This window comes from Lacerta agilis, chromosome 4 (assembly GCF_009819535.1).
Source record: "Lacerta agilis isolate rLacAgi1 chromosome 4, rLacAgi1.pri, whole genome shotgun sequence".
NCBI classification, from domain to species: domain Eukaryota; kingdom Metazoa; phylum Chordata; class Lepidosauria; order Squamata; family Lacertidae; genus Lacerta; species Lacerta agilis.
The window spans coordinates 53,405,069-53,476,917 of NC_046315.1; the positions used below are offsets into that span (position 1 = coordinate 53,405,069).

The following is a 71,849-nucleotide window of genomic DNA, read 5'->3' on the forward strand; positions in this document are numbered from 1 at the left end:
AAACAAAGTACCGGTAAAAACGTTTTAAAACAAAACAGTCTAAGAATAATTACAATTAAAAACATCTGAAAACAGTTAACAGTTATAAAAATGGTCTTCCATCCAATGATCTTGGTGTTGCCAGGCACAGTATTCTCCAGCCACCAAATGCTTGGGTGAGCAGGAATGTTTTCAACTTCCTCCTGAAAGTTAATAATGACAAAGACAAACATACTATAGTAGCAGGTGGGTTCGACCCAGTCAGCCAGCACAACCCCAATCATACCTACTCAAGCAAGTCCTATTGAATTCAGTGGAGCTTATTCCCAGCTGTGTAGCGTTAGGATTGCAGTCTTAAGGAAACTGAACTTAGGTACCATTGGAATCAATGGGAAATATTGTCATGTCTTAAATCCCATGGATTTCAGTAGGAATGAAGTTGGGCCTGCAGCCAACCCCATGCATCGAACAACCCCCCTTGCATCTATGTAACTTACTTACTTACTTACTTACTTATTTTTTAAAATGTGGATTTGTTAACTATTAACTATATAGTGCTTGGAGTGCATCCTATCACTTATTTAGCTGGCTATCCGATGCTGCCACTGCTCTTATACTCGTCCCCACTCGGGTGGGGTGAGGAAGCATCTCTGCAGTGTTTCTGGGTTTGTCTTCCATCTGATGCTCTTCCAGCTCAAGCGCGCAAGATATTTCCTGATCCAGAACCTATTGCACTTACGTTGGGCGGGGTCAGCTTTCATGCACCCCATACCTACAAAGAAGGTGGAGTGGGGGGAGGATAAGAAGGTAAAGATGCAGGGATCAGGCCTAAGGCCCGCTTCGTTCGGCATCCGGCCCCAAGGTGCCTTCTGGGAAGCCCGCCAGCAGGATCGGACCACAGCCGCGCTCTCCCAGCTGGCGATCCAGGGAACTTAATTGCTGCGACGGGCACCATCCTCTCCCCGCCCCTTCCCGCTTTCCTTTCTGCCCAGATTTTACTTTTCAGTTTCATTTCCCCAGATTTTACTTTAAAGTTTCATTTCCCCAGATTTCGTCCCGGGAAAGAGGCGGGGCGAGGGATGAAGCTAAATTGCTGGCCGGAGATCCAGAGAAGACTGGCTCGGAGTCGCTTCGGTTTCGGTTACCTGGACGCAACAGCCAGAGATCCGGCGGCGGGACAGATCGCCACCCCAAGGGTCTCCGCTCCGTAAAGGTAACGTTTCCCCTCGACCCTTTTCACGCCTTGCTGTTAACCGAGTTATATGCAAAAAAAAGCTTCCTGGAGAGATTTCATATTTTATGCCAGTCCCAAACCAGCCCGCGGGAAAAGGGCGAGCAACGCTGGCTGCGGACCCACCCTCCCTCCGGCGAGAGCCTAAAGGTCTAGCTCGGTCCAGTTGGGGGCGTTCCTTCCAGCCACTCAGTTTTGATGGGGAGAATAAAGGGGAGGGAGGGAGGAGCCACGTTCTCGGGCCCCTGGCTTGGGGGTCGCCGCAGAGCGGGGGGCGGAATTTAGGGCTGCGTTGATTGGCCTCTTTGCGCTCGGCGTTCGCGCCCCAGCCGGCGCTTCCCAAGCTGAAGACGCAGCAGGTGAAAAGCTTAACGCTGCTAACTGAGGTCCAGCCAGAAGTCCTGTTGGATACGGGGGTGGGTGGGTGGGAGGGAGTGAGGGTTACTCTCGGGGAAGTGAAGTTGGGATTAAGAAAGGGGGCATGGGATTTTGGTTAGGGGGCGCAGAAGAACCTCAGATTCGTATTGATTTTTATTGATTTGGGTGGGGGGATTACGCCCATGGAAGGGGGCTCGGTTTCCCTCAGGCAGACCTGAGAGACTGTTGTCGGCTTGTCGTTCTTTCATGGTAATGTAGCACAAGCCCAGAAGTGATGCTCCTCTCAAGGCTAGTCAGGCTGTCCGGTTCAGAGAGGCGATGTTTTCTGAGGGAAGACTGCTAGCGCCCCTTGTGGCCGAAGCGAATAGCCCTCGGGGGGACCCCGCCTTAAGGCCGAAGCCCTTTTTTCACCTGATAGAAACGCTCATTGCAGTTTTGGGCGTTGGCTGGTTTTTGTTTGGAGCTGTGATAAAAGGTTCCTGTTCCAGGCTGATGCGGAGCTTGATGCCCCCTTAGTGTGGGGAAGAGATGAGGATGGAAGTGTCCGGTGTGGGTGAATGCTCCAGAATATATTATTATTTTATTTATTATTTATTATCACTGTAATTCCTGCTGTTGTTATTACCATCTCAGGGTGGTTCGCTTTAATGTGGCCTCCAGGCTTTTAAAGGTTTTCTATCCATGTAGCATGAGTTTGGCCAAACTGCGGGAGGCAGTGAAAGATAGGCGGCGTGCTCTGGTCCATGGGGTCACGAAGAGTCGGACACGACTGAACAACAACAAATCCATGTTTTAAGAGAAAGTAATAGTCTGAGTAATCCTGCTCGCAGTTGTGTATAGGACCAGAAACCAAATATAAAGCAGGAGATTTACGATCAGGACCTCCCATGTTTGTTTGCCCCCACAGCTGCTGTAATGAAAACTATCTGATTAAAAACTGCAGCTTTGGGAAGGGGGGTAAAATATTCTTTCCCACAGTTCTCTCATTTAAAATCCCCCCCTCCAGCAAAGTTGCCCTGTTTACCCCTGTAGGGCAGACAGCAGCCATGTATGTAAAATGGGAGAAAGTGGCAGGGGGAAGGGGAATTAAAGCCCCTCCACCAGTGTCATGATCTTGATCTGATTCCCCTCTCCCGCCTACACACACGTTTTCTAAAACGTGGGAGAACTTCCTTAGTGTAAGAATAGTACAAGAAAACCTGGGAACATTGCCATTTTATCAGATTTGGCTTACTGTAAATGGGAGGATGCATTACAGACAATAGATAAATGGGATAAAAATCGAATTTTATGCAGTGTCCAGGAACAACAAAATATATTATACTGTTGTTGTTGTTCAGTCGTTCAGTCGTGTCCGACTCTTCGTGACCCCATGGACCAGAGCACGCCAGGCACGCCTATCCTTCACTGCCTCTCGCAGTTTGGCCAAACTCATGTTAGTAGCTTCGAGAACACTGTCCAACCATCTCATCCTCTGTCGTCCCCTTCTCCTTGTGCCCTCCATCTTTCTCCAGGGAGTCTTCTCTTCTCATGAGGTGGCCAAAGTACTGGAGCCTCAACTTCAGGATCTGTCCTTCTAGTGAGCACTCAGGGCTGATTTCTTTGAGAATGGATAGGTTTGATCTTCTTGCAGTCCATGGGACTCTCAAGAGTCTCCTCCAGCACCATAATTCAAAAGCATCAATTCTTCGGCGATCAGCCTTCTTTATGGTCCAGCTCTCACTTCCGTACATTACTACTGGGAAAACCATAGCTTTAACTATACGGACCTTTGTCAGCAAGGTGATGTCTTTGCTTTTTAAGATGCTGTCTAGGTTTGTCATTGCTTTTCTCCCAAGAAGCAGGCGTCTTCTAATTTCGTGACTGCTGTCACCATCTGCAGTGATCGTGGAACCCAAAAAAGTGAAATCTCTCACTGCCTCCATTTCTTCCCCTTCTATTTGCCAGGAGGTGATGGGACCAGTGGCCATGATCTTAGTTTTTTTGATGTTGAGCTTCAGACCATATTTTGCGCTCTCCTCTTTCACCCTCATTAAAAGGTTCTTTAATTCCTCCTCACTTTCTGCCATCAAGGTAGTGTCATCAGCATATCTGAGGTTGTTGATATTTTTTCCGGCAATCTTAATTATACTATTCAGCTGCTTATCTTATGTTACTACAGTTACGTCATATGTGTTATGGATAATCATGCTGTGTTTTTTGGGTCCCCCCCCAACTTTGAATTAAATGTTGCAGAAATCAGACTATAAGATAATCATTTGAAACACATGCCAGGACATCATTTATTTTTCTGATATGCATGTCAAGAGAGTCAGCTTGCAACTTTATGCCACAGAGGTTGTGAACATGATACAAAGTGCAAAATATTTATACAGTAGTTGACAAAAAACAAACAAACAGGCGCAGGAGTTTATTCCTCAAACACAGTGGAAAATTACAAAAGTTGGAAGAGGATTTTGGCAAGTTACTAAAATAGGGTTGCCTTTTAAATATCAGCTTGTCTAGCATCTTTCTTGGCATTACATGGCAGTTTGCCATTACACATATTAGAGCATTTTTGCGCAACTCTGGTCTTGTGATTAGAGCAGAATATGAATCAAACACCTCCTGCAACCCTGTCCTTTGTTTCACACACAGTTAGTTGTCAATTATCTAGAAGTCTAGGCCTCATTGATTTCTCTAACATTTTTTTAAAGTGTGGAAGAACATCATCACTTAGCACTGAGCAAACTCTTGAGGGAACTGTCTAGGAAACTTGAGTGAAAATGATGTATTGAGAAACAACAGGGAAGAAGGTAGGAACCTGCCACCTAGTGGACCCAGACTGAATTATTGACATTGCCCTTAAAAACTTACACAAAATCTACAGTAGGACAATACTGTACAGTGGTACCTTGGTTTCCGAACAGCTTAGTGGATGAACAATCGGCTCCCGAACACCGCAAACCCGGAAGTAAGTGTTACGGTTTGCGAACGTTTTTCGGAAGCCGAACGTCTGTTTCAGCTGCTGGCATTGTTTCTTGGGCCAATAGGACAATCAGAAACTGCGTCTTGGTTTTCGAACGTTTTGAAAGTCAAACGGGCTTCTGGAATGGATTGAGTTCGAGAACTGTGGTACTACTGTAACTTTACTAAGCCAATCAGGTATTGGATATTCCCCTAAGGTGGATTTAGGTTTTTTTTCCTTATGGGCCAACATTGTTACCTTTGCTTTTTTAAATATCAGGAACGCTATACAGAAGTGGGTTCCCTGCCTTTTCTGCAGGGCACAAAATGTGTGTGGTTTGTACAAAGCTTGTGGCCTTGGAAACTGGATAGTGAGGTTAGATGGGGCTCAGGAAAGATACTAAAACTGAGATCCTTACACCCTTTTTACCTGTAAGCAAGTCCGAATGAATTCAGTGAAACTTACATTTATAAGGTTGCATTGTAAAGTTGCTTACAAGTGGTGTTCAATAAACAATTGGGATCTGCAACGAAACGTTGCAGTGTAAAATGCTCTTGGTCTGTGCTCCAGCCACCTATGTCCTCTTCCTTTTAACATTGTTTCCCTTTCCCACTCCCCACCACAATAGGCACTCAGCATTTTGTGAACACTGGGCTTAGGGTTTTGTGCAGGGGTGTTGGTTCTGTAAATATTTTAATTGTTATTCCTGCACAAAGCAGCTATGAATTACTGCACACTTGCTCTTGATGTTTGGCATAACTGCATTGTTTCTCCTTGTGAACACAATAGCAGCCTGACCTTCCATACAGGGCTTTTCAGCTTCCCTTCCTCCCTCAGTTGGACAAGTTACCAGTACATTGGGAAACTGAACACCCACCAGGGGTTGAGGCAAAGTTGTAGATTGTTGCTCTTACTACAGTCATACCTCACGTTGCGAACGCTGCGGGTTATGCGATTTCGGGTTGCACTCTGCACCGAACCCGGAAGTACCAGAACATGCGCAAAAGTGCTGAATCGCGACCCGTGCATGCACAGATGCAGCGCTGCAGGTTGCAGGTGCTGCGGGTTGTGAATGCGCCTCCCACACTGATCGCGTTCACAACCTGAGCATCCACTGTACTTGCAGGGAGTTTATACCCTCCCACCAGAAGAAAATAGACAGCTATAACCAGAAAGTCTCCCAAAGCAGCTTACATTTCACTTCTTTTCCTCAGTCTTACAATCTGAAAAGGCACAACCTAAATGGGGAAAAGATTGAAGGGGATAAAGAAAACAGTCCTCAAATTGTTAGTGTTTTTAAGGTTCTTGCAATAGCCAGCTGATATGAAAACAGGCTACTCACACATTTTTAAAATATCACACTGGATTTCTGAGAGAGAGCCTGGAGATCTGACTTTCTTGGATGTGACTGATGCAACCAGATGCTGTTGGCTATACAAAGTAGGCCTTGGAACCAGGGTTTGAAATTAGCAGGGTGCCAGGTGCGTTTTGTGGCTAAAGATTCTCCATTTGCGAGCACCTCAAAAAGTCTGGGTGCCATTTTTTGTGTGCTTGGCAAGGATTATTGAAATGTTTGTGCTTTGAAGCCTCAAAGTACAGGGGTGTACCCAGGATTAAAACTGGGGGGGGGGGGAGCCATGGTCGTTCAGGTTGTGACATTTCAGCCCGGAAAGGCGAATGAAACCAAAATTTTAGGAAAATTATATATAATTATATCAGTGCTTTATTACAATAGTTATTACAATTATTTGCTTGAATTTTTTTTTAATTTTTATTCTAGTTACATGTCTTATGGTATACAGTGGGACTTGCTTCCTAGTAAATCACATAGGATTGCACTGGAAGTGTATTAAATATTGAACCTTTGTTGGATAAAGATACTATGCAGAGTAACAGCTGTCTTGCATTAAGATGGAATGTAAAATGCTGTGCAGATGATATCCTTTCCTTCTGCTTATTTAAATTCATGTTAAGTTGAGAATAGTGGAGACAAATCATTCTAGTGTATCTCTTGCTTCCAGATCTCCATAAACGTGTGCCCACCCCATTTTCACCCACCCACATCTACAGTTCCAATCCAGCTTTGAGCTTTTCTTATTCTTAGCAAAATGTCTAATATCATTTCAGGAATCAATAAAGGAAAGTCCCAGATAACTAAATGTTGAAGTCCTCTTCCCGGCGTGATTCTCCATCTGACCGGCGCACTCGGAAAATTTGGAACAGACGCTCTTCAGATGAGGAGATGGATAACCCGCGGAATACGCAACAAAATGGGACTATAGGCACCTTCCCAGCACTGTTGCCAGAAGAAGCTAAACCTGCATACTTTGCTGCACCAAATGTATTTGTTCCATCAAAAACGGAAGGCTTTGTGTTCAATCCCATTAAAAAAGAGGATGTGAATCAACTGGGAGAACAAAACCAACCTAATAAAGTATGTCTTTTGAGTTAATATGCACCTTGTTAGCACTGAAATCCTGCAATTTAGAGCCAAACTCTTAGTCAAGGTTGTGCATTCTTGACATTAGGATTGTATGCCTCAGAAAGCCAGATTACCTGCCAAGAAAATCTGAAATATGTAAATTATGTGGGTCTGTATAATTACTCTTATTTTCTGTCATTTATCCTGCTGCTTCTCCCTTGAGCCCTGCTTGTAACTACAGTCATACCTTGGAAGCCGAATGCCTTGTGATTCGAACGTTTTGGCTCCCTAGTGCCGCAAGCCCGGAAGTGAGTGTTCCGGTTTGCGAACATTCTTTGGAACCCGAATGTCTGGCATGGCTTCCAACTGGCTGCAGGAGCTTCCTTGGTTTCCAAATGTTTTGGAAGTTGAGTGGACTTTTGAAATGGATTCCGTTCGACTTCTGAGGTACGACTGTACTGAATATCTTACTCAGCCACCCCTCTGGCCTTGGAGATTTTAACAGGTGTTGCCAACACACTTTCAAAAGTATAGGCTTCTACCCATAAGAGCCTGTGTGGGAGTTCAGGGAGCAGATGTTGGAACAGGACCCATTACAAGACAAGTAGGGGAAGGATGGATGGATGGAGAGAGAAAACCACAAGGGAGGCCACTGTCTGCCTCTGTAGACAGCCTTGAGCAACAGGGAATCTTTCTCATGGGAACTAACCTTCCTGGTGTGTGGTCCCTTTCTGGAAGGAGACTGGTTATGAATCAACTACGTTAGTGAAGTTTGAGAATGATAAGGAACACAAATGCTGCTCATGGTCCTGTTGGAATATTCAGGGAAGAAATTTGTAAATGGCCTTGAGCAAGTTGCTAGGCAATGAAAAATTTCTCCAGCAACAGGTGTCCTTGTCTACAGTCATACCTCAGAAGTTGAAAGGAATCCGTTCTAGAAGTCCGTTCGACTTCCAAAATGTTCAGAAACCAAAGTGTGGCTTCTAATTGGCTGCAGGAAGCTCCTGCAGCCAATCAGAAGCTGCAGAAGCCCCGTTGGAGGTTTGACTTCCGAAAATAGTTCACAAACCAGAACACTCACTTTTGGGTTTTTGTGGCGTTCGGGAGCCAAAACATCCGAGAACTAAGCTGTTTGAAAACCCAAGATACGATTGTATGTGAATGAGTCAGCATTAGGTCTCTGGCCAGATGTCTAAAAAGAGAAAAAGATTATGTTGCTTTATTTGCTTTGTTTATTAATGTCCAGTGTAAAGTTTTGTAAATAACTGAGACTCTTAGAAACAGAACCAAATGGTATTTATTTCTGTAATGGGAATTTCACCAAGAGATAGCTGGAATGCTGCTGATGCTATAAAGAAGTAAAAGATGCAGAAAAACTTTTCTGTAAAAAGGAACTCTTATGCTGAAAGAAATGAAAACCCAAGAGTAAGATGCTCATGCACCAACAAGAAATGCCTAGCCTGGTCTAGAACCAATGCTACTTTTTGTAGATGTTCAGTGAATTTTTTGATCCAAGCTACTCCTATGAGTGTCGCTCAGTGTTTGAAATACAATTCTGGCATAGCTTTACATCTGACCCAAGGGCGGTTCTTTTGTTTCTTCATCATAATCTGTTCGAATGAAAGAAGCCCCCACTTTAAACATAACTTCAGAGATTGTGTTTTGTGCTCCCATTTGCGCTAGGGGAGGATCAAAGCAGGTGTTTTCTTTCTATTCAAAGCAAACCATTCACCATGGCTCAGATGATGTGTGAATAGAGCCACATACTAAAATGGAAGTGAACTGTGTATGTGTGTGTTTTTAACCAGAAACCAGAAAACACCTTATTCAACCAATACGAAGAGAAGATCCGCCCTTGTATTGACCTCATTGATTCTCTGAGAGCCCTTGGAGTGGAGAAGGACTTGGCATTGCCAGCAATTGCTGTGATTGGCGATCAGAGCTCGGGGAAAAGCTCAGTCCTGGAAGCTCTTTCTGGAGTTGCTCTTCCAAGGGGCAGTGGTAAGAATTTCTGCTGGTGTTTCCTTCTGGGAAGCTTTGAGGGTGCGCAAGTTCAGAGATTTGTTAATTTCAGTGTTCCTACTTTATAAGAGACATCTTTATTTTCTAAAGTTATCTTCTCTTTGGTGTCTTTGCCTGCATTATTTTAACATCTCGGAGGGTTGGATACACATCAAAGAAAGCAATGTTACCAGTTACAAGTCTGTCATTTCTGAGAAACTAAATTGATTTAAAAAAAGCTTGGTGTAATATTATCAGGGGGGAAATGGCACTGTTCACCTATAAGGTTAAGCGCAAAACATTTTAAGATAGCCTAGCTTTAACTGCCTACATCTGCAGTATTGCTCAGATTATTTATGGAGGTCCATTTTAGGAGCTGATTTCGCCCTAGAACTAGGTGTCATTTCATCATAATCCATGGGATTCTGCCTGCTTTTAGCAATCTTTAGGAAGTTTCTGTGAATCTGAATAACCTATACTTTTAATGAATTGGGTTCTCTTTGTGAACAGGTATTGTCACCAGATGTCCCTTAGAACTCAGGCTAAAAAAGCTGCTGCCTGGTGAAAAATGGAATGGGAAAATCAGTTACCTGGAAAAAAATATAGAACTTGCAAATCCTTCAATGGTAGAAATAGAAATAAGAAAAGGTGAGTGTTGTGGTTTCCATTGTAGTCAATAACAGATCGTTATTTTCTTTCTTAATTTCCTTCTATTATAAATGAGAATACTTCTTCAACCAAATTCTATGTATAGTCCCAAAACCAGTGATGAGGTTTACCAGAAAATTTAGGGTAATTTTGTACTGCATTTACCCCCTAATTAAAATAAGGTTTCTTATAAAATCTTATCCAGTTTAGTGTATTTATCTCTCACATTGTTTTTGACATTGATTGTCACAAATGAACTTATGAACTCATAGAAAGCGCACTGGATTTTTTCCCCCCTTCCACATTGCTGCCCAAATATCTTCGATGGCTAAAGTTTGGGAGATGTGGAGGCAAATGCATTGCTGAAATCAAATGATGGCTCTTACCTGGCTTCTGTAGTATTCTTCTAACCTTCCCCAGCTTTCCCAACAAGTCTGCTCCATTCTGATTTGCTAGAGCCAATCAAAATCAAAGCATCCAATTGCTGTCCTCTAGCAGGTTTTTTTTTAAGGTGGGGGGATGAGTTGTGGCCATTGTGGTGTTACAGATGTCCCATGAAGGGGTCCTAGGTCTGCAATGATTGGCAGCTGCTCTTTAGAAGATTCAGACAGAGATGTCGTTTCCCCCCCCCCCCAGCTCTTCTCTCCCTGGAGATGTCAGAGATTGAACCCTGGGACCTTCTGTATGCAAAAAAAACCAACAGCCCTTAATAATAAAACTACCATTGGAAACCACAATTAACTTTTACAAGCAAATTTAAATTGGCAGCACTGGAAAACTTAGCATATGCTTGTAAAGCAGGTGGAGAGGTTATGCCAGTGATGCTGCAAATAAATAAATGGGTATTTTTATGGTTTTTATGTCTTATTGCATGTATTTTATACTGTACTGATATTTTACATGAGTTGGCAGTACATTAATCCATTCACAATTTCTTCTTCTAAAAAAAAAACCCTTTAATGGTTCTGTTAACGCCATTTGATATTAACCTTTCCAGTCTCAGAACTTCATTAATTTTAAGAATATACTGATTTTCTAAAGAGTTTTCCTTCCTGCCAAGTTTGGCACCTGTGTTGTATAACAGATGGTAGCCAGAAGAGGCTGCCAGTCCTATGACATGAGTATCTGAAATGTTGGTGTTAAACTTTTTCTTGCTTTCTTCATTCCAGCTCAGAACATAATAGCTGGTGATGGATTGGGCATTAGTGATAAACCAATTAGCCTTGAAATTAGATCTCCACAAGTTCCAGACTTGACTCTGATTGATCTACCAGGGATTGCAAGAGTGGCTGTGGGTAATCAGCCAGTAAATATTGGAGATCAGGTAAAACACTAAATATCTTGCCCAGGAGAGCTTTCTCCATAAGTGTGCTGCATTCCTTACTAGGTTTCTGCTCCTTTCCTGCTGCCTCTTGCAAGCTCCCAGTCCTGGTGCTTTCTGCCTACCCCCCTAAACTAGCAACGCTAGTCCTCTTTCAGCCCTGCATCTTGCCCAGTATACGATCCTACCTTGACTCCTGTGCTGGCTTCAACGTGGCCTAGGCAACTTTCTATCAAACAGTGAAATAACTATACAGCAGCTCTAGCAGCAGTTCTGTTTGTCTTCATTGTATTGCAGATCAAAAAGCTGATTAAAACATTTATTGATAAGCAAGAGACAATAAATTTAGTGGTGGTTCCAAGTAATGTTGATATTGCCACAACAGAGGCACTGAAAATGGCCCAAGAGGTGGATCCAAATGGAGAGAGAACGCTTGGTAAGGAGGCAAAAGAATTCCCCTGACCTTTGATAATCTTGCGCTGTTGAAATAAGAACATGCTTTTCAGATCCCGGAATGTATTTGTAGGTTGTTGTTGCTTTAAATGGTTCATGGTCACTATTTATTTAGTCCCTTAAATACTGTTTGTTTATCTCACTAACCCACATGAAAACTTGAAGGCCTTATATTTCACTTGCATTTCCTCTCTTCCTCATCATGAAGACAAGCCAAAGGTCCCCAATTCTATATAGAGACTCTTGCGGGACTGGCAGCTGGACTTTATTCACCACTGGCAATGGGACAACATACTTCATCGCACCTGAAAGTTAGCTTAGGGATTTCAGAGGAAGTGGTGGTTTCTCCAGCTACCCCCTGACACCTGCTTCCTGGTGCAGCTTTCTCTTCATATTGCTCCAGTTGGCCCTGAGTTCAAAGACATATTTTGCTTAATTCTCCTGCAAGAAAGTAGAAATGTTTGGCCTGCATGATGGTTTTTGAGTCCTTGATTTTGCCAATGCAGACAATACAATTTCTATACAAGTGTGAACAGTCCTTCAGTTATGCGTTGTCTTTGCTATTTTGTATTACGTTGAGGTTTTTCCTAATGTCTTTCCGTATTTCATCCCAAGGGATCATGACTAAGCCTGACCTGATGGACAGAGGAACTGAGGTGACAGTTGTGAACATAGTGAGAAACCAAGTCATTCCCTTGAAAAAGGGATATATGATTGTGAAATGCCGTGGACAGCAAGATATCCAGTCCAACATGACTTTGGCCTCTGCAATCAAGGAAGAGAGAGCATTTTTTGAGAAACATAAATGCTTTAGGTACTCATAGACTGGAGAGTGAATTTTTAAAAAATAATGCTATAATTACAGTTACTTAAATATTTATAAACCACACTTTTCATAGGGAGCAAAGTAAGATTGTGTAAACCGCAATGCAACACTAATAACATTGGTGAGTTTAACTGCACATTGTTAGCATCAGATTTTGTAGTAAACATTTTCTTTGTTCCCATATAGTATCCTTCTACAGGAAAAAAAAGCCACAGTCCCCTTACTAGCTGAGAAACTGACAAGTCAGCTTGTGGAACACATTAACGTAAGTTAGCAAAATGACCCTTTAAAAACAACAACAATGAAACATCAACCCCAAAGTTTATTTCCTCCTTACAAGTTCTCCCCCCCCCCCCAGCACGATATACATCTTTTCTTTCTTTCTTTTTTCTTTTTAGAAATCGTTGCCCACTTTAGAAGAGCAAATAAGCTTTCAGCTCCAAAAAACAAATGCTGAAATGCAGAGATATGGCAAAGGCATGCCAAAAACCGATGGCGAGAGGCAGTATTTTTTAACAGAGGTAAGTACACTGATGAGAACTTGCGCTAAACTTTTCTAGTCTTAATAGTGTTATGCAGACAACATGTGTCAATGTAAGAGTATGTGAGCCTTGGAGGCATCCAGAACCAACAGCCAACGTAAGGTAAGTCATGAACCTGTCTTTGCTGTAAATCGAAGATGCTTTTGTCATTTGAGTTTCTGACCCATGTGTACTACTTTTCTGTTCTGCCTACTGGAAAGCTATATAAAGAGTTCATAAGGAGGAGAAAACTTAATATGCACCAAAAAGAGCTGAAGTTAGTTTGTAGCTCTATTCCCACTTATTTGGGAGGAAGCCTGATTGAACTCAGTGGTACTTCCTTCATAATGGAGACACATTTGCATTCTTACATACTTTGTCTCTTACATATTCTCAATTATTTTCTGGGATCAATACTTCCAGTGACTACATTTAAATAATCTTAGGCTTCCTGTTTATTAAATAGTCATCCTGATTTGCCTGCGCAAAGCTTACATGGAGGTTAGATATTGTCCAGTCTTCGTTGAGCATTCATTCAGATTTGTTGGTTGTTTATCCCACACTTTGGGGGCATTTCCCCATCATTATCCAAAATGGATTGTGCCGGAGTGCTTTAATTCACTTTCACTGAACAAACCTAAATTTCCAGTATTCCGTTTACTCTCTCCCACAAAATATTGACAATCTGGAGTCAACTAAGACATATGCATTCTTTCGAATGTGAGCCATTCAGTTCCAAAATGATTACATTATTCATAGCTTTATGTAGGTAGGTTCTGGGGGGGGGGGAATGGATACTTTTTTTAAAAAAAGAAATGGATGAATGTGTGCTGGTCTGCTTGGACAGGTTGCAAGTCAATTTGTTTGACCATTTTAACATTATGGACTTGCTGTCTGAGTTGAATTGAGGTCTGGAACATAATTATTTTATAAAATGTATATACTGCCTGATTGTAGGGGGAAACTCAAATTGGTATACAAAAAAGATAACAAAATAAAATTATTGCTAAAAAAAAATTACACCGTAATTAAAAACATACAGAAAGTTAAAGCCACAATAGAATAAACTAAAATAAATTAAAATTCATAAGAGCAAGACTTTCTTAATATTGCTAACATTGCAACAAAAATAACCACTCATTTTCATTGCTGAAAAAACACTTTGTTCAGGTTTGAAACGCACACAAATCAAATTGTCTTTATTATCAACAAACCTCACTGCATCTCTTTAAATTGTTTGCTTTCACAGAAAATCCAGTGGTTTAATGCAGATGTTGGAAGCACAGTACAAGGAGAAGAAAAACTATTTGAAAATGAGGCCAGACTGTTTACCAAAGTTCGTAAAGAATTTCAGAAATGGGGTAAAATAGTTGCTAGCAGTGGCTTAAAAAGTAAGTACAGAATAGTCTGTGTCTAGAACACCTCCTGTTTTGATAGCATCACATGTCCCTTCTAAACCGAGTCTCCAGGATTAGAAATGGCTACCTTAAAATAAAAAGGTGTCTGCATTGGGAAAATGCTGTACAAAGAACTTTATTTTCAGGTAATATGTTAAGTCCAGCTTATCCTTGTCTGGAGATTTTAGCAACCTTAAATAGAAGCGGCAATGGAGCTACAGACATGATTAGGTTTAAGCAGGACACATCCTAAGATTGGGCACCTGGGGAAAGCAGTGGAGGATCTTCGGTTGCTTTTAAACCAACTGCAAGGCTCCTTGTTCTGTTTTAAACACATAGAATAGGAAGATACCTTTCAACCTATATTTGGAACACTTTAATAAAATATGTTACTGATGTTGAATTTTGTTGCTGGACCACAAATTCCTTCACCTCTGACTATTGACCATGCTAGCTGAAAATTAGCAGTGGAGAGCACTGTGTTGGATAGGTAAAGGTAAAGGGAACCCTGAAAGTTAAGTCCAGTCATGAACAACTCTGGGGTTGCAGCGCTCATCTCGCTTTACTGGCCGAGGGAGCTGGTGTTTGTCCGCTTCTGCAGACAGTTTGTCCAGGTCATGCAGCCAGCATGACTAAGCCACTTCTGGCGAAACCAGAGCAGTGCACAGAAACGCCGTTTACCTTCACGCCGGAGCAGTACCCGTTTATCTACTTGCACTTTGACATGCTTTCGAACTGCTAGGTTGGCAGGAGCTGGGACCACTGTTTGGGACTTCTGTAATGGAAAATGATGGTGTAAATTAAACAAACCTAAACCTATCCCGATTTCAACTAACTGGTTCCCAGGGTGATTTACTAAGTTTTTCATAAATCTGTGACAGGTTTTGCGGGTTTTAAAAAAATGTTCTTCTTCCTGCAGTTCAAGAATCCCTAATCTCTGAGAAGTGGAAATTTGAAAATCAGTATCGTGGCAGAGAGCTTCCTGGATTTATCAATTACAAGACGTTTGAGATGATTATAAGGGATCATATCACCAAGCTAGAAATGCCAGCTCTTGAAACTGTAGCTAGAGTTACAGGCAAGTCCATTTATTACATTCAGATTTCTGGCTACCGGGACATTGTAAGTTGTTTTAAATAATTTTAAATGTTGCAGTTGTACCTGCCATAGGACTTTAGGGTGAAAGGTGGGTAATAAGGAAGATTGATTATACATAACATAAAAATAGGAAAGGGGTTTTCAAATGCTATCTATATATAATAAAAGCACATGGAATGTAAGTGATTTTGCTTGAGCTGTGAAACCTCCAACATTTATATTTTCATAAAAAGGCTGTAGGAAAAATGAATGGAATTGTTAATGGTTTGGGTGTGTACAACGGTTTTACCAAAATACGTGTGGAAAAGCAAGAAATTATTTTTCTACACAGATTCTGATCATTTGGTGTATTCTCTTCCCCCCCCCCCTTTCAGAAATAGTCCGTCAAGGTTTTGTGGCGATTGCTAAATGCCATTTTGAAGACTTTCATTATCTTCATTTGGAAGCCAAGGTAAGAACAACATGGCACGATGCAGATCAAAACTCTTTTGGATGTGTGGAGCTGCTGGCGGGGAGAGGATGCCATTCCTGAGCTCCCCCATTCATAATCTAAACATGATCATCAAAAAGGAGTGTTCCTGCCTGAAACCATCCTACCATCTGCTGTTATCCATTCATGATTACATGTAATGATGGGCTAAACTATGGTTTTATTTCAGGGGCAGGGAATTGTGAATTCTTGGAATTTGCCCCTTTTCTAAAGAAAAAGCAGCTGTGGGGCCCACACCTGAAACATGCTCACTGGGAGTTGTCACCAGTTTCCTGCTGAAAATTAGCCCCCTCCTTAGCAGTAAACAGTATGGAGGATAGAGTGCATCCCTCACCCAGTGGAAGAGCACATTCTGGGTTGCTCACCCATGATTGCTTATTTTTTTTCAAAATAAACATGAGCAGTTTTTAACAAGTTTCGATAATGTAACATTCAGTTGGCCCCAGGTACAGTCATAGTGGGACAATCCCCATTTGTTTTGTTTCTGCTATTTGTTGTGGTTGGGTTCTTTGTGCGTGTTCGTCTGGGGGTTCTTCTTCTTCTTCTTCTTCTTCTTTTGGATCACGTCTAGAGGGTATTGACTTGTATTCCGGAATCGTGCTAAACTACAGTTCAGTGAGACTTGAATGTTCCTCACTACCTCCTCTGCTGGTGGGCTCCCCCTCTTTCCCTCTGCTCCTTTTGAGCAGCTGGGAAGATGAGTTCATAATATTTCACTTTTCAGCCATCCCTGCTTCCCTGTGCTGATAACTTGCTTTACACGTTATTGATACCAGCTAGTGCCCAGGGACACAGGTGGCGCTGTGGGTTAAACCACAGAGTCTAGGGTTTGCTGAACAGAAGGTCGGCGGTTCGAATCCCCACCACGGGGTGAGCTCCCGTTGCTCGGTCCCAGCTCCTGCCCACCTAGCAGTTCAAAAGCACGTCAAAAGTGCAAGTAGATAAATAGGTACCACTCCGACGGGAAGGTAAACGGCGTTTCCATGCGGCTCCCTCGGCCAGTAACGCGAGATGAGTGCCGCAACCCCAGAGTCAGACATGACTGGACCTAATGGCCAGGGGTCCCTTTACCTTTTACCTAGTGCCGAGTAATGCTTTGTTGGATATGGGCCCTAATTTCTGAGTAACTTGATAACAGCTTCCTGCTTCTTGTGATGTGTTGAACCATTGTTCAGCTGTTGGAATACCAGTAAGTCTGCTATTTTCCTGACTTGTTTATTTCATCTAATTTATCTCACTCTGTCTTGGATCGTGCCATCTTCTGTGTCTCTTGGCCTGTGGCACTCCCTTTTAATCAACTCACTGGACAGGTTGGGATGGGACCAGCAATTCATGATCAGGAGAGAGAAATTGTTTGCTGCTGTAATGAATAAAGTCATGCCCTAATTATTATCCACACACTGGCCTAGTCTGTGTCACTACTTTGGTCCTTGGTGTGTGTCAAAGTTGTGCATATACCACATGTTTGCAGTTGTTGTTCTTCTGCATCATTTTCCTTTTAATCTAGCTCTGCTGTTTGTAGAAACTGGGTGGGCAGTGCTGAAAAAATTTCACAAGCTGGACTTCCGGCGAGGACACCATTGCGGGTGGTCGTGGGTCGTTTCGGCAGCGAAACGACTCAGGCCGGCCCGGGGGTAGGAGCCCCGCTACCGCACAGCGGGGCTCCACTAAACCGCGGGTCGAGCGTGCCGCGGCATGGGCTCTCCAGCGAGCCCGCTATGGCGCTGAACCCTTCTCCCGTTCCCCTTGTAAAGGGGGAACGGGAGTGAAGGGACAACGGCGCCGGGCTGTGGAGGTATGCCCCAACCGGGCCGGCGAAGCGGCGGCCGCCGCCTGCGATGAGCAAGATCGTTCTACCTGATTCAGAAGGAAAAAAGAAGAAACCCGCAGGCCGTGAGTATTGGAATAATCAGACCTAAATTTTTTGACATTTGACGCTCCGGGAGGTACGTTAAAAAGGAAGCCCGTTCCTCCCTTTGTTTAAAGAAGAAATAACTGTTTCTAACTGTGACTGTTGCTGCAGTAGTGGATACAAAGTTTCGATGCAGTGATTTTTTTGACAAGTGAGACTGGCTGAACCCCTTTTAGGGGAGCTAAGTTGGTGGAAATATTTCTTCTTGAAGTTGTTGGAATGCAATCTTTTCACCCTGACTCCAGGGAAAATGGCTGCGGAAACTTATGACTAAAGATGGAAAAGTACTGAAACTTGATACCCTATGCCCACTTCTACCATGTTGGGTTTCGTTTTCAAGCTGGCCTTAGATTCTGGACTGACTCATGAACAAAGGATTATTCTTTTGAACTTAGAATTGCTAAATCAGAAATTAAACCTGTTGAACCAGGATGTCAAAGAAAAGTTATATCCCACAGGAAAGACTCTTGAGAATCTGGTTAAACTGGAAGAAAACATTGGTAGGGAACTTAAGGAAATTTTCGAAGTGCAAAGTACAATGTCCGTGCAACTACGAGAAGATGAAAAATCCTGTTGGGGTGAGAGACCCAGGATTAGAAGACAATTTATATCCAATTTCTGGGGTGAGAGCCCAGAAATGAAGGGAAGAAGATTTGTGTATCTACGATTAGAAGATGATTGTAACTTTGAAATGGAGATGCTGGAAGGTGATGATTTGTGTACCCTGATGCTCCCTGCAAGGACTTTTATGGACTGTGTCTGGAACTGTGGATTTAAAGAAAAAGAGGACATTCTGAACAATGGTGTTGGAATAAGATGGAGAAATGTCTGGGTGGAGACCCCGAGATGGCGAAGGAAAATGGTCAGAAAAGGGATAGGGTGAAATATTTAAAATATAACTCAGATGGTTTATTATGGTACCCTGAAGTCGGTGTGTTAAGATTTTAAGATTTTGAACTAGTGAAGAGATATGTTAATTTTTTTATTAGCAGCAGTTTAAGTGAAATAAGATGTATGATGTGAGTTAAGAAGTAATAGATTAGTGTGAAGTAAAATTAAATATTAAGAACTATGTCTAGATTTCTTTTTTTTCTTGGATGATTTAAATTTTAAAGATGAGAAGTTATTAAAGTAAATTAGAAGTAGAACCAAAGGAGAGAAAACGGGGGAAGTCACCCAGTATAGATTCAAACAAGAATTTTTTTGTTTTGTTTTAAACAAGAAAAAGAATTATTGGTGTTTTAGTGGTGGTTGGTATTTGTTTTTCATTATGTTTTGATTGTTGTGTTTGTGTTGTCGTATGTGTTTTGCTGTTCTTTGTTTTGAATAAAACCAATAAAATTCTTTTTAAAAAAAATTCACAAGCTGGAGGAGGGGTGAAAGTTAGTTTTCCACAAGCAGCTAGCACAGAATTTGTATGCAATGATGCAGAGTCCCTTCATGTGTGTGAAATAAATTCAGTTCACACAACCGGGTTTCTCTTGGTCTCTATTCCCCCTTAAATGGTCAAATGTTAGGCACATTGAAGCTTCCATCTTTTACACTGGAGGAGAGCTTGCAGAATAAGTGGATTTAGGGAGCTTGAATGCAATGTGTGGTAAAGGAAGGCAGTTTGAGATTAAAGGACATGTTATGTCTGGAATAGTCAGATGTGATTCCTTCTATGCTACATTGCTGGAAATGTCTGTTATTTTTGCCTATCACAGAATAGAATTGAAAGTATTAGAGAGAAACAAGCAAAGGAAGCTGAAGCTACAGTCAAGATCCAGTTTGCAATGGAGCAGACCCTATACTGTCAGGACAAGTTCTACCAGGGGTACTTAAGAGCTGCAAAGGAAGCTGCAAAGGAGGAAGAAATCACAGCGATAGCTGAAGAAGGCACTGCAATCGCTGAAACGGGTTTTCATTTGGAGGCATACTTCAAGGTGAGTTACATGGCGTTCCTGAACATATTTACTCAGAAGTAAGTCCTGTTGAATTTGATGGGCCTTACTCCCAGGATTGCAGCCTCAGTCACCAATATCATTTGTACCCGTTTGACTCTGATTATAATTGCTAACAATTTTGTTGTTTAGTCGTTTAGTCATGTCTGACTCTTTGTGACCCCATGGACCAGAGCACGCCAGGCACTCCTGTGTTCCACTGCCTCCCGCAGTTTGGTCAGACTCTGTTAGTAGCTTCGAGAACACTGTCTAACCATCTCGTCCTTGTCGTCCCCTTCTCCTTGTGCCCTCCATCTTTCCCAACATCAGGGTCTTTTCCAGGGAGTCTTCTCTTCTCATGAGGTGACCAAAGTATTGGAGCCTCAGCTTCAGGATCTGTCCTTCCAGTGAGCACTTAGGGCTGATTTCCTTAAGAATGGATAGGTTTGATCTTCTTGCAGTCCATGGGACTCTCGAGAGTCTCCTCCAGCACCATAATTCAAAAGCATCAATTCTTCAGCGATCAGCCTTCTTTATGGTCCAGCTCTTACTTCCATACATCACTACTGGGGAAACCATAGCTTTAACTATACGGACCTTTGTCAGCAAGATGATGTCTCTGCTTTTTAAGATGCTGTCTTGGTTTGTCATTGCTTTTCTCCCAAGAAGCAGGCGTCTTCTAACTTCGTGGCTGCTGTCACTATCTGCAATGATCACGGAACCCAAGAAAGTAAAACCTCTCACTGCCTCCATTTATTGCTAACAATATTGCATAGCAAATCAGATTGAACTGAGAGTTCATGATCACATTCATTCCAAGATACTCCTGGTTTATCATGAGCCTCATTTATAAATATGCTATTAAGTCAGTCAATCAATTTATTTATTTATTGCATTAGCCATATGGCCATAGCACATAGTAAAAGACCAGGCAGTGGCCTGGCATGATTATACAAAGAATAAAACAGAAACAGATAAAACACTGGAGGTAAAATCGTGCTGGGTAAAACAAATAAAATAAAAAGCACAAGCAGGGCATGACAACAGTGTCCGTGTCAGGAAGATACATAAAACTAAGGCTAAGGGAAGTTAGCCAAAAAGATGGTCCTGAGTTTTAGGGCCTGTAATATGTAGATGGCCACTCCACGTGAAATCAAGGGGTTGGCATCCGCCGGTAAGTATTTCAAGCGGTCAATGTCCCTGTCGATAGTCGGTGGGATTAGAGGGAGAAGCCTAGGTCTTATTGAGGCACATAGTGGGCAGTAGAGGAAGAAGTGGAAGAAGTGAAGTCCTCTATCTTTCCTTTGTTGCATGGGCAGAGTCGAAGATCCAGAGGAGTATTGGAAAATACACCCTGTAAGAATGCTGTGGGAATGGCATGAAATCGAGCTAGTGTAAAGGCCCTTCTTAGCGTGGGATTTATCAGACCACTCAAATAGTGGGCCAGAGTGCCATTAAGTCAAAGGCTCCCACAAGGCATGGGGACCACATGACATCTTCAGTGCTGTGAGGTTATAATGCTAGCCTTTCTTGCCTGGCCCCCATGAAGCTCAGATGCCATTGTGGCCACCCAATGTTTTATCTCCAGCAGTGGGTATATGTTGGGCTTTTGGTTTTAACTGGAAAAGCCTCAAAAGCAGTTTAGCACTTGGAGTGGTGTCCAGCTACACTTCCTTCTGCGTTTTCCTGCTTCTCCAGTGCTTTAGCAGAGTTTTTCAAACTACTACTTTTTGCGCAACGGTATGTGTGCCTTGTGTCAGCAATAAATTCCACAAAGTTTGGCTTGTTTAAAGTAAGCAAGCTTTAATTTACAAGCATATAAATCACAGAGCTTCTCCTGGAGATTTGGACGACATGACCAGGAAATAAACGGTGTGTCACATAAATCACATAGGCATTCGCATACAGCAGATACCCCGGATGTTGTGACACATCCTCCCTGTGGGAGGTGCGTACTGTTGAGCTTCTTTAACCCTGAAAGCTCCAAACCTCCCAGTATATTTTGCTCAGTCACAATTTTTCTCCCCTCCCATTATTCCACACTTATTTCTCTCCTCAAGAAAGGCAGTGCTGGGTGACTGACCAAGTCTGTCATTCTTTACCACTGCTCATTCAGAAACAGAATTACCCATACGTGGCAGCCACTAATTGCAGTGCATGCATCTTTTTCCATTTCAGAGTGCAACCAAACGTCTCTCTTCCCAAATTCCCCTCGTTATCCAGTACTTCATCCTCAAGAAATACGGAGATAATCTGCAGAATGAAATGATGCAGCTCCTGCAGCAAAAGGAGAAGTTGAGCCTTCTAACCCAGGAGCGTGCAGATGCTGCTGAACAGAGGCAGTTCTTGTCTGACCGCATTGATCGTCTGGCTCAAGCGCGGGACCACTTAGCGAGATTCCTTGGCTAAAAACGTGTGCTGCTGCTACTGCTTCCGGAAGGCTAGTGTGCTAGACAGCTATTTGGTGGATTACATCTCTGTTACTAAAAAGATGTGGTTCATCACTTGCAATTTGTTGAAGCACCTGGAATAACTTTGCTTACTCGCTAAGAACCCTTAGTGCCCTGCTGTGTCTTAGGCATTAAACTCCTCAAGGACAAACTGCATCACAGCCACTTTGACTTAGATGCCATCAGTTTGAATTGTTCTTTTCTATTATTAACTTTATTAGCTTATCCTTTGTTTTCTTTATAATACATTCTTAGAACAGTACTTAACCTTTGACTTATTTCATTTATATTTCCTTAATCCAGGGTCATTCAAATGCTGCCATAGACGTTATACCACTGTTACATGATTTTATAGACATTTCTTGTATTTCCCCCATTTTTGCGCGGATGCTTACCTTGTGTTACCTCTCAAACTGTTAGTCAGTTGCACCATTTCTACATCAGTTTGAGTACCCACACTCCTTTTTAGAAACCAAAAAATACACTGCGTATATTGCTTTCCCCCCCCTTCCATTATCCTGCACAACTCAAGCCATCATTTTGAATTGTTCAGGATAATGGAAGGGGGGGAGCAATATACGCAGTGTATTTTTTGGTTTTTAAAAAGGAATGTGGGTACTCATAAATTGATGAAAATGGCAGCACAAAATGGTTGTAATGGGGAGCAAAAAACAGTGCTCTGTGGCTGAGTACTGTCACCCAAAAAGTTTTTATTCTTGTAAGCTCCATTTAGATCAGCTCTACCAGTTCCCCATGCAGGGACCAAGGGGTGCCTTCCCAAAGCCAGTAAGCACTGGGAGGCGGCATGAGGCTGACAGTTGTGGAGTCGTCCCGCCTCTCTTACCCAGCTTTGGGAAGGGAGGGGGCAGTCACATTTTGACCTATTATTTTTACAAGATTGCCATGCTCTTCATGTAAAGAATAGGGACTACTCCTCACATCTCTGCTCCTGTGTGTTGGCGATGGGTGCATTAATTTCTGAGTAGGAGATACCATGCAGTTTTATTGAAATCGGTTGTTGTGGCCAAAGTACTTGAATGGTATGCAGCCTTGAAGCTGCTTGTTCATCTGCTAATTATGTGTCCTTTTTTATTGTTTAGGTTCATGTGTTTTGGTCGTCCTCTGAGTATTTTATGGTGACTGCATCTTGTTTATTTCTAAATGTGCCTTGGGGCCCAAAAATATGGGGCAGGAAAGATTACTGTGGATGCACTAAGTTGCTGTGGCTTCTGCATGGAAAGTACTGGAATGCTTGTGGGTTGCTGTTTGTCCTCCGTGCAATGTCTGTATGAAGCCAGGTAGGAATTTGGGCGACATCGAACTCTTGCACACACCAGCTCTCCATCACCTAAATCAGAAGATGAGTAATGATCCTTTGTGACCCACTCTTGCCTTTCTGGCAGCAGGCACACACTTTTATTTTACCAGTGCTTCTTAAATGGTAGTGGAATCTGGTGTTCATGTGTAGGGCAGTAGTGTCTCCAGTTGGTTCTGCTGTATTTTTTATTGTACAATAAAAGGGGGAGAAAATACATTTTATGCTTTTTTGTCTGGTTCTGTCATAATGCTCAAACAGCACCATCAGGAACTCTTGATTTTTTCCACAGGCTTCAAAATAAGTGCCATGTTTAAAATGCTTTTTTTAAATAAATAAAAATGTTAATCTTTCATTCTGCTACAGGCTCCTTTATAGTGGTGATCGCTGTTTGACCTCCTGAAGTATCTTCTACTGTATTCTCACCCAGCTTGCACTGAGGCTGGAGGTTCCTGTCTTAAGCTTGTGTTTTAAAAAGAATGATGCAGGAAAGGTTTTTACCATTCTACCCTGTTAGGCAGCCTCGGCCCCTCCAGACGTTTACAACTACAGCTCCTGTAATCACCATTAGCCATGCTTTGTGGCTGATAGGAAATATGTGAGGGGGTCACAAGTTGCTTAGCCAGAATGTACAATCCTAATTCATGTCATGCTAAAGATCCAAAACAAGATTCCAAGTATGAATACAGTCATACCTTGGAACCCAAACAAATCGGCTCCCAAAAGTGAGTGTTTGAGTTTTTGAAAGCCGAACATTCAACGGGGCTTCCGATTGGCTGCAGGGAAGCTCCTGCAGCCAATCAGATGCCGTGCTTTGGTTTCCAAACGCTTTGGAAGTCAAATGGAGTTCCGGAACGGATTCCGTTCGACTTCCAAGGTATGACTGCAGTATTCTTTAATAGACAACATTTTTAAAGTAATGGAAAACATTGTTCTGCAGTTAATCTTCCTTAATTTACATTTTCAGGGAAACTGGCCATACAAGTGCTGTCTCATTCCCATCAGCCTCATCCAGCAAGGACAATGTAAAAAGGATGTTTGAGGCCCAAATATTCTCCAGTTGCAGGTGCCCATTTTTGCTAATGGTCCTACTATCACACAAGAAATACTAATTAGCCAAAATGTTAAGAGAGTAAAAAATTTATTTAAGTTATTTGTACATAAGATACATGTTGTATTTCAGTTCTGAAGTAAAGAAATATTTGCTACTTAAAATAGTGGCACAACTATTTAACAATTCAGCAAGATTTATATTCATAGTATTATCAGGATGTCTTTAAATGATGATTTGAGTGGCTCATTACTACCCAACTTTATTGGCAAACCCTGAAATAAAAGTTGCTGCGGTAACATGCACATTTCTTAATTTAAAAAAAAGTGCAGTTCAGTAGCAGCAGTTTGGTAATTTCAGTCCATGAGAATCAGAAGTCCAGTTTGCCAGATTTTATTGCTGTTACACATTCCATATTTGTTTCTGAATTCATTGTTAAAACTGTAAATCTTAATTGTAAAAAAATCCCTGCTTAATAGATAAATTTTGCTGCTCTCTTACAAAATGAGGTAGCTGAAGATTAAGTGGTAACAGCAGCATTACAACATGTAATAAATAGTCACAAGAGTGTATTTAGTCTTTGCTCAGGAAAGAGATTGGGAAAACTGTTGGAATTGTTCCCTAGCTACTGTCTGCAGCCTCTAAACAACATATCCAGTTGGTTGTTTACTGAAGCTCGGTAGTTGTTTTATCCTTATGCATCAGATACGACCTGGGAATATTCTAACAAAATAAAATTCAAGGTTTTCCCATTTTCTGAACCAAACTCTTGATATCTTCATATTGGAAGGAGGGGAGGAATCCAGTATAAACCTGAACATACACTTGATTTCAGAATCAATATAATACCTATACAGAGCACAAGGAATTAAAGGTACCTGACCAGAAGATAATGGAAAAGTATTATTCATCTCTCAGTAGTACTAGAGTATTGGAGAAGGTCTCTTCACATGTTACAGTAAGACATTTACCCTCAATCTTGGAAAACTGGGCTAGCCAGCAGCCCAGATAATAATATATTAAAAGTTAAACTAAAACCAACAAGATGCTGTGCTAATCCAAAGACAGCAGTAACAGCAATTTATAAATATGATTTATAATAAAACTAAAAAAAACAAACTGGCTGTGAATCCTCCAAAATGAAGAAAAGTTTAGCAAGTTGGTAAGGGAGTGATAGTGACCAGGGGCACCTACACTGAAGGAAAGAGAATCTTGTTAAACCTACACAGCTTGATATTAAGACAGTCACAGTGCAAATGGCACCAAATACTTTGCAAGCATTCAGAATTATCAAGTGTTTAGGTCCCAAGAGTCGCTTAGTACAGGAATGAAGACGACCAAGAAAGCCATTGGAAGCAATCAGATACACCAGGGGAACCCTTCATTCCACGGAGGGCAGGGGTAGATGGCTGAATATCATCATCTGTTTGCCTGTTAGGAAAAACACAAGTTTCAGCAACCTCGATCCAAAGTATTGAATTTATTAATGTTCACATGACCTTTTAACACAATCAGTTATTCAAGGTAAGAAACAAGTGGTGTCACTGAATTCGTGCCTGCCCCCGCAAGATCAGGGATATTGACCCACATTCTCTTCATCCTGCATGCAGGATCATGAGTAAACCATAGCAGGGCTGGCAAGTCTCTCTATGGAACTATAAATTTTCAGGACGTGGCAACCTGCAAATGACTGAAGGTAGCAGCCCAAGGGTGTGCCTGAACACACCTTGTAATTCCTACTTCATAGACAAGAGACAGTTGCACGAGAATTGTATCTGCGTCTTGACTGATTAAACATCCCCCCCCCCAAAAAAACTAACCAAGGAGGGATACATTTTAGCCCTTCAGATGCTATTGGTTATGCAATTTCTTACATGCCATTCACCATGAGGTCTTGGGAAAGATTGCAACAATATAAATTTATATCAGTTAAAACAATTTGCACACAGAAAAATGTGGTGGCTCCTAAAAATAGCTTTCCAGTATGAAAGGCCAGGAGTGAGCTACATCTTCAGCATATGGGAAACTGTAATGAAGGTGCCATATATGCCTCTAGAGTGAGTAAATTCCACAGCTTAGGGCAGGGGTCAGCAAACTCTTTCAGCAGGGGGCCGGTCCACTGTCCCTCAGACCTTGTGGGGGGCTGGACTGTATTTTGAAAAAAAAAATATGAACGAATTCCTATGCCCCACAAATAACCCAGAGGTGCATTTTAAATAAAAAGACACATTCTACTCATGTAAAAATATGCTGATTCCCGGACCATCCGCAGGCTGGATTTAGAAGGCGATTGGGCCTCATCCGGCCCACGGGCCTTAGTTTGGGGAACCCTGGCTTAGGGGCTGACACAGAATGCCCTCTTTGGGGCTGCCATCACCTGAACCTGGGTAGGGAGGAGCTCTCTTAATAACTGAGAGGGTCTAAGGAATGGGCAGCTCCCACCATCCCTGACCAAAAGCCATGTTTGCTGTGCCTGGTAGAAGTGAAGAGTCAGCAGGGCAACAGGTTTTCAACCCCTGTTCTAGGCTGGATCTAGACACATCAAAAACACTTTCTCTAATGTAGGGTTTCCCAAACTTGGGTCACTTGCTAGTTTCCCATCATCCATGGCCATTGGTCCTGCTAGCTAAGGATGATGGGAGTTGTAGTCCAAAAACAGCTGTAGACTCAAGTTTGGGGAACCCTGCCTAATGTGTAAGATAAGAGAGATAGGGCAAGGTTGGAGCTACTGGGTAAAAACCATGTGCAGAGCACATGGAGTCACCTAGCTTTCCCCAATCATATTGGGTGGATCAGGCATAATTGTTTGGAGCAAAGGTTATTCCAGTCCAACCCCACATGATGTGGAGGAGGACCAAGTTTTCATTTCCCTTTTAAGAAAATGTTTAAACAAATTTGTCTATATAAAGCCAGTTCCCTGTTTTCTATCTCTTGGCTATACCACAGCATGATTTAAGCAAATTTGATAAACACACACCAAACACCTGTGTCAACACAGACAGAATTCTCTGCCCTTAAAAATAAGCCAGGCCCCTGTCCACTTGTGGCAACCTGGACCTGCAATCCCTGCTTTGCTCCTCTTGTTACCAAGCAGCAGCCTGGCTGGCAAAAAAGGGCAGGGAAGGCTTCCTCTCCCCACCCCATCCTCTTGTCCATCAACCCAGTGGCCATTTCATCATTACTGCAATGTATCTGACAACCACTAAAACCGACCTCGGAAAGTGCTATCAAAATATTTCAGAGAAAGTTACCTGCATATTTCTGTAAATCCAGTCTGCAAATACCGTCATATTACCATAAACTCCAGGTTTGAATCTGCTAGCACAGCCCGTTCCCCAACTGGTGTCACCCACTAACCACCACAAATCATTCTTCCGAGTTACCAATGGACCACCACTGTCACCCTAAAACAAGAGGAAACACATTCTACAGTTATACCCTATAAATCATGTGCAGAGTTTTCTATAGGAAAATTGTGATCATTTTCATTGCAACCCACAGTAAAGTTACTGCTGCTTTTAAAACCTTTGTTCAGCTACTGCAGAATGAAACCTCTTGCCTACTAATGAAGAGATCCATTGTGAGTATATTAGATGGGTTTTTACAGCATTTGCCTTGGCAACGTGCCATATATGAGCTACCGGTACTTGTTTTGACCTGAAGAGGCTCTGACAGTCTAGACCCTGTATACCTAATTTATCTCCTTGTGTTTGCTCAAACACTAGAAGCCAGGTGAGGAGCCCTGCTTAAAATTCCATTCATTTTGCAAAGCTCCACTTGAGTAGGTGACTAGGACCAACTCCTTTCTGGCTTCTCTTCTCCCACAACTTTCTCAATTGCCCATTACATAGCTAAGAGGTTTTGGTACCTGAATTTGCGTCTACTTATCCCTTTCCCCTTCCTATCCCTCTTTCACTTCATATTTTGTTTTGGGTCTTGTAAGCCTAAGATGAAGAAGAGTTTGGATTTTCACTACCCGAAGGAGTCTCAAAGCGGCTAACATTCTCCTTTCCCTTCCTCCCCCACAACAAACACTCTGTGAGGTGAGTGGGGCTGAGAGACTTCAAAGAAGTGTGACTAGCCCAAGGTCACCCAGCAGCTGCATGTGGAGGAGTGGAGACACGAACCTGGTTCCCCAGATTACGAGTCTACCACTCTTAACCACTACACTACACTGGCTCTCTAACGGCAGGACCTGTGCAATTTCCTTAACCGCTATATGCAACCTAGAATCATCATATGCTATAATAGGATCTCCTCAGTGGTGGCACCAATGTAGTCTGGCAGGGAGCCCTATACCTACAATGTCTGGCTAATGCTAACTTTGCTGAAAGTAAGCAGCCCTTTAATAGTTATTGGATGGTTTTCAGAAGTTCTGTTTAGCTTTTAGATAGGGAAAACATGGAGGAATAGGAAAATTGGAGGGGGTTGAGAGGAGTCACCCTCCGTCTGTAAAGGAAGTTCGCCAAGGAAATGAGAAATGCTTTTAAATCAGTCAAACATGTTTTTTTCCAATGAACTAATCGCCATTATTTATTTGTATTAACATTTCTATGGTCACTTACCAATAAACACAATGGAAGACAGAAAAACTACCTCCTTTCCATAAACTTAGCCTATATTATTAGTATTATTAAAATGTGTAAATCACCCCATATCCACAGGTCTCAGGGTGGTCTTACAGGCCAGATGGAAACTTTAAAAACCTGGGTAAAGCACTAGGAAGACACTAATTAAAGTTCCATGGTGAGTCTCTCTGTGCCAAGATGCGACAACCAAAAGGCCCTGGTTGCCACCCATCTCACTTCACTTGTTGAAGGCAGCCAAAGCAGAACCTGTGAAGGTGCTCTAAAGGTGTGGTGAGGCATATGTGGGGAAAGGCAATCTCACAGGTATCCTGCTCCTAAGCCATTTAGGGCTTCATATGGCTAAACCAATGCTGTGTCTTAATTGACCACAAGAGTTCATGCTAGAATCTAAGTGCTGCTTTCTCACTTTAAATAAAGAGACATTACCTGACAAGAATCCACCTTTCCTTCTAAGTATCCAGCACAGAACATGGTAGGCAAAATGAGTCCATCATAGATAAGCCTATTATTACATATAGCTGAGTCTATCAGAGGTACTATTGCTGCATTCAGTTCTTTTGAAGTGTTACCTAAGGTTGAAAAATGGGTGCAAAGACAACATATTAAGAGCCACTCAAATACAGGCTACTAAAACTTTCAGCTGCAGAATGTTGACGTATAGGCAGTGGACTTGGCAGTAAAAATGCAGTTCAATGGACTGACAAAGCACTGCAAATTGTCTCCAAATGTCATTTTAAAAGCTGCATTAAACAAGACATTTCATATAAATAAAACAAACTTATCTGTTCCCCACTTTCCTGAGCAGCGAGAAACCCCAGGGGCAGTGCATAACTGCATTTTACTTCCTTTGGAGGGAGTACTCACTGGAGACTTATGCAGCATTATAATATTTAGATTTACAAATACCGTCGTACCTTGGAAGCCCAAAAGAATCTGTTCTTGAAGTCCGTTTGACTTCCAAAACATTTGATAACCAAGGCGCGGCTTCCAATTGGCTGCAGGAGCTTCCTGCACACAATCAGAAGCCATGTCAGATGTTCGGCTTCTAACAATGTTCGCAAACCGCAACACTCACTTCTGGGTTGAAGGTGTTCGGGAGCCAAAACGTTCAACTTGCAATGCGTTTGGCTTCCAAGGCACGACTAGCAGCAGCACTGCTCAAAACAGATCCTGACACAAACTCTTCAGCATCTTGTGATGCTTTCCAGTTTTCAGCTAACCCTGACTCTCCTTCTTAGTCTCGGACTGCAGACTTTGTTGCTTTCCCCCAAATTTGGCACCTGAGATGTTGCTGAAGTGTAACTCTCACCTTCTCCAGCCAGAATGGCCAAGAATCAGTGAGGATGTGGGTTATATGTAGTCCAGCAACAACTGTGTGTCACTTTCCTCAAAACATCTGGTGGTTTTTCCCATTTACTAAGATTCCAGGGGGATCTCGGTATCAAGGAACCATCTTTTCACTGAATGCTCCCATAAAGACATAGGCAAATTGCTTCAGTAATGGCTCAGGGTGACAAAAAGATTCATAGCAACAACAACAAAAATGTATTGTTACAGGTAGGTAGCCGTGCTGGTCTGCCATATTCAAAACAAAAAATAAATTCCTTCCAGGAGCACCATAAAGTATCTGAAGAAGTATGCATGCACACGAAAGCTCATACCAAGAACAAACTTAGTTGGTCTTTAAGGTGCTACTGGAAGGAATTTATTTTTTATTTTGTTTCAAAAATGTATAGGACATATATAAGGTGATATTTAGCTAACAATCTAGTTCCAACACAAAGAGTGACTTTTAACTGGGTCACTTTAGTTCATTTGTTGCAACCAAGCCAGTTATTTTAATAGTTTTATAGCAGCAATTCCGAAGTGCCACAACACATAATTAAAGGAAAGCCCAGACTTTGATAGAAACTGATTTTACCTCTCTGGAATTTTGCTCCCCATCCAGATATCCAACATTGTTGGTCAGGCTGAAACATCATTCCAGGGTTGGGCAAACAAACTGGACTTGTAAACTCTATGAGGCAAGAACATATTTGCTAATCAGTAACTGTGCAGAAATAAGAATTTGATAGAGTTGCCAGAACAGCACTCTCAGCCCTCCTAACATGGAAGATTGGGGACTTTCATAGTACCTCATTTCTACTAGCACTCTTAATTTCCTTGAGGAAATGAGCATTTTTGTTGGTAAAAGTCACTGTGCGGGAGCTATCAAGGCAAGAAACCTTTACCCACCAGAAACACACTTTTGGTAGAAGTCTAGATGTGACTAAGGTCAGAGACTAGTTAAGAGTAATAAGGTTTCGACATGTTAACATGATTGTAAAATTATTGAAATGTATAAAATTGGGGGGGGGGAGAGAAACAACAACCCTACATTTCCCGCACCATCCCACAAACATGGAGGTTTGGGGATGGGAGAGAGAGAAAGGAAATAAAAAACTGACACCACAGGTGTTTACATTATTTGGAGCATTGTGCATTTTCAACAGTATTTTGCATAGAATGCAGGGGGTGTCAACACAAGCACAGGAAGCTCCCTGGTGTAAACATTTGTGCACTGGCATATGGAGGACAATGGGGCCACTGGTGCCATCTCAGGGGGAACTGGGTGTATGGGCACCCACAAAATTTCTATTGTGGGTGCCCAGCAGTCACATCGCACACGTGTGCGCTGCTCAGTCTCCGCCCGCCACAGCCTTACTTCTGCTGGCGCTCTGACACCGTGGTGGCCTCCACAGAGACCCTTCACCGCGGGGCCTCTGTTGGGGCTTGCTGTGGCCACAGGTGTGCTTCTGGGGTGTGTGTGTGTGTGGCAGGCCTCAGTGGAGACTGTTGCAGCACCAGAGAGCCATCGGTGGTGGAGAGTGGTGGCAGATGGAGGAGGCCCAGCTGCACACACTCCGCCGCCCCCAACCTGCTGATGCTGTGGCCACAGAGAGGCCTTGCAGCAAAGGCAGAGGCCCTGGCCCAGTCACCACAGCAGTGGTGGGTGAAGGCTGAGCTGCATGCACGACATGACACTTGCTTCTGAATAGGCAAAAATCTTGCAAACTTACATTTGGTGCATCGGTATAGTGGATTGGACCGGCTTGTTGCTACATTTTAAAATGTAGACATTTTGCTATTGCTGCTGCAACTAATAAACTTTAACTGTAGAAAGATGAACTGATTCTCCAATTTTCTATTAGGTTATCATCACTGAGTCACATCTTTCATTATACAGTACTGTAATCATTTTCAGTGGCTGATCTTGGGGTCTCAATTTCAGCAGTGCCCCGTGCAACACCAACATTTGGCACTCCCTGCCTCCTCTGCCTTCCATTCTACATAATAGTTGCGGCACCCCTGAGACTCTGCACCCAGTGCAACTGAACTGGCCATGCTCCCCTAAATCAGCCTCTGTTGTTTTGTACTGATCTGGTGCAATTAGATTGATGCGATGCTGATTTTGTTAGCTGCACTGAGCATGTAATAGAAAGATAAAATATACATGTATATACACAGGTAAATAGGTATGTACCATCTAAAGGTAGACGAGTCTGTAACTTCATAAGGGCAACATCATTATTTTTAGTAGCTGAATCATAGTTTGGATGAGAAATTATTTTGGCTACTTTGTAGCCCCTTCGAGGATACATTTCTTGCTGTGTCATGATCCCAGAATAAACTGTCCAGTCAAATGGATGAGAATGTGCCCTAGGAACAAAATGAAGGCTAACAATTACGATTTATTCTCAAGCATGATTCATGTTGCTGCAGCATCAACACCTAATGCTAAGGTCTACTGTCAAGAAGCGAACATTCCTGGTTACAACCCTATATAGATAGCAAAAAGCCATGTGTAGATACCATAGGGATTAAGCCTTTTCTGTCAGTGTGTCTGTGTTTGTTAGGACCTAGCAAAGAGGAGGAGAAAGCAGCAAAAAAAAAAACCCCTCAAAAAGCCTTGAGAACATTTGACCAGAAATTGGAATTTCTGAGTGCAAAGAAAGAGAAAAAGCGGCATTCCTATTATTAGATGCGGAGAAAGCTTTTGATAGAGTGGAATGGCCTTTTATCAAAAGTGCAGTAGATCTATTAGGGTTTGGTAAAAATTTCTCCAATGTAGTGGATGCAATATACAGAAATCAAAGAGCTAAACTTATAATAATAATGAAATTACTGGAGAAATAAGGATACGAAGAGGCACCAGGCAGGGTTGTCCTTTATCCCCGTTACTTTTCATATTAAGTTTGGAGTTTTTATTGGAAAACATAAGAAAGGATGACAAAATCAAAGGTATTAGGAACGGGAGGGATGTACATAAAATAAGAGCCTTTGCGGATGACATCATGATCATGGTAGAAGAACCAACAGAAAGTATTAAACAAAGCATAAAGAAAGTGGAGGAATACGGAAACCTGGCTGGACTTAGACTGAACAAGAACAAAACGAACATTTTGACTAAGAACCTGAACAAAGAGGAAATGGAGGGATTGCAAAAAGAGGTAGGCTTGAAAGTGATAAATAAAACAAAATCTGGGTATATGGATCACGAATAACACAAATAATCTAGTCAAAGACAATTATATCAAACCTGGAAGGAAATTAAAAAAGATCTAGATAAATGGAGCAGACTTAATTTATCCCTGTTAGGTAAAATTGCATCCATAAAGATGACCATCCTCCCTAAAAGTTGTTCCTTTTCCAAATGATCCCAGTACTAGGAACATGCTCAACCATTTTTAAAGAATGGAAGAAAGATCTGACCAAATTTATATGGAATCATAAACCGGCAAGAATCAAATATAAGCTTCTGATTGATGCCAAAGATAGAGGTGGTCTGGCGTTGCCGGATTTACAATTATACCATGAGGCGGCAGGCTTTTTGTGGTTAAAAGATTGGATAACACTATAATCACGAACTGCTAGACCTGGAAGGATCCGAAAATAAATTTGGTTGGCACGCGTATTTAGCAGAAGATAAAGTTAGAGCCCACAAAGGTTTTAATAATCATGTAATTAAAAAGTCTTTATTGAAAATCTGGGAAAGACATAAAAGATTATTAGAACCCAAAACACCTAAATGGATATCCCCAATTGAAATAATCACAATTAAAAAAATAAATTCAAAAGGACATTGGGGCACATACAAAGATCTAACAGAACAGCGGGATGGAAACTTGAAGATAAAAGAATATAACGACATCAAACACCTCTTAACTGGATGGATACAATACCACCAAATAAATAGTAAATTTAATAAGGACAAGATGCAAAAAGGATTCTTAAATGAACCTTCCTTATTAGAAAAACACCTCTTGCAGAATAGATGTAAACTAATATCTAATATGTATAATGTATTGCTGGAGTGGGAAGTCAAAGATGAGATGGTCAAGGAAACCATGATCAAGTGGGCAAAAGATCTAGGGAAGACAATCGAACTTGAAAAATGGGAAGGGCTGTGGAAAGAATCGTGGAAATTTACGGCGGCACAAGGGATCAGGGAAAACTTAATCAAGATGTTCTACAGGTGGTACATGACGCCAAGTAAAATACATAGAATGTATAAGGAAAGAGCAACTCTTGTTGGAAGTGCCAAAAGGAAGTGGGGACCTTTATACATATGTGGTGGCACTGCGAGGTGATTCAAAATTTTTGGACCCAGGTCTTAGAGGAAATTAAAAAAATGAAATACAATATAAAGAAAAACCCCGAAGCACTTCTATTGGGAATTCTGGATGGAGAAATAAACAAACAGGATGTAAAACTTTTTCATTATGCCACTGCCGCGGCCAGAACTTTAATAGCTCAATATTGGAAAAAGAAAGATCTGCCGGGAATTAAAGAATGGCAAGAAAAATTATTCAACTATATTGATCTGGCTAAATTAACAGATAAAATTAGAGGATACAATGATCAAAAATTCCAACAAGACTGGGGAAAATTTGGAGAATACATCAAAAAGCAATGCCCCACTGTGAAATGCTGGCTCCATTTTTAGACATACTGTATCGGGACCAAAAGGAAAAGTGTTAATGGAATGGTGAAGAAATGAAAGATTACAATGAATATTAGTGTAGTACAAAGAAGTGTTAAATGGAATCTGGGAGGAGGACAAGTGGAAGTCACAAGGGAGAAGGATAGATAATAACTGAATAGACGAATGGATAGAAGGAATAAAGGGAGATATGTGTAATAGGCGTAAAGGGTCAGATAATAAAGTGACTGATATGATTAATGTATTCGGAATAGGATGTCATGAATTAGAGAGGTATCTTATTATTTTCCTTTTTTTCTTTTTTTAGTAATGATGTATGGATTAGGTCATGACATGTATAATGAGGCTTTTATCTAAGCAAAGAACCATATGCAGGCTTTTTAACTCAAATTTTCTTTTTTCTGTATATGGCTTGTGTGTTTCGAGACGATGTTATTATTTGGATTCATTCTTTCTGTATTATAATAAAGTTAATTAAAAAAAAAAAGAGAACATTTGACCAAAAGGAGTTGAGTTCTCCATAGCACACCAAACAGACACAATGCAATCTAGGCATTCCTTGAAAATTATTTCAACAGAGCTAAAAACAAGTGCCAGATCCTACATCTCTTATGTTTAAAAACTGAAGGACAAAAATAGTTCCTAATAATTTTTTTTACATGTTTTAGTAACCGGAGCCATTATACATACAAAAAAAATCCCAAGGGACACATCATTTGGGAGAAATTGTTTGAGACTTACCCATCTACACAGTGAGCTGCAGTTACTATCCATTCAGGAGTGATAATGGACCCTCCACATAGATGAATGTTCTGTATATGAAGGCTGACTTGCCATGGCCACTCACCAGGGGAGGCAGCGGTTCCGCCCACAATTCTGCTTCGAGGATTCCAAACTTTACTGGAAGTGCCACACTCTTTGTAAAAATTAGAGGAAACATTAAGTAAAACATTCATAAGTAAACTATTCATAACCTAAGTCACAGGATGTTTCCTGCCTCCATTTATGACTCTCTCATGACAACAATATATGTATCCTGCCCTTCCTTTTAGGAGTTGCCACAGCAACGTTGCCTACAGTCAGATTTACAGTCACTTAATATCAGTTCCTTAGAAATCAGGATCTCTATTTTATATTAATTCTTATTCATGATAAGGGTGGCTTTATAACAATGGAACCCAGAATCTCCAAATGAAATAAGGTAAATGTATTTGGCCGATTTAATCATACCCCAGCCATATCCACCTAAATTCATTTACTTACTTACTTACTTACTTACTTACTTACTTACTTACTTATTTTAGGTGTGGGGTAGGATTCTTACAAGTCAGGCACAAGACAGAAAAGGTCAATTCAAATAAGAACAGATAATGGTAACTAAAAACTAAGCAGCATTGCAACACTTACCTATACATCTCAGAGAAACCATCTGTAGTGATGGACACTGATCACTGTAACACAATAGTATACATGTATTTGTACTAGGTAAGAAGGAGGCTTCCACTTCACATGAACCTGCTTAGCAGGGTGAGAGCCACTTCAGGATGGCGCAATCCTATACTCTACAACAGTGTGGGGGCAATCATGCCACCAGATCTGCACACATTATCTAATGCAAACAAGGAGCAGGGTACCAAGTGGGCAGGAAGAATCGAGACAATCAGCTCCACACATACACCACATGTTCAAAACATACTGAAGTGGCTTCTACACTAATAGACTCCACAAGGGTAAAAGAGGGTATCATTAATTTACAGAAATGTATAGCCCTCCTACTCGGGCATTGTAGGGTGCTCCTCACAGTTCCCCCCCCCAAACACGCATATCTGTTTTTCACAGCCCCAGCATTCACAGCAGAATAACCAGTGCTGAAAGTATTGCCCAGCTCTTAATGGTGGAATTCCAAGCATGTTCTCACACTGAAGGAGAGAGACTGGCACAACTATTGCTGCAAGCTACTGGGTACTGAGCACAGCTTTAAAAAGTTTGCAGTGGAGGGGAGAAAATTTCCATATTAAATCTGCTTCATTGCATGTCCCACAATTTAAAGCAGCCTCCACATTTCAACTGCTAATCTGGACATGAGTAGAAGTCAGCTGGGGGTACAACTCAAGGGCAGTATTCCTGAACTGCAAGCATTTGTCTTCTATATGCACAGAACAGACTTGGTAAAATATGTTTGATGAGTTCAACTCTATTAAATATGCTAAATGTCTTCAATTTCTATTAAGTAGAAGCTAGGGGGGAACTTAACAGGGGCATAAAACATATGAATTGTTTATGCCAACAATCATTAAGTTCACCGCTATAACAACAGTTGTGCATTATAATGGCTCTGGGAGTCAAACCCTTAAAAGTAGGCAAAAAATATAGAAGTATCACCTGTTATACAATTTTTTATGCAAGTCTGTGTCCACAGCACTTTTATTCAACCTCATAAAGCCCCTAGAGTCAGTGATGAGCGGTAATGCCTTGCTCCTGAAATGTGTGTTCCTGTCAAAGATAGGAGTGAGCATTCAAAAATGTGCACTTAACTATTTCAGCATGCATACACACACACACAATCAGCTTAAGCAATAATATTTTTTTTAAAATGCCACTAGATATGAACTCCCTCTTCACCAGCTTTGAGCACTACCCAATAGTATCTGCTGCATTAGAGAGTTCTGTATTATAATGATTTTGGGAACCATATCTATTTCCCAAGCATGTACATGAAACGTTGTAAAGCTTCTTGAAAGATCTGGCACAGTGTGGAATTCAAATTTTGTTCCTCCTATCATCATTACTACACTCGCTGTTATAATAAAATTGTTACTACAAATATCAGTAATCAAGATACATGCAGCAGTGTTAGAAACTGAGAAGTGAAAGCTAGGAGCTAAATGGCACCTTAAACCTAAGTTATAGGCGCAACACCAAAATGTTTAGGCACACTTTTTAATAATACAAAGCTGAAAAGGAATGAACTGCAGCTAAAATATTATGTTCATTTTTCACATGGTCTAGTCCTTCCCCTGCCCACCCCCTAATATTCTCAAGAGTATTCTTAATATTCCAGTCTTCAGAGAGTAGCTGGAAGTGGGGAGGCAGAAAAAGGTCTTCCTTTCCCTTCCACTCTGCAGTTTTAATCTGAAATCTTAGGCACAGTACTGCGCGCAGAGCTCAGAAACTGCTGGCACTAATGAAATTCCCTGTAACAAAATGTGCCTAGAACAATGGCAGTTTCGAACACTGACATGCAGATACCACTATCAGGCAAAACAAGATGAAGCATAACACATATGACAAAGCTAAAGAAACACCCACTAAATGGAATGTTACCCTATTTTAAAGTACAAGGGAGCTTAACAGAGCCATGCCACTATATCTTAATACTTAGTTCATACAACAGTTCTGGAAATATAATTTTAAGCCATTTTTAACAATAGGTGTTAAGTGTGAAACAGATAAGTGCAGGGGAAACTTATCTGCAATTCATTATATGGAAATTACTGCAGTCAAATGTTATATTTCAGTCTATATTTGCTATTTTTTAAAATACCACTATACTTACAAGTTATAACCCAAATCCTCACAGGCAGTCTTTCCATGTTCTTCATTCCAATCATCATAGCAAACACGGTACCATTTTTTGCTTTTAGATGAATAAACTTCCAGGAGAAAATCTGGTCCATAAAGCCTAACTAAAATAAAATAAATTTTCTGATGACATAAAGGTCTCAGAACCATCAAATTTCAATAAGGAGATTACCTGGCTGACACATATACAGTGGTACCTCGGGTTACATACGCTTCAGGTTACATACGCTTCAGGTTACATACTCCACTAACCCAGAAATAACGCTTCAGGTTAAGAACTTTGCTTCAGGTAAGAACAGAAATCGTGCTCTGGCGGTGCAGCAGCAGGGAGGTCCCATTAGCTAAAGTGGTGCTTCAGGTTAAGAACAGTTTCAGGTTAAGAACGGACCTCCGGAACGAATTAGGTACGTAACCAGAGGTACCACTGTATAGCAGTTGCTGCAACTCTGATGTTCCCTCTCTGCAAAAAGAAGCCAGGTGTTGCTAAAGGGTAGGTGGGCATTGCTGATAAGATTACAAACACTGGGAGGGCCTCTGTGTGGATGTCTGTAGTAGTTATCCAAACATGTAGAACAGGGAGGGTTTTAATCCAAGAAAATCTTCAATACATTTTTAAAGAACAGGGAAGGAAAAGCTGTGGCCCTTCAGATGTTCTTGAACTCCCAACTTCTTTCAGTATCAGCCACTATGGTCAATGGTGGGAAATGGGAATCCAAGAACACTGGGCAGCCACAGGCTCCCCATCCCCAAGGCAGAGGTTATTTCCAACTTGTGGCTGATTACTTTACTTGGGAGACGACAAAATAAGTTTGTTGTTCTAGGATCACAAGCAGCAAGCCACCCATGTCTCTAGTATTCCCCTTACTGTACTTCTGTGCTTACTGTGCCAGGAGAATTTCAGCACAGGGGAAACCTCAACATAATCAAAACAATAAATGCAGGTCAATGGCCAGTGTCCTGTGCGAGAAATCTTGCAAGTCTCCAACAACTGCTACACAGAATCTAGCCGTAGATAATATTGGCTACCATTGACTACAGGCTGACTAAAGAGGAGGGGCTTTCTATAATTCGCTGAATTCACTTACCACAACGATTTTCATCTTCACCATTAGGGCAATCGTTTACTCCATCGCACCACTGAGATGGTGACACACAAACTCCCAGAGTGCCACACCGTATCTTGGAGCCATAACAACTGTCTGTCACTGTAAAGAAACAAATCAGATTTAGGAATCTACTTCACTGGCAACTAAAAGAGCACCATACTTCATAAGCAAAACCATTTCAAATATGGATGGAGAGAAAAGGAAGCAGGATGGAATAATGCTATCAAAAGTTTGTGGCCATGACCATACATGTATGGTCCATAATTTAATAATTATGTGGTTGTTAAGAGAGCCAATGTGCGGTAGTGGTTAAGAATGTGTGTGGGACTAGGATCTGGGAGACCTGGGATCAAATCCCCACTCAGTCATGATGCTCACAGGGCCAGTCACAGTCTCTCAGCCTACCTAACCTACTTCACAGGTAAACATGTTGCAAGACATTTTAAACTTCTATAAACACAAACGGACCCTTACCGAAAAACCAGATGAGAACACATGCAATTGCAGCCCCTATTAGCAGTATTGCAATGGCTAGAATGAGTAACAATATTTTCCTGAGTCCTGAAAATATATAGAGAGAAAACATTCATGAGTTGTGACTAGACAGTCTATTCCTAACATACCAGTTTAAAGAAAAGCAGCCCACCAATATCTATCTAGCTATCTATCTATCTCCATAACATCATTATATATAATGATATATATGATCATTATATATATACATATATATATATATTCTCCCTGCTACCCTCACCCCCCGCAAGGTACAACAATGGAAGTACAACCATGTGAACAATGTTTAAACATATGAACAAATACAAAGAGGCTTTTTTGGAAACCTATACAACAGGTCTAATTACAGAAAATCTTGGTTTTTTTAAGAAAAAAGAAAGCAAAGCTTACTTGGCGTGCAGATTTTTGTAGACTTTGGTTGTGCTATTGTTGGCACTGGAGCTGACTCATGAGTAGAAATTCTGGGGACGTAATGTGGCACTGATGGAGGATAATACGGAGGTGGGTATCGTGGATACATGTGATAGCCACCGAGCCACCTTTCAGAAGCTGCATTTTCTGGCTGATAGGCAAAATTTTCATAATACGGAGGTGGCCTCTAAAAATCAGAAATAATCAGGTGAAACAAAACCAGCACATGAATAAACAAATACCGTTTAGAAAGCACTGAAATACCAACATCTCTCACTTTGCAGTAGTTCACTCAAGTGTCAATGGACTATTTATTTGTTGCAATAGTTGTTGTCATTTGTCACATCAAATAAATTTCTCGCTGGTCCTTCTCCCTAACATCCAAGGGCAGGTTGCACCAATTTAAAACACAACATTAAAAACAGTTTTTAAAACCCAAGAAAGTCTTTAATTATTTTTTTAAAAACCAGTTTAAAATAACTTAATTTCATATCATTTATTACCGTATATTTCTGAAATTATTATTTTAAAAAAGGTTAAACAACATATTTAATTTTGTATCATTTATTATATTTCTATGCTGCTTTTCACTCACATGAATCACAAAGTGGCTCAAAAACAATGAAAAACAATATAATAGAACATTACAAATAAAACATAAACCATACAGAATAATTAACAAAGCATCAGTAAAACAATCACAAATCATCAGTAAATTTCATAAACCAAGACCTTGCATTTTAGATAACTTAAAATGGCAGACAGCCACTATGTATGAAAGTTGAGCTTGGCTGCTGTTTAAATACACTGCCACCTGTTCGCCCATGGAGCATGTCTGAAGGCCTGGTGGAATATGCCGAGGGGTGCTGCCTGCTGCTAAATCAGTGCTACCAGCAGAGAAAACACGTGATGGCTCCCATGACTGCCATAAGCAGTGCTGGGTCTATCCTGGCTACTATGTTCACTGTCAATTGTCAAACGCAACGTTGATGATTTCAGAAGCAATTTTTTTCTAAGGGCTGCCTTATGTAGTGGCTACCCACAAATGATGTTTTCTACTGTGCTGCATTGATAAGGTCCCGATGCTTATAGCATTCTATAAGCATTTTGACACTATAGTAGAACCAAGTCTGTTACAAATCCAGCCTGCTTCTTCCACAATTTACTCACTAGATTCACGATGGGGTGTGCTGTTGCTATCTGGCAAGCGTGAAAGCAGAGCTAGGGCAGGGGTGGGGCAGGGTGGAGCTATCATGTCAACAGCTGCACAATGTTACCCACCATATTCCCAGGTTTTAGTTGGGGGAGGAAGGGTGGAGGTCCACAATGTCTCAACAAGGGTTCTGACAGGCTTTTCATAGACAGGCTCATGGGTCACTGCTGTGCTGAGCTAAACGAGACCCCATCAAACACAGCTTTTTTTTGGCTAGCAAAACCAGGCCAAAACTATGGACCTGTCCCCACTTGCTAGAAGAATTTAGATGAATTTTAGATGAGCAAGCACCAGCAACTGTTTGCACCATTTAAGTTCAAAATACTTTTTGGCAGATTTACACGCAATACTTTCCTGTTGGTCTTCCAATTGCTATAATGTCGTTTTAAAAAAAAAGATCAAATCCTAGATTTAAGACAAAGGAATGATGTGGAGATGTTATTTTCAATAAGCATAAATTAAGGTTCATTTATAATAAGATTTGCCATCTCTTTTTCCTGAAAACACTTTTACAAATCACCACAAATGGCATGCTATCTTTGAAAGATATTTACTTACTGAATCAGATTCCATCTTGATTCTCAGCAGTTCGTCTTTTGCAAGTTTCTGATAAGCCTATAATCAGTAAAAATTACTTTCTCAATTATAAGAGGCACTAAAGTTTTGAAGCAGGTAACTGTGGTTGCAATCCACACACACACACACACACACACTGCCTGGGAGTAAGTCCTATTGAACTCAATAAGGCTTACATCTGAGTATACATTACAGGATGGCACTGCAATGCCTTACCATTCATTCCTGCAGAGGACACTAACACTTTATCCATCTATCCAACTTTGTTATACTGTAATAATAAAGTATTGAGACAGCCTCTTTCAAATGTCCACTAATTGTCCCTTACTACGTTTTTATATTTGCTGGAAGCCGCCTAGAGTGGTTGAATTATTAGTTATTAATTGTATTTTGTTGTTGTTGTTGTTGTTGTTGTTGTTGTTGTTGTCATTATTATTATTTCTGCCTGCAACCTGCCTCTAGCTTCCAGCTCTTAAACACCTCAACTCTGGCTTTTGTCTTTCTAACAGCCAGCTATAGCAGGCCCCTACCCATCTGTTCCCTGGCACAGAGCCACTTCCTTTGTTACCTTAACAACTCACAGCAACTCATATTTAGGGGACCATTACCAAGAAGGTGGTCTGGCTAGTTCAACAACGGAATCCTTGCTGATTCAGGAATTATAAAGGAATCATGCATACAGCCCAAAAGGCAAAACTCACACCATTCCTTTTGTTAAATGGGTGAAATTCCAATGCCTTGAACAAATAACACTTTACATAAAATGTTTAAGAACATAGCCATAATTTATTTGCCCTGAACACCAGTTGGTTAGTCATCTATGTATGTGTTCCTGAATGGCTGTTTTTTTGACAGCCATTCAAATGTTAACAACAAAATTACTCTTACCTTAAGCATGCATGATATACTATGACAGGACAGACTATAGCCCAGGCATCCCCAAATGTCGGCCCTCAAGATGTTTGGGACTACAGTTCCCATCATCCCTGACCACTGGCCCTGCTAGCTAGGGATCATGGGAGTTGTAGGCCAAAACATCTGGAGGGCCACAGTTTGGGGATGCCTGCTATAGCCCAAAGGAATCAAACATCTCCCCTCCAAAATTAGCCCCAAGTGCAGCACTGGTTTAAGTATGCTACTGGACTGATCCCTTTTAACAGACACCTACCTACCCAATGTACATGATAGCGAGAAGCACACATAGCTTTTTGTGTGGTGGAGTCTACATTTCAAAGATATCTGTGTTCCCAGCCTTATTTATTTTTATTAAATTGCAAGGAGGATCTGTCACAAAATGCTGTGCTGTGAAGTTCTTCTGTTCAGGTTCCCTAATCAATCATGCCATTTTCCAGAATCCTCCATCCCATCTTTTCCCCAGGTTTCAATTTCTCTTCCTTCCACTGCAGCCAGCCTACCATCAGCTCTAGCCTCCAGCTGATTTCCTCCGCCCCCCAGCCATATATAGAAAAAAGATTCCCCACCACTAGTGTATAGAATCACAGCAAATCAGTCAAATTTTTAGTCCCACTGATTTTAGGCTTAAATCCAACCTACTTCTGAGCACTGAGTTGCATTGCTAGTTTGAATTGAACCCCATGTATTCTTCTCATGTCAACTATGTTGCACTAAAGGAGAGAAAAAGTAACGCAATGCAAACTTTCTGTTTCCTACGAAAACCTATAAACAACTGGGAAAGCTTCTCAACTTACAGTGTACACAAGCTTATTATTTATCACGAATACATTCATCACCAAGTTTGTTTGTTGAGATCTTTCTAGATGCTTCCCTTTTGAGTCAGTAATTTATAGTCCTAACTACATAGCTGCAATTTACAAATGAACATACAAGGAAGTATAAATTAAAGCCAAACCAGTGAAATGATTAAGTGGCACAAGATTACATGCCTGGAAATAAAACTCAAAACAACACTAGTACCACCTTTAAATTACTCAGTAATGATCCTTTTCCAGTCATGCAACTTTTAAATTCATATAGTGAACACGCCAGGGAAATTCCAACACTGCACTACAACTATTCCACCAAAGACTTGGACTACATACAACTCTCAAAGTCACCATAGAGCATTTTCAAGCTGTAGCAGGATTGTTATTGGAACAGCCTAGTTAATGAAGTGGCACATGCTACCCAAACCCTATCCTAATAAACTTTACAAAGTTTTTTTAAAAAAACTTGTGCAAATTCCTCTAGTGCTAAAAGTGGTAACTATAAAAAGCTGTGTTATCTATTGTTTTAACTGAAAAAATTCCACAACTCAGTAGTAAAGCACATACTATGCATTAAAAATGGTTTGCAGATATAATCCCTGGTAAACTCATGTAAGCCTGGGAAAGGCTCCTATCCTGCCTCAAACCCTGGAGAGCTGCTACCAAATGGTCTCTTATGGTTTCTATGAGGAAGAAGGCGTACATAGAATAATGAAGAGCAGGCACTCTTGGCAGGCAATAGCTTTGTTAGGTAAAGGTAAAGGGACCCCTGACCCAGGGGTGTAGCAAAGGGGGTGGGCTGCCCAAGGTAGCGCCATGGGGGGTGACACTTGGGGCGGGGCTCCGCCCCCTGCAATCGGTGCCTCCAGCCAGCGGGGGAAAGCCGCTGAAAGGGGGAAAGCCCCCTTTCAGCGGAGGCTGGGCTCCCTGAGTGGAGCCGGGACATGGAGAGAGGCGGGCCAGCGAGGAGGGGTGTCACCCCTCCTCGCTGGCCCGCCCCTCTCAATGCCCAGGCTCTGGCAGCCAGCGGCAAAAGAAGCTTTTTTCGCCACTGGCTGGGCTCCCTGGGCGGAGCCGGGCGGGCCAGCGAGGAGGGCCATCACGCTAGCCTCCTCGCTGACCCGGGCAGAAGCGTCACTCCGTGCACATGCGTTAAATAAAGCACCTGTCCCTGTGGAAGTTAAAAGGAGCAGGAAAGCATTGAAAATGGAGTTTGCTGAAGCAACTGAAACAGCAGGTGGGTGTCCTTCACTAGAATTATTATAGTATTTCTTGTTATGTATTCAATTTATTACACGTCCTTCACCATCAGGTCCCAAAATGAATTACGATAATTTAAAACTCAATATTAAAAATAGCTAAAACAATTAATTCACAGAAATAAGGAATATATGCAAAACTGATGCTGGTAACTTCCAATAACTTTTTAAAAATAGTACACATCCCAAGCTTGTTCTCAAACAGCACACAGCTGGATTTCCTGCAACTGTGATGAAGCACCTAAGTATTCTCAACACACAATATCAAGAAATCCACAACATACCATCATGTACTCTCATTACTAGGTAGCAAGACAAAGATAAAATATTCTGTATTTATTTAAAAAATACACATTCTATTTGCTGGCAATTGTACATTTCTGGCTCATTTAACCAAGTGGTATCAATTACATTGAAATCAAATACCCAAAAGATGTTCAGTTCAAGGCTAGGTTACCCTGGACCAGAAATGTTATGAACTCAAAGTGCTCACTTAGTGTATCATGCCTCCCCAATTGGTGCATAAACCATTTTTAGTAGCAGATAACATGGTGTGGCAGGTCATAAGGTCTGAACTTATTTCAACCAGAAGAAACCACTTTCTTTAGCACCCTTCTCAGAAGAACAAGATTTTTCCCATCAAGTACAGTACTTACAGCCAGACAGAGCATGTATCCCAACAGTTTTTACATCATTGGGGGTGGGGGAAAGCGAGCGAGCAGTGAATCAGATAGCCATTAACCTGCTGTAGTTAATAGCACAAAGACCTCCTTTTTCCATTTAAGGTATTGTTTAACACACTCACCTTCGCGCTTTCCAAAAGTGCTTTTTGAAGCAACATTCTATTGAGATATGAGGCTGTGTGGATATAACATGCCATTCAGACAGGGGCAGGACTTTAAACATCAAGTACCATCACAGGTATGTGGAAGTGTTCCAAATAGTGCTAACTTATAAAGGGACTTTTAAGGCAGTTTTCTGGTGGTCAGTAGAAGGCTCATGAATTAAATTAAGGGGAACTCATCAAGGAAGAATTGGTATAACAGGAAAGCTTTCATGCAGAATAGAAACAGCATCTACCACCTTGATTGTTCTTCGTAGATATACATCACAGTATGCAAGGTTTACATACAAAGAATGTGCTGCTTGCTTATTTTGCACTCAAAAAGTTCAACACTGAGTGTCATTACTAAAAAGTCAGGACAAATATTTAGCACAACTACATCTCCAATTTATATATGAAAATTAGCAACTTTATTAGGTTGCTGCAGAGAGGGAAAGTTATCAAAATTATACATTATTTTGAGTATGACTGAATCCATTTGTTTAAGGTTCTATGGTGAAATTTACATGGACTGATGTAATATCGAAATTCATTTGTACCTTTGAAACCCAAAGACCTGCAATTTTATGTTTGTTTGCATGAGGTTTTAACATCACAACCAGTTGCACCTGAATGCTTGGAAAATTCGTAACACAAGAGATGCAATGTTACATTTATTTAATTTACTGTGAGTTACACTACATATGATAATCTAACAGAATGTCAAACTTATTTTGAATCTATAATTGGAAGACTAAGGACAAACTAGTATAACATTTGGAATATCAGTAGTTAATAAATGTCTGGGGTTGAAAAAATAATAGCTAATATTAACAGAATCTGAGGAACCTTTCATTATATGAATATTTTATTTTAAAGTGTTTATAAACCACTTAATAATTTTAAAATCTCTTAAGCATTGAATGAATGACATGTTCCTACATTGGACAGATAATTATAATTAGAATCCTTTATTTTATTTTTTGCTGTAGACACATTATGCTACAAATAGAGATGATACATGAAGCTACTTAGGTTTATTTTAACCAAGAAAAGAAACAGCTTTTCTTCAACCTCTATTTTTTTGCTTGAGAGAAGTCATTTCCCCTCTATAGAATTTCCACTATGCAGTCTAACCACGTTTACTCACCACAGCCTCCAAGTTCAATGGAACTTACTCCCAGGTAAGCATGCATGGCACTGCAGCCTCAATTGTAACTGTACTGTCTCTCCACCTTAATTAATAATATCTGGGACACCTGTCTCCCTTGAAGCATAATTTATAAAGCACCAGATGTCACACAGTAGCAGGAATAAAATAAAATAAAACATTTTGTTACATGTGCTACTGGTAGATAGGTTGTCATAAAGTCTGCTCCATAGTTTCCATCTGCTTCGTAGTACTGGGAAACTGGAGATTTAGGTTCTCGTACACATATCACACTTCAGAAGGATACAAAACCACGAGGACAGCATATCTGTGTTAGGTGTACATTAACTGTACACATAACTTGGTTTTCCTGCCCTCGTTATTATACAGAGTAAACAGTTAAATATATCCAGGGGACACTTCTCTGATGTCACTTTGTGTCAACAATGCTGACACCCTACTCAACTGTCATTTTCAAAGCAAATAGCAAAATATTTTTGAACTTTCATTGTATCAACTACTGAAGATCACTCAGTTAACACCAATTCAGCATATGGTTGTTCCTAATACTTTAAAAAAACAAAAAAACTTGTACAGGCAACTTTAGTGATGGAGTGCTATTAACAAAGAAGGATTATAAGCAAATATTCAAAGTGCTTCATATGCCTTATGGTCAATAGGCATTTGTTGTAAACCTTCCCCCCCCCCCCTAGGTCAGTCTCATCCTAACACACCCACTGTGGATGAGGAGCTCAGCTGGAGTCTGCACAGAGCAATCCTAACCATGTCTACTCAAAAGTAAGTCCAACTGAATTCAATGGGGCTTGCTCTGCAGGTAAGTGGGGGTTAGGATTGTAGCCTTAGTGCATTTGTGAATGGAAATCCCCAACTCTCCATCCTTAGCCTATAGCACTACAGTGGTTCAACTGCAGAAACAAGAGAGATTAAAATAAGCTTAGAAATGGAATGTATTCTACAGAAAAAGAGAAACAGTTTCAATAATGAAGTTCCTGGAACAGGACCATAGAATATAAAGTTAGTATTAAGGTTTCTTTATCTTTAAATGCTGCCATGGTGAGCAGATGTTTAAAGGCTGAAATTCTTCCCAGGCTGAAAATTCAGATAGGAAAATTTCCACCTGATGCAATTTTGCTTATCACACAGTTGCTGGTAGGAAAACAACCCTGCCAGACAAAGCTGGTAACCCTATCAGGCAGAAGGAACTGCTTATGCATAAAGTGCTTTCACCCTTTGACGGCAGAGGAAAACCCCACCTCACCCAAGAAATTTGCTTCCAGGGAAACCTAAACTACACTACAGCCCTTCCCTTTATCACATGTCCTTTTTTCATTAGTACTTACAACAAAGGAACAATCCCATATCCCTTAGAAACAGCACATGAGAAAACAAATAAGGACCAATAAGACAATTCTGCACATGAATTTCTATTCCTGCTTGAGTAACTGAAGTATATCATTCAAAGCCTCAGCAAAAATGGCTTTTAAAAACTCTTGAGCTCCCCACCACCACCACCACCACCTCCCACAATAGAATGGACAGCCCAATCCTCAAACAATTTAGGATGATGCATCAAACCACCTTAGACATGCAGAACAACGCTGAACTCAAGTGTAACTACTGCAGCTTAGTTTCTCAATCGCCTGTGACAGTGCAATATAAGTCAAGAACATAATTTGCATTTTATTTCCTTCACTTTAAACATACTTTAAAGACAGCATTTTAAGCTGAGGACAGGAACCTTTGTTCCACTTAAGGTCAGTGTAACAACCCATTTAAATGCAAATATATGCTGGTTTGGGCAGTTTGCAGAAATGTAACCTGAATCCCTTACTGGAAATGAGGCCCATAAAAACTGCCCAAATGTGATCTCTAATCTACAAGGAAGGAACACACAAATATATATATATGCACAAAGGACCATGTGATAGTTTTGCCTAGCCAGTAACAACCAAACAGATCCTTTAAAAAGCAGCAATTAAGTGAACTCAGATTAATGGGCATTTCATTTCATACACCCAGCTACCTTGAAGTAATGACACACCTTCAGTCGGTAAGCTTTCCTCCTCAAATCAGCACAAAGTCTCATATGTAGATAGATATGGTTGCACAATGTTGTTTTTCAAAATCACTGCTTCCACAGAACAAGCGAACTTCTCTCATATTTACCACCACTTTGAACTTTGAAGACACTACAGCTGCTAGGTTACTCCATATTTAGTGTCTAATGTGTGCAAGGTGCTACTGTACAAAAAAGGAAGTGTCATGAGAATCCACCCAGGGCCCATGAATCAAGCTCAAATTGGCAGCTACATCCCACTTAGAGAGGCTTGGTTCAATAAATGAATTGGATGGGCAAAGCCATATAGCAGGCATGTCCAATAGGTAGGTCATGATCTACCGGTAGGTCACTGGACGTCTGCGGTAGATCACTGGTAGATCACTGGCTCCCCCCAAAGAAGCTGAACAACTGTGGCTCCCCTTAAAAAAGCTCAACATTTTACCCCCTCCCTGAAAAAACTCAACTTTGACCTGAACCCAAAAAAGGGGGTAGATCACTGCCAGTTTTATCTCTTGGGAGTTGGCTACCCCTGCCACAAAGAAACCACATGTAAGCAGTTCTGATATTTTCAGTGGATGATTGAGCTAAAAATGTAGTGTTGTAATTAAGAATGTGAAACTGGGGCCAGGGAGTCCCAAACTCCCACTTGGCCTTTAAGCTTTCTGGATGACCTTGGGCAGTCACCATCTCTCAGCCTAACCTAACCTAGGTGGATGTTGTGAGGGTAAAATGGATAGTGTGTTAACCAAATACAGTATCCTGGGCTCCTTGAGGAAAAGGTGCGATAAAAAGGGAATTATCAACAACAAAAATACGGTAGCTCAGATGAAATTCTGTTGTGTAATAGATTGCCAGACTCTATAGAAAAGTGCTGGACAGAAGATGGAGCAGGATTTGCTCCAGGCAGCTTGGAGGATTTGGTGAGGATTTCCTACTTCCTGTTTAACAAAGGCGCCAGCATAGTTACCCCCCACAATTCTTCTGCTGAAATGAAGTATGGGGGGGGGAAGCAAGGAGGGTGGGAAGTAACATCTGTGTGTGGAGTAAATGAACTCAGATCTACTCCTGGGCCTCGGAATTCTTTAACTTGTACACTTTTCGTTCCTGATTCTAGGTAGTGGATCCCAGGCGAATCCTTAAAGTACTGAGGCCAACCATGCCTGCTTAGAAAGAGATCCTATCATTGCACATCTTTAACAGCCTCTGCAGATCACTGTTATCCATCCTCTGATGGGAAACATCTCGGTAAGGCTGGATACAGGGTAGTCATTTTAGAATATAGAATATCATCCACACGACCGAAATCTCTGCAGTCCAAACCGACGTCATAACAATAAGGAAACAGCAGGTGTTTTGGCAGAGGTATGGTCCCAAGGTCATTCAGATCAAACATACAGGAAACACAACCACAACGTCCTGACTTTTAAAATAAATATGCCCAAGCTTCCACGCCTATGGCTCCTACCCCCCTTCCCCCTCTACTCCATTACCTTTTTTAAAGCCCCCCCCCCCCACGATTTTGGTTGGAAAAGAATCCGGATTTGTAGGTAAAGGGAACGACCGCCGAGCAAGCGCCTCTTCCAGCGGCACAGAAACGGCAACGAATGGATGCCAACGAAACACTCTTCCAATTACCAGCTTATAGTTTAATAAGCATATGATGGAAGTGCTTCTATAAAAGGGGGGGCGGGCACTTCCGCGTCTTAAAAAACCCACAGGCGGGCTCAGCCGCAAATGAGAGGACGCCGTCCTCGCGAATCCGCGTCTCCCTCGCCCAGAGAATTAAAACTCTCGCGCTCACCTGAGGCGACGGGCTCCCCGATGCTCAGCTTCAGCCCAGGTGCAGCAGCAGCAGCAGGGCGGCTTTTTCCTTCGCCCAGGGACACGCTTTCTGCCGCCTTCCTCCCTTTCCCCGCGCCACTCCCGCCGCGCGCTCTTCTTCCGCGAGGTGAAAGAACAGCAAAAGTCCCCGCGTGCCGAGTCAGTGCGCGGATGAGAGGGAGACCTTCCTTCCACCGCCCGTTTCCTGTGGACTCACTGCCCCTCTCTTTATCACTTCATCCTCAGAGGCGGGCTTGACGGGCTATTATTCACCTGCAAGAGCGGAGGGAGGGGGGCGGGGCGGGCGGTGGGGCCAAGAGCGTCGCCAGCGCCGCCGCCGCCGCCGTCACTCTCTGTGGCAATGCCTGCCTTGCCGGAGGGTGGTGGGACTTAGGTGGCAACCCTCTGCCCCGTCGCCTGAGAGGAAACCCCTGAAGACGGCGGCTCCCTCCCGCATACCTGAGAGGCTCGTCAGCGGGGAAATCTAGATCCACACACGCCGAGAAGCGAGCCCCACTGAACTCCGGGGAGGGAGAATTCCAGCGGCTTTGCCAGCTGTGTGACAGCCGGCAGACAATAAACAGGTTAAAACATATTGGCTCCTTTAAAAGATGTAGGTGTTTGCAAATAAAAAAAGAACTCTTTTTTGTTGTTGTCGAGTTGGCAGCAATGTCCTTGGGTGGCAGATGGTAGAGGGCAGCAGCAGCCCTCCCCATTCTTCAGGAGCTGCCCTGCCCTTTCTCTCTGTTGGCCATTAGACCTATGTGTGCCACAGTTCTGCAGCTACAGAGGTGCCAATGCCCTGGGTGCACGAGCACCCACAAAATTCACCATGAAGGGGCCAGAAACCCACAAATTTCAGTGCCAGGCCCATGCATGCTGCATGGCACTGATGTATCCATGGTCGTGGGGCCAAGCTGGCAATCCTGGCCCGATACGCCCTAAATTAGCCTGTTGGCCTCAGGTGCCATTATTTAAATAAGATCCAACTGTTCAGCCGGCTTGTGTGCATGGAATGGGGGGGGGAGTGTCATTGTGTCCTTTGCCACAGGCAGCAAAATGTCTTGGGTTGGCCCTGTAGTCTAATATCATTGTCAACATCATCATATTTTACGAATTTATTAGTGCTTACATCAGAGATGAGGAGCCTGTGAATCTCCAAATGTTGTTAGACTCCATCTCACATTGGCCCCAGCCAACATGGTCAATGGGCAGGGATGATGGAAGGTGCAGTCTAGCAACACCTGGAGGGCATACATACATACATATATATATATATGCACCCATAATTACACTACTTTTTAAAAAGATTTTTAAAAACTGGTACATGTATATACAGTATAGGTATTCTTTGTCATAGACACTTTCCACAAAGGGCTCACACTTTGTTTCATGGACCCTATGAATTTTCACTTGGGAATAAAGCTGCAATCCGAACCTCATTTACCTGGGAGCAGCAAGCTCCATTGAACTCAACAAGACTTACTTTTGAGTAAATATTGTTGAGCTTGCAAAGTTTGTCCCATTTGACTCAGTAGGATTGGACTGGTTCATGCCTAGAATAAATAGGTTGGGAGTTATAGGAACAATGAATAATAAGGATTATTTATAGTAAGAAGATAGCAACATCCCCAAATCACTTTTTTACTTTCCGCAGGCCTCTTTTGTGTTGTTCAACAGCTATGCGTTGGCAGTGGTTGGAAAGATGTAAATCACATTGGGGACATCAAAGTGACATAGTTTAAACCAGGAACAAATTTATATTTCCTCTCACATGGCTGGGTGTGGTGTGTAAGAGTATGATAGCCTCATGCCCTTATTTTCAAACAGGAATGGGAGGAAATAATGAGATCACCTTAAAAAATACAAGTAAGTCAAGCAATTTCCGCCCTCCCTTCCACACAGGTGGGCGAGGTTTGTGGCACTGAGTGGGGCTTACCTGGGCGGGTGCCACCCACCTGCTTAGGTTGGCCTTTGACCCACCCTTGGCCAGGTAGGACAATGGACAGCCGGCCGGGGGTGGGGTCAAGGGCCAAAGAAAAGAGGCTGAACCTTTCGGCCAGGCCTCTTTTGGTCTTTCTTCCAGGATACACCAGACCCTTAAGGTTCTGAAGAAGTGTGCATGCACATGAAAGCTTATACCCAGAACAAACTTAGTGACACGGGTGGGTGTGGGTTAAACCACACGGGGCGTAGCAAGCCGCTTGGCTGCTGGGGGTGCCAAGCCAAGTGGCACCCCCGGGGGTGGGGCATCGCTCCGTGTGCATGACGTCATGATGCATGCGCATGGAGCGACACCTCCACCCGGGCCAGCGAGGAGAGGCATCACGCTTGTGGCTGGCGTGATGCCCCTCCTCGCTGGCCCACCCGGCTCCGCCCAGGGAGCCCAGCGGCGGAAAAAGCCGCTGAAAGGGGGCTTTCCCCCTTTCAGCGGCTTTTTCCACCACTGGCTGGAGGCGCTGATTGCGGGGGGTGGGGCCCCGCCCCAAGTGTCACCCCCCCCGGGCGCTACCTGGGGCGGCCCACCCCACCCCTTGCTCCACCCCTGAAACCACAGAGCCTAGGGCTTGCTGATCAGAAGGTCGGTGGTTTGAATCCCCGCAACAGGGTGAGCTCCCGTTGCTCGGTCCCAGCTCCTGCCCACCTAGCAGTTCAAAAGCACGTCAAAGTGCAAGTAAATAAATAGGTACCGCTCCAGCGGGAAGGTAAACGGTGTTTCTGTGCACTGCTCTGGTTCGCCAGAAGCGGCTTTGTCGTGCTGGCCACATGGCCTGGAAGCTGTACACCAGCTCCCTCGGCCAGTAACGCAAGACGAGCGCTGCAACCCCAGAGTCAAACACAACTGGACCTAATGGTCAGGGGTCCCTTTACCTTTACCTTTAAGGTGCTACTGGACAATTTTTTTAATTTGTATTTATTTATTTCGTTAGAATTAAAGTACAGGTTGCCCCTGAGCCTAGGGATTTGTTTTCAGTATCAGAACTGATATGAACTTACATCACATTTGGACCACTGGGTGAGAGGGAGATTCCAGCTGCCTACCACTGATCTACAGTGAATTCTAAACTTGTTGATTCAAAAACAGGGCCAGCCCTACCTACTGTTGGGCAGAGTGCTGTGGCTACGTCAGCCAGCTAATGTCAAATGTCATAACAAGGCAGCCCATGATTAGTAATTATTGCTGTATTTGTATTGTCTGGGAGGGGCAGATGAAGCTGATGGACTTTATGGAACTCGCTGAACTGACCGCGAGACTCCGAGACCAGAGGGAGGAGAAGGTGCAAGATGAATGGAAGAAATTTAAGGACTATTTAAAAAATCGTGAAAGTTAGATATTTGAAGCAGAATCAGTTTGTTTAAGTGGCTTTAGCTAGATGATGTTAGATAAAAACAGTATATTAGAAGTAATGTTATGAATGGTTTAGAAATGTTTAAGGTTATGTTGTTTAAGTAATGAAATATATTGATTAGTTAGTATTTTAAAAGTTTATTAAGAATAATGGTGAATGATAAGAAAACAGTTACAAAGTTACCAAAGTATATTAGTACTGAACGCAGTCGAGAGAACGGGGGAAGTCCCCAGATAAAATTTGAAATTAGAATTAAACAATATTCATTTAGTGTTCCTGTGTAGGTATGTATAAGTTTCTTTTGTTGTGCTTTTTGTTTCTTGTCAATTGTTTTTTGTATGATGTATTGTGTATTTGTTGTTTAATGTAGAAAATAATAAAATCTTTTTTTTAAAAAATGTATTGTCTGGGAGGAGGAGGTGCACTTGTGAGATTTTCTGTTACAGATGCCATCTTAAGTTGACTAGACTTAGATAATGGGCATTTTGATTTGGGGTGTGGGGAGGGGATACCATCTGCTAAGACAGCAAAATGCTTTCGACCTGCCTTGATTAGAAGCAAGTCCTGCCTTGTTCACTGTACTGAAATAAAAACTCTCAAATGTTTTACTTCTTTATAAGTAAAGATTTATGGATCTGTTTTATATTTAATTTTGATTTCATGAAAATGCTAATGGAAGAATGTTGAAATGCCCTATGAGACCGAACAAAGAAAGAACAGTTGAATCAAACAGCAGAAATTACCGGTATTACCTTTGTCAAACTGATGGCATATCAGAGAAAGAGTAGTAACAAGTTGGAAGCCAGCCTTGATTAATACCAATAATTATTGGTATATATTAAAATGATCATAAATATTTGAGCTTAACCTGAGCCAGCAACCTACACTGAAACTGGTCAATATATTGTATAAATTTTGATCCTTGAATAATGTAAGGCTGTAAAATGGAAAAGCTGCTAGCTGCTCTGAATGTCTCTTCTATGTTTCAGTTAGGCTGCAACCCCCCTAAACACACAATGGTGCAATCCATAAATAAATCCTAATGTATTCAGCGGGGCTTACTCCCAGGTAAGTAAGGTTAGAACTGCAGCATTAATTAGGAAGTGAATACCATCAAATACAGCTAGAAGTAAAGATACTTATTCCCACTCAGGACTGCAGCCTTAAACCCGCTTTTATTCAAAAGACTTTAGGGGAACATCTTCTGATGTTCCATCCGCAGACATATAAACACCTGTTTAAAAACACAGGATTAATCCTAGAGGTAAAAAGCAATTAACGTTCTAATGTATGTTTTAATAATCTTTCCCTCAGGTTACTTTTTCCCCACACCCTTAAGAGCTCTTGATCTCATTGTTTGGGTTTGCCCCATGTGCTTAACCCAGCAGATTAGAATAGTGAACAGGTGTTCTAGCATATTCACTTACCTTATAGAACTCAATGAGGCTTACCTCCAAGTTGACAAATGTAGGAATGTCCAGGAAATATGATTGTGCACAGTAGTCATCCTTAAACACAGTAGTTTATATGGATGATTATATATTGACTGTAAAAGACAGGTCACTATGGCAGTGGGTAATACATGTAACACACATACAGGAAAGCAAAGCTAGTAGCACCTAGTTTTAGGGTGTACAATCAGTCTGGTTTTTAAAACTTGAGCATCTTATTTCTTTTGTTTTTTAAAAATCACCCGCCGGCCACCGATCACTACCTACTACCCATTGCATGTTATTCATATAGCACTTTTGACCAGCAAAATGGTATGTCATATGATAACCACAATATTCTTACCTTTTTACAGACAGACATCAAGGCCACTGGGATTGCCAAGTCTATGGCTTCTTTACTTAAGAGTTTCATAGAAAGGAGAACAGTACAGATGCTGTGGCATTTTTCATCCCCCTGAAAAGCCTCCCTTGTTCATGGCTTCTGGGATCACCCAGCCTGAGAGAGCTCTTGCCCTTTAAAAGTTTCACTGTATTTGTGTGAAGATGAAGGAAATAAGAGCACCCCGGTGATCAAAAGCACCACAGAGATTATAGGCAGTGCTAGAAAATGCTTAGTATGCATATAATTTTAATTAAATGAAAATAGGTTGTTTATGTTTTAACCAGTTGAGACATGTTTCTATTTACATTATATAGCATATGCTACATATGCTAATACGGTAGCAGTCACACAATTAATGTCGCCTGCTGTTTGGCTCTAATTAAATAGCCAATAAGGGACTTGTTTTAGCAGGCATGAAAATCTCTGCAGAGTTTCCAGGATGCTGCTCTCCTGGGATCTAGCAGGGCTCATTCCCGTCATGTTCACTATTTCAATTACAGCATTGTTGAGTCGTGCACTGCTGTTTTACTTAGTACCTTTTGCTCAAGCTCTACTATTCTGCTGCCTTAATAATGTTTCCTGTTGGATGTTTTACTGCTATCTCAAACAATATTATGATGAGTTTCAGAGAAAAGAATTATTTATTATCAGCTGTGGCCTCTCTTCCCCATGCCCCACGCCCCACCCCCAGCACTTCACTTCATTGAAGATATCCTGTGCAACTTTCCAAGTTACAGGAGGCCTCTCAAGTTTTGGACTGCAGAATGAAACCAACCCACTTTGCCATTAATGAAAGCTCTGTTACAGGAAGCATCACTGTGATATTTATAATTCCTTCCTTGTGCCTTTCATACTCAACTGCTTAAGAATGCTTGCTTAGTTACAGTGCATCACATACACGGCCTTTATTTGCTTTAGAACTTATCCATCTCAAGTAAATCCCTTTCACTCAAAAAAAAAAAGGTCTATTTCTGAATAATGATCTCACCAACAAAACGAAACAAACAGTACCAACTACTGATGGTAAGACAAAAGCCTGTGTTGGACAAAGGTAGCCTAAGAGTGTATAAATTCTCATCTAACCCCTGTTTCATTGGAATTTTGTCACTGATATGGTCTACTAGGTTTGCTTCACATTGAATACAATGAGTCTGTAAATCCAGTTCAACTGGTCATTTAATGGCATTTGTGCCCACAGCAGCAGCTTTTGATAAACAATAGAATGTTGCTGTTGGCTATTCGCCCTATACAAACATTCAAATTTGTCTACAGCTTGAGTTACTGGAAAGGAAAAGCTGTAAGTTAGCTCAGTGGCACAACATTTGCTTTGCATGTAGTCCTCTGGTTGAAGCTGTCTGCTTGAAGGGCTGCCCAGTCTGTTGTTGTTGTTGTTCAGTCGTGTCCCGACTCTTCGTGACCCCATGGACCAGAGCACGCCAGGCACCCCTATCCTCCACTGCCTCCCGCAGTTTGGCCAAACTCATGCCAGTCACTTCAAGAACACTGTCCAAACCATCTCATCCTCTCTTGTCCCCTTCTCCTTGTGCCCTCCATCTTTCCCAACATCAGGGTCTTTTCTAGGGAGTCTTCTCTTCTCATGAGGTGGCCAAAGTATTGGAGCCTCAGCTTCAGGATCTGTCCTTCCAGTGAGCACTCAGGGCTGATTTCCTTAAGGATGGATGAGTTCGATCTTTTTGCAGTCCATGGGACTTTCCAGTTAAAAGATAAACAAGGGAGTGCAAAGGCATTAAAGCTGCCCATCAGCAGTTAGTACCTGATCATATGGTCATAGCCTTCCCCATTATGGTGAGATGTATTATATAAATGCATCTTTTGCCCTCTTTTTGGGAAGGATGCATTTACTCTCCCCACCCCATGCACAAGTGTGCATCCTAGGAGAGGGTTGATGGAGACTGAAGTCCTGTTGCAGACTGCCTCAGGTATCCTGGTGGAAGGTGTCAAGTATCTAGGGAAATTACAGGCAAATGGCCCACAATATTCCTCTGCAGTAAGGGAAAGCCTTCTCACTGTCTTTTCACTTACAAATCCTGTCTTAAGGCCACATTTGTGTGTGAATAGGGTGAGCCTGTGACCTGCATTCAGGAACTAAAGTATTAACCATGACAAAAGAATAGCCAGGCTGCCCAGGTATCCTTTCAGGTATCCTGGGAAACAGGATTTCTGCTACAGGTAGGTAGCTGGGTTGGTCTGCCTTGGTTGAAACAAAATAAAAAATAAAAAAAAATTCCTTTCAGTAGCACCTTAGAAACCAACTAAGTTTGTTCTTGGTATGAGCTTTCGTGTGCATGCAGACTTCTTCAGATACACTGAAACAGAAGTCACCAGACCCTTATATGAAGTGAGAGGGTGGGGAGGGGTATTACTAAGAGGGTGGTGGGATTTGTGCTGTAGATGTATGATGATTTTGGGTGTGGTCTTTGGCTAAGGGGGTTGGGCAATGTCAAAAATCTTTAAATGTTTCTGCACACTTTTGTTCAAGGTCTCTCCCTCCTTGGAAGGAGGGGACGGAACTTTGTTGCAACAGAAAAATAAATATCTGCCTTTCTTTCCACTGGATCCAGTCTCCATTCATTTTTGTCTGACCAATCATGGACTTAGGGGACTCAGAGCCCCATGGGGAGCTGGGGAGCAAAAGCCAAACTCCAATTTTACATCAAGACACAGAGAGAACAGAGTTTGTAAGTTACAGAATTGGGGTTGGAGCACTGGTGGAGGAAGGGGAGGTGGGGTGAGCATACTGCCTCTGGCAGCACGATCCCAGTGGGGTGCCATCACGGCTGTTCCCCCACCCACTCTGGGCACCATTTCCGCAGGCGGCACACCACATCTCCAGGACGCATGCCACGCCCCCAGGATGCACACCAGCCACACCCCTGCCTGCTCTCTGACCCCCCCCCCGCTCGCCAGACCATGAAGCTCCGCCACTGGGTTGGAGCAGCTGCTTCTCTAGAGATCTGATATAGAAGCACTGGCCTCTGGTTATCTCAAAGCTGTAAACCTGCACCTATGTTCAGCTTGTATATTTGTAAATAAACTCAAATACAATAAAACACTGTGTGCATCCAGTTACCTCCTTTCAGTGGAACCCACCCCAGGCAAGTTATGCAGTACTTGAACAAAGTTGAGTTAGCATAACATCTTTTCTAGGGACAAGTTCACTGATAGTAGGGATGTGACAGTGGCAGGGGAAACAACATGACCGCCTCCCCCCTCAAAAAACCATCAAGTTTGAGAGACTAATGTAATCAAGTGAGTGTGTCGACTATAAATTAGAAGAACTAGATTGTTATTACAGCTCACCCCATGGCACCTTCCTGTTGCTCATGATTAAAAACACACACATCTTTAAATGGGGATAATAATGACCTGCAACTCTAACCTATCCATGTTTACTTAGAAGTAAGTCCCATTGTGTTCAAAGAGCTTTACTCCCAAGTAAGCATGCACAGCACTGTAGCCTATGCTATGCTACTGTGGATTTGGGGACTCTTAGATAAGATAGCCTCAGCTGACCCTGTTAACATGGAAGAAACAAGCTCTGCAAATCCAGAATGTGCTCATGTAGTCTATGAGGGTTTTTATTTTTATTTTTTGGTTGCTCAATGAAAACAAATAATGATTAAATGATTAAATAACAGATTAAATGGGCACAGGACATCAGGTATGTAATACAACTGGAGCAGTGGGAAAGGCTGTTAAAGAATGAATGTTTTACAGTTGGCATATGACCCCAGTAAAACTTGCCAAAATATACAAATCAAACTCCAATTTATGCTGGAAATGCAAGAAGGCAGAGGACACACTGATACATCTATGGTGGGGCTGCGGAAAAGTTAAAAAAATGGGGTATAATTCATGAGGAAATCAAAAAGATGCTCAGAGTTAGGTAAAGGTAAAGGACCCCTGACCATTAAGTCCAGTCGTGAAGGACTCTGGGGTTGCGGTGCTCATCTCGCTTTACTGGCCGAGGGAGCCAGCGTTTTTCTGCAGACAGTTTTTCCAGGTCATGTGGCCAGCATGATTAAGCTGCTTCTGGCAAAACCAGAGCAGCACACAGAAACGCCGTTTACCTTCCCGCCGGAGCGATACCTATTTATCTACTTGCACTTTGATGTGCTTTCGAACTGCTAGGTTGGCAGGAGCAGGGACCGAGCAACGGCAGCTCACCCCGTCGCGGGGATTCGAACTGCTGACCTTCCAATCGGCAAGCCCTAGGCTCTGTGGTTTAGACCACAACACCACCCGCAGTTTAGAGAAAAAAACCGAGGTTTATCTCGGAGTATAATAGGTAAAGAAATACCACAAGATAGGAAAACATTATTTTTATACGCGACTGCCGCAGCAAGGTTACTTCTCGCGAAAAATTGGAAAGGAAAATATATACCCACAAAGGAGGAATGGATACACAAATTAGCTGAGTTTATAGAATTGGCAAAACTAACTGCAGTAATAAAGGTACCAATCAAATCAGAAATTAAGACTACAATGGAAATGGTTTGAAGATTATATGTCTAAACACTGCTAAAAAATAATTTGTTGATATGTTTGAATTAATGCTTGTAAAGTCGAGTAAGAATAAATAATAGTTAACAAAATTTAAAAAAAAATCCTTCCAGTAGCACCTTAGAGACCAACTAAGTTTGTTCTTGGTATGAGCTTTCGTGTGCATGCACACTTCTTCAGATATGGCAGACCAACATGGCTACCTACCTGTAACTAAATAATAGTAAGTTAAGAGAGTTAAGAAACAAAGATATAAATTGCAATGTGAATACTGTGTGTGTGTGTGTGTGTGTGTGTGTGTGTGTGTGTGTATCGACTGTGACAGACCAACACAGCTACCTACCTGAATCTAGAACCAAGGGTGTTTTAATGTTTGTAATTGGTGTTAGTAGATATTTGAAATTTGTGTTTACCTGTTTGTTTGTTTGTTTGTTTGTTGTTTGTTTGTTTGTTTGTATATTAAAAAGAGAGTGAACAAAAGTGCAGCCTGATAGATCCTTTGATGGGAATAAGTACCATTGAACTCAGTTGTGGTTGTGTTTCCTCCTTAGTAGACTTGTTTGGATTTGCACTGCAACTGAAACAATTCAAAAGAAAATGTTGGTCTAGTGTGGTCTCTTTGTTTTTCTCCCATTACCTCTGCTTGTTTATTCAGTCCTGTAGTTGGGTAATATTAGACTCTGGACTTCATGTCCTTAGGGGTGTTGTCCTCTTTAGGTGGAAAAATCATTACGTCACTCAATCCAAAATGTGGTAAGCCAGCCCTGATGCTTTGGGGGCCCTCCTGGTCGTATGGCTAAGTGGAACCTGGATGTCTGCCCCCAAGTCCTTCCCTGAAGACACCACTGCAATTTATTGATTGTGCTTTAGGCTTGCTCACATTTTACCTTTTTTTAAAAAAAATGCAGTATCTTGTTCATGTCATAACTAATACTTTCTCAGATAAATAACAACTTCCTTTAGTCACTCCTAGTCCTGTCACCAACGTAGAGGGATTTGTTTTCCAAGAACACTTGCATTTCATTATCATGGTAGTAATCTTGTACAATCCACCTTAAGGCAATAGTACAACTTCTTCTATTTGGGTAACAGCTCATCTGCCCCTGCCCAGAAAAAAACCTATTCTAAAAAATAATAATGGGCGGATCATTTGCAAATAAATGTTGCAGGTGGGGCAGTGGCAGTGCACCCACTGGGACCATCTGGCTATGAGCTTGATTTTCACCCATGCAACTTCCAGAATTGCTGCTTCCTATTTTGCCAACATATATTGTTGACAATTATTTTCCTGTTTGACTGCTACCATCATCTTGGCTTACGTGTTTGGTTGTCTATTACCCACAATCATTCTTTCTCTCCAGGCTTATTATGGCAACAGCAACTTTGTATGGCTCAGTTACAGTATCCTAGGAGATGTAAAGAAAAATCCCAGGTGTGGAACTGCCCAGCCACCTGGCCCTTAGGGATAAGCCCACTGGTTTCTGCGGAGTTAAATAAAAGAAGTCCAGCCCTGAAAATAAAAATATATTTGCAAAATAAATAAATAAAAGAAGTCCAGCCACTGGAGCAAGGACAAGACAGGGTTTATTGCGCAATAGGTTACGGTCAAACTGCACACCCAGAGCAGTGTTACAAGAACTTTTAAAAACTCCTATCATATCCCAGAATACAGTTTGGAAACATCATTACTACATCATCACTACATCACTAAAGGGAAGGGTTATACATGATTGACATATAGGAAAAACAAGATTAGTATATGGGGGAAACAGAGCAATATCAGGGAGATAGCCTGGGCCAATGTGAATTGGTGTTAAGTATTGGCAAGGATACCTTGAGCACTTATCTGGGAGAGAACAATGGGATTCTGGTTGAGGGATATTAGCCCAGTGGCTTCCTGAAGCACCCAGAGATTACCTGCTGAGGCATTTCCCTGTGTAAGTGGTCTCTTGCCTACTGGATCATGGCAGAGAGATGGGGTCCCTTAAGGGCATCCCTCCATACCCCAAATGAGTTTACTCAGGAGGAGACTTTGCTTGGGAGACCCCCCCCCATAATTTCCGTAACAGAGTGTACAGTATATGCTTTAGCCAGTACTTACCTACAGTTCCTTCCTTCCCCCACACCCAGTAGATAGGTCAGAATCCTGGAGTCAGCCAAAAGGTTGGAGAGCACCCAAGAGGAAAGTGCATGTGCAGATATTTGTTGATCTAGGCCAGGGCAAATAGACCAAAGCACTGCTTGCACTAGGAAATGTCAAGCGACAAACATAGCAGTGCATGCTGAGAGCAGAGAACTAGGTACACATCGCTTCCAGCTCCAGAAGAGCTGTTGATTGAACATTCATCCTTACTTTTTTGTGGAGAGATTACGCATCAACAGCTGTTTACTGAGCGTTCATTTCAAGTATTTCCAGGGAGATTAGATGACCTTGAATCAAGTAAATGCTATCCCACACTTTCCAGCAAATTTCTTATGTCTATTTCGGTCAATAACCGGTTGAAATGAATTTTCAAACCCTTTTCATTTATTGCAAAAGTATTTTTTTTTCTGGGGGAAGTGTTTCTTGCCATGGAAGACCTCCAAATCAACTTTGATTATACAACCTGAATTTGCTGGTGTGTGTGTGGTTGAATCCCACCTCAAAATAGAGACTATCTGGACTCTCTAGTCTAGAACCATGATAAGGCATGGATTATTCATAGTCTCGGATGAGTTTCCTCTCTCTCACTCACCTCAGACATGTAAAGAAATGTGTGGTGGGCAGTGATGTGAAGCCCTGGGAGGGGAACCAGAAAATCCAGTTCCCCTATTTTATTGTCCACCCATATGTGTTGTTTTTTTTTAATTGGAGTACTGGAAAATGGGGAGAAATGGGTTTCCCCCCACCAAAAAAAAAAAAAGCCTTTTTTTCAGTTTTTCCCCTCAAGCTTTCACATCTCTAGAGTCCTATAGTGAAGTGACTGGTGGATATTTTTCTGTTCATAGTAACGTCCAACCTTTCCCCCCACCCCGCACCCCACAGTAAACATACCTGGATGAGAGACAATTTTCTCTGGGCAGTCTGCTGAGGACTTGGAAGTTACCACTCTCCTGTGAATGAATTTCAAAGAGAGGCTTTAAGCATGAATGAGGAGATAATTTGTCCCATGACCACAAACCATGAATTTTCAGGTCCATGCTTTTTGCATTTCATTGCCCTATGTATATATTCCACCAACTGGAGAGAATACTTTATCCATCTGATGAAAAGTACTCTAGTCTACAAAGCCTCTATAATTTTGAAGAGCCAAAAAGAGGGCACATTTCCGACTTCTACTATGCTATGACGACCCTATTTTACATACCAATGAAAAAGAGAACGTCCGGGGGGGGGGGAGGGGAGAGAACATATGGCAACCCTTCTATATATGCAGTATTAGTCATACTTAGGCTGGATCTAGACACATCAAGGGACGCAGGTGGTGCTGTGGTCTAAGGCTTGCAGATCAGAAGGTCGGCGGTTCGAATCCCCGCAACAGGATGAGCTCCTGTTGTTCGGTCCCAGCTCCTGCCGCACCTAGCAGTTTGAAAGCACATCAAAGTGCAAGTAGATAAATAGGTACTACTCTGGCAGGAAGGTAAACGGTGGTTTCTGTGCGCTGCTCTGGTTCGCCAGAAGCGGTTAGTCATGCTGCCACATGACCTCGGAAGCTGTCTGCAGGACAAATGCCAGTAAAGCAAGATGAGCGCTGCAATCCCCAGAGTTGTCTGTGGCTGGACCTAATGGTCAGGGGTACCTTTACCTTTTTAGACACATCAAAGAAGCATTTCAGTTTAACGTGTTGTACATTTAAACAGGGAAAACAGGTAAAGAAAAATGGGACTCCGTGTCGCCATCTGGTGGCACAATGTTACATCGTGTATACAACGCATATAAATAGCCTTTTCTCTACCAGTCTAGCTGAGTCCTCTGTCCTTTAATTTCAATCTGCATACTGGACTTCTCCATTGATTTCAATTTTAGAATAGGGGACCAGTGGCCTGCCAGATGTTGTCAAACTACAACTCCTATCATCCCTGATCATTATTGTCAAAACAATTTACAAAAAACAATATAAACTTGTGCAGTGCAATATAAAATTGTGTGTATAAAACCAGTTTCAAAACAAAACAAAAACCCAGTTACACACAAACATATATCAGCATCATTTTACAAGTGAAAATTGATCCCAGTCCCCAAGCTGTTATTTGCCACACCATAAGGCATAAAAGCATAAGAGTCCTGTTGGATCAGACCAATGAGCTTTCCTATCCAGAATCCTGTTCTTACAATGGCCAGCCAGGTGCCTATGGGAAGCTCTCAAGCAGGAGCTTAGCACAACAGCACATATAGGTGCTGAACACTATTATTGCTGCTATTCCACGGAGAGCAGACTGCAAGACTGATTTCCTGCCAATAGTAGATCCTCACAAGGGCTCACCGACCTGCCTCCTCTTTCATACAGGCTTTGGTTTTTGACTGCTTAACATCTGGTATATTAAAACTTAACGTTAATATCAAGGCCTATTGAGTAAAGCCAGTGGAATACTCTATATTTAGATCCTCTTTCCTCATTTTGAACTAAAATCTTTTTTTTCCACCACATAAAACGATGGAGAATTTTTCAAAGAGGTGTATCATGCGTCCTAAAAAGTACACAGCTCTCCTGCCAAGGGGAATTACCGGTATATGTAAACCCTTTATCCTGAAAAGCTCAGAATAAAACACTTTCCTGGTTGAAGCTTTTTCTTCATGAGAACGTAATGCTGTTGGAATAATTTGTGCACAATCTTGATGTTTTGCCATCTCAGGTTCCTTCTGGTCACAAAACCAAACAAAAAGGCTTGAAGAAATGTTAAGATTTTAGACTAGAGTGGGGCATGCCAGGCCCCAGGTAACCAATGCAGTCTCCCAGCCTCTCTGTCTGAGCCCGTGGAACTCTCCCTAGGCTGCCATCTCTTCCAGAGGCCACACCCATAACCAGTCTTGCCCTGTGGCCTCCTGGGTGGCTTTTAAAAAGGATTAGACAAATTCAGGGAAGACAAGGCTATCAATGCATACTAGCCACAATTGGTATGTTCTACACCCACCCTCAGAACCTTTATGATTCTGAATAGCAGTTTGCCTGAGAATATTGTTGTGCTCGTGTCCTGTTTGCAGACTTCCCACAGGCCAGTCACTATGAGAATAGGATGCTGAACTAGATGAGCCATTGGCTTGATCCAGCAGGTTCCTCTAATGTTCTTAGGGAGCATTGTCTGGAGTTAGAAGAAAAAGAGGTTTTGGGGGGACACAATGAATGGTTGATGTTCCTTTATGGCCTCAAGCATACTGCCCCAGATGTTAGGCACTAATATCTACCAGGAATCCCTGAAACATGAGAGTCATTTTGAGAAACGTGTCCCACCCTTCAGTTGGTTGAACATGAGACTCTTAATCTCAGGGACTAGATGACCCTCGTGGTTCACCCCAGTTGTACAATTCTATGATTCTCTCCTATCAACAAATATCTTAGGATAGGCCTTGAAATCTGTAAGCCACTGGAACAGAAGAAGCAGGTTCAGAATGACACAGAAACTGCAGTTTGCAACAGGCTGGAAGAGAATCAGAGCTTTGAGCTAAAAAGCTGAAGGTATGGGGCCAGGCTTCCTCAAACTCGGCCCTCCAGATGTTTTGAGACTACAATTCCCATCATCCCTGACCACTGGTCCTGCTAGCTAGGGATCATGGGAGTTGTAGGCCAAAAAAATCTGGAGGGGCCTGAGTTTGCAGGAAGTCTGGTATGGGGTGTGAGAAGAGATGCCTTTCTCTGGAGATCTGGTGTGGGATTTGCTGCTCGTGGATGTGCGTAAATTGTCTGTCTCTTCTACCTATGCTTAAACTGTATACTTGTAAATAAACCCAAATATTGCAAAGAACAACACAAGTCTCTAGTGATTTAGAGGAAGCCAAGCCCAGGTAAGCACTGCCTCCCCAACTTCACACCACTTGAGGAAGCAGGGAGGATGTAACCACATCTAAGCCTGCAACAATGTCACAATTGCTTTGTTTGTGTTTCAAGGCATACCTTTCAAGCAAGAGCTGCTAGAAACTGGTAACAGGCTCTTTCACGTGCTGTTTACAGTGCCAACAGAGCTAACAAGATAGCATTCCTTTCACTGAGGCCCTGCCAGAGATAAATCAAAGGATTTGTGTGAGAAAAAAGAGGCAGTTATGCTAAAAAACAGTTGTGCAAGACCAGAGCTGAAGGGGAAGTAGAGTGGCGGGGAATGCTGCATACCCAGGCATCTTACGGAGAACCTGATTCACGGGGTTGCCATGGATCACCACAAGGGATTCACATTTCTGTTAAGAGCAAGACATGCCTGCCACTGTGCATGAGCCATGGGCAAGCTGTGGCACTTCCTGTCTTAATTTACAGCCTGCCAGAGGTTTGCTCTCAACCCAGTTGCCCAGTATACAGTTTCAAAACCGCACGGCAAGGACAGACTTGCTGGCGGGTGACTCTTCTGGAGAGGTCGAGCCATTCACTCTCCTCTGGCTACCTTGAGGCTTTTTCACATAATGTGTGTAAGGAGAATACAATGGCACAACACTGTCTCCACCCTGCTGAACTACAAACCCTGAAATTTGGGGTCGCTTACAAACTGGGGGCAAGGTTTTGCAGTTATTCTGCTGCATTTTGCAGTGCTCCCCACAAAACTGAGTAATTCATACATCATCAAACCAGGGTTTGTTTAGGATTGCTACCTGCAAACCTTTAAACTGAGTGAGGAGATGAGTTTTCTTGCCTGTATTTCTCCGTGTCTGCAACCTCCCCATCTGCAGTGTGGCCACACCTGGTGTCCTGCTCACTACAGTAGAGGGAGGAGGGACAGAGCAGGCAGGAGAAACTGCAGCTGCCTCATCTCTGGATTCAGTAGGGATTTGAAAGTCATCCTGCGCAACTTGTGACCCACTGAGTTGAATGCATCATGCCAACCATCTTTGGCTGTCCATATAGAAGGGTGTAATCAACTTCCTACATAATTTTGTTGCCTGCCTGGGAATGCCAAACAACCTGGGGGCAGAGAAGTTATCAAGTACCAGGCAGGTCACAGTCTGAGGATTCAGTTTTAAAGATGCATTAAAGGTAAGGGACCCTGACCATCAGGTCCAGTCGTGTCCGACTCTGGGGTTGCGGCGCTCATCTTGCTCTATAGGCCGATGGAGCCGGCATTTGTCCACAGACAGCTTCCGGGTCATGTGGCTAGCATGGCAAAGCCACTTCTGGCGAACCAGAGCAGTGCACGGAAACGCCGTTTACCTTCCCGCTACTTGCACTTTGACGTGCTTTCGAACTGCTAGGTGCACAGGAGCTGGGACCGAGCAACGGGGAGCTCACCCCGTGGCAGGGATTCAAACCGCCGACCTTCTGATCAGCAAGCCCTAGACTCTGTGGTTTAACCCACAGCGCCACCTGGGTTACATATTCCTTAAATCAATCCCTATTTCTCTACCGAAACTTTGCACACCTATAAAAGGCTGGCTGCAGTGTGTGTGTGTGTGTGTGTGTGTGTACGTGTGTGTGTGGAAGAGCTGGGAAGGGGAGAATTGGCAGGCACAGAACGAATTAAGCACTTCTCACTTCCTTGTACCACCTTTCCCCAACTCACCTGCCTGCTATTTTGGCAGAGAACCAAGGGCAAAGATCACATGCTGTTCCACCTTGAGAAATGTGTCGCACAGTGGAATAGAAAATTTGTGCCACACACAGATCTTCTGCAATCAGACTTCATTCTATTCTGATTTATAGCTGATTTAAAGGGATATAGTTTCACAATGGCATGTAAACAAGGAAGCTTTCTTGGTTACTTAAAGGAATGGTGAAAAGCATATTTGATTAAAGTTTACAGAGACTAGGTTTTTGATCTTATATGAAAATGGAAGGTTGACCTTCTTGTCTGAACTTGAAAGGAGAAAGGAGGCCAAACTCTGAGCAATATTATTTCCGTTTGGTCATACGACTGCTAGCCCACTGCATATTTTAACTTTTAATATTCTGCAGTGACTACTCACCTAACAAGTAAATCTTAACAGTAAGCGATAGGTCACATGCTTATGTTAAGCAACATGTTAACCTTTAAGGAAGAAGTAAGATTGCACAGTCATTGTGTGATAAAATAAACACTGTATTACATCCATATTGACTTTGTCTTCCCCCCCCCGACTAAAAATGTTGTTCCAAATGTTGTTGCGGATCCACTCACAGCGCCTCTCACCTTAGTGGGCAAAGGCAAAGGCACAATAGGTGTAAACAAACTAGACAAAGACATTATGGGGTTCAAAATTGGGAGGCTTTGGCTCAAGCACTGCATGTATACCCATGATCAGGGGTGTACGAAGGAGGGGCGGAGGGCGGTCCGCCCCAGGTGCCACCCTGGGGGGGGGTGACAAGATAGCCCGCTGCCTCCCCCCGCGGCTGAGGGTACAGGCTGCTGCTCGAGCACCGTCTGTACGGGTGCCACGCATGCAGTCCATACGGGTGCCACCAGGCAGTTCGCCCTGCCCCTCGGCGCCCCACCCCAGGTGCCGGAAAGGCTTCCTCAGCCACTGCCCATGACCAGCCAAGGGCTGAAGCTTAAGCAGGGTCGTACCTGGGACTAAGGCCTTCTCCAGACAAGGATCTACTGAGGTGGCTGCTGTTAGAAGCTCTACAGCCTTTCTGCCCCAAGTTTGGCTTCTGGACAGAGACTTCCACTTAGACCCTTCCAATGGGCTACTCTGAGATCCCTTCTGCTTGATGCTGCGGGTGATGCACTACTTCACCCCAGCCCGGTATTGAACTAAGGATTCTACCTTATGTCTTATCCACTAAAAGTTGTGACTTTTGCTATGAGGAAGGCAAAACCTCTAAAGGTATATTCCTTCCGGGATCCAAATATGGCAGCTATTGTTAAGCCATAGCACAATTTACACTGGGCTCAAGGAAGCAAACCAAGTCAGCAAACAAGTTAAACAGCATAAAGGAAAGGTGGGTGGGTTGCTCTTCAGCAGACTATGGTACTGTGCTCAGGTGCAGCCTTTTATTTCCAGGTGGTGGACCAGAGTGAAAACTTCCCCACTTTGGTCTGACCACTGCCAGGCTCCACCCCCCCCAACTTGTTCCTGATAGGGCAATTCAAATTTGTGGATTGTGGCCTATCTTGTTGTCCATAGCGGCAGGCCTTGGGATGACCCAATGCACTGGTCACTGGTAGGTAGCCATGTTGGTCTGCCATAGCCAAACAAAACAAAACAAAACAAAATTTCCTTCCAGTAGCACCTTAGAGACCAACTAAGTTTGTTCCTGGTATGAGCTTTCGTGTGCATGTGTGCATGCACACGAAAGCTCATACCAAGAACAAACTTAGTTGGTCTCTAAGGTGCTACTGGAACCAATGCACTGACTTTAACACACGAAACCAATTGTAATTATCTTGATTTTCTACTGAACCCCCCAGAAAGAAGGGCTTTTTCGTTGGCCAGGTTCAATGCAAATCCATCGAACCTCCTATGGGGAAGGTTCTCAGGCAGGGTGGAGGGTGAGAGGATTTGTCCATGCAATGACCACCAGGTGGAAAGCCTTGTTCATATGGTTTTTCACTGCAAACTTTACGACGATCTCCGCCAGCAATTCCTGGACCTAGAAGGAGACCAGAGTGGGAAGTCTTACGTTTCCTACTAACGGGGACTGACCAGGAGCTTACCAAATTGGTAGCTCAATACCTACATTTGCTCTTTTCTCGTCGTAATATTCTGCAGTCGTCTGAGTTATCAGGAGTCCCAGAGATGTGATCGTGGACAGCGGAGTCTTGTCTCTTTTCTCTTCTAACATAGTCTGTGCCACTGTGAAAGTATTAATCCGCTTCTGTTTTGTATGTATGTTTGTTTAACTGATGCCAATAAAAGGTTGATGAATGTTAAAGTGTTGAGTAATTTGTGGCTCACAGCCTTTCAAAAGGAACAAAACACAATTAACCACAAAATGAAATCACTGTGTCAGTTGAGTGACAGCAGAGCAATAGGAAAAGTATTGCTGTTCTATAATTGTGTCACTTAGCAGAAAGTTAACTATTATGCCTTTAGGTTATTTTCCATACTTGGCAAGTTGTGTGGCTATTATGACCTTGGAAAGATCTGGGGTATCTATTAGAAATACACAGGCTGGATCTAGACAAATCAAAGAAATGCATAGTACTGTAAATTTAAACAGGGAAAACAGGTAGAGAGTCCACAGTGCCATCTGGTGGCACAATGTTATATTGCATATACAACACATATAAATCTTTTTTCTTTACCAATCCAGCTGAGTCCACAGTGAGGGTAATCAGGATAATCAATATGAGAGAAGCTAATAATCTGTAAACTGCCTTGTGTCCCATCAGAGATGATGATGATGATGATGATGATTGCAGCATAATCCTTCTGTGTCCATTAAGAAGTGAATCCACATGATCAGGCATAGGCAAACTCCGGCCCTCCAGATGTTTTGAGACTTCAATTCCCATCATCTCTGACCACTGGTCCTGTTAGCTAGGGATGATGGGAATTATAGTTCCAAAACATCTGGAGGGCCGGAGTTTGCCTATGCCTGCACATGATGTTCCTAGGGACTTATTCCCAAGTAAATGGTATTAGAATTGCAAACTCAAATGCATTAACTGTTGCATGTCCATCAGTACCGATAGATCAAGTCTAGTCTATGACTACTACTACTACTACTACTACTACTACTACTTTATATATGCCTCATCTTATACTTAAAAGTCTGAAGGTGACTTACACAGTAAGTGACACTTCCTTACAGGAACAGGAAGAGGCATTCCCCTTTTGCAGATTACGGGATAATGATTGGCAGATGTGGAGATGGCAATATAGATTGCCTAGCTGAGGTGCGGTGCCCAGAG

The 71,849-nt window shown here is 42.3% G+C and overlaps 2 protein-coding genes across 5 annotated transcripts; one reads left to right on the forward strand and one right to left on the reverse strand.

Annotated features, from left to right (window-relative positions):
- Window positions 1–1,050: 1,050 nt before the first annotated feature.
- LOC117045724 (interferon-induced GTP-binding protein Mx2-like) lies at window positions 1,051–24,410 on the forward strand. 3 transcript variants are annotated; one of them, XR_004426456.1, is made up of 15 exons: window positions 1,051–1,192; window positions 6,663–6,969; window positions 8,766–8,958; window positions 9,469–9,606; window positions 10,776–10,930; window positions 11,225–11,363; window positions 11,996–12,194; window positions 12,393–12,471; window positions 12,605–12,727; window positions 13,977–14,118; window positions 15,044–15,202; window positions 15,597–15,673; window positions 19,331–19,549; window positions 21,725–22,010; window positions 24,279–24,410. XR_004426456.1 is itself a non-coding variant. In XM_033147059.1 (14 exons), the coding sequence occupies exons 2-14, from the start codon at window positions 6,694–6,696 to the stop codon at window positions 21,953–21,955; spliced, it is 2,130 nt and encodes a 709-aa protein (XP_033002950.1). In that variant the 5' UTR covers window positions 1,051–1,192; window positions 6,663–6,693; the 3' UTR covers window positions 21,956–22,431. The 3 variants fall into 3 exon arrangements, 2 of the variants coding, with proteins under 2 accessions (XP_033002950.1, XP_033002951.1); XM_033147059.1 differs by lacking the exon at window positions 24,279–24,410 and having other exon boundaries at window positions 21,725–22,431; XM_033147060.1 differs by lacking the exons at window positions 1,051–1,192; window positions 24,279–24,410 and adding an exon at window positions 2,058–2,137 and having other exon boundaries at window positions 21,725–22,431.
- A 27-nt stretch (window positions 24,411–24,437) lies between these two features.
- On the reverse strand, window positions 24,438–51,185 carry TMPRSS2 (transmembrane serine protease 2). 2 transcript variants are annotated; one of them, XM_033147063.1, is made up of 14 exons: window positions 51,173–51,185; window positions 42,318–42,374; window positions 40,526–40,733; window positions 40,097–40,183; window positions 39,602–39,721; window positions 38,491–38,620; window positions 37,317–37,427; window positions 36,342–36,385; window positions 35,676–35,850; window positions 32,475–32,650; window positions 30,873–30,968; window positions 29,378–29,520; window positions 27,614–27,766; window positions 24,438–25,793 (listed from the first exon to the last, which is right to left on the reverse strand). In XM_033147063.1, the coding sequence occupies exons 2-14, from the start codon at window positions 42,330–42,332 to the stop codon at window positions 25,782–25,784; spliced, it is 1,470 nt and encodes a 489-aa protein (XP_033002954.1). In that variant the 5' UTR covers window positions 42,333–42,374; window positions 51,173–51,185; the 3' UTR covers window positions 24,438–25,781. The 2 variants fall into 2 exon arrangements, with proteins under 2 accessions (XP_033002954.1, XP_033002953.1); XM_033147062.1 differs by lacking the exon at window positions 24,438–25,793 and having other exon boundaries at window positions 27,333–27,766.
- Between the last annotated feature and the right edge of the window lie 20,664 nt (window positions 51,186–71,849).

Coding starts and splice junctions, on each gene's coding strand:
- TMPRSS2 (XM_033147062.1), bottom strand. Junction 35,851..36,341: donor GGTTTCTCTGAGATGTATAG/GTAAGTGTTGCA, acceptor ATTTTTACAAAG/AGTGTGGCACTTCCAGTAAA. Junction 32,651..35,675: donor GCAGCTCACTGTGTAGATGG/GTAAGTCTCAAA, acceptor TTTTGTTCCTAG/GGCACATTCTCATCCATTTG.
- LOC117045724 (XM_033147059.1), top strand. CDS start 6,694: ATGTTGAAGTCCTCTTCCCGGCGTGATTCTCCATCTGACCGGCGCACT. Junction 12,472..12,604: donor AGCTTGTGGAACACATTAAC/GTAAGTTAGCAA, acceptor TTTTCTTTTTAG/AAATCGTTGCCCACTTTAGA. Junction 15,203..15,596: donor AACTGTAGCTAGAGTTACAG/GCAAGTCCATTT, acceptor CCCCCCTTTCAG/AAATAGTCCGTCAAGGTTTT.